General features: G+C 53.3%; 1 protein-coding gene and 5 pseudogenes across 1 annotated transcript; 1 reads left to right on the forward strand and 5 right to left on the reverse strand.

Annotated features, from left to right (window-relative positions):
* LOC114684818 overlaps nucleotides 1-4,015 on the reverse strand; it is a 15,168-nt pseudogene extending 11,153 nt beyond the window's left edge.
* A 3,279-nt stretch (nucleotides 4,016-7,294) lies between these two features.
* LOC114684819 lies at nucleotides 7,295-24,654 on the reverse strand (annotated as a pseudogene).
* A 1,770-nt stretch (nucleotides 24,655-26,424) lies between these two features.
* LOC114684806 lies at nucleotides 26,425-29,890 on the reverse strand (annotated as a pseudogene).
* A 3,241-nt stretch (nucleotides 29,891-33,131) lies between these two features.
* Nucleotides 33,132-35,634, reverse strand: LOC114684804 (annotated as a pseudogene).
* Nucleotides 35,635-52,329: 16,695 nt separating this feature from the next.
* LOC114684801 (zinc finger protein 784-like) lies at nucleotides 52,330-55,298 on the forward strand. The gene is given in 4 exon segments (XM_028859371.2): nucleotides 52,330-52,351; nucleotides 52,354-52,406; nucleotides 54,042-54,884; nucleotides 54,886-55,298. Coding segments are annotated over 4 exon segments (972 nt in total). The 3' UTR covers nucleotides 54,940-55,298.
* A 2,876-nt stretch (nucleotides 55,299-58,174) lies between these two features.
* LOC114684783 lies at nucleotides 58,175-61,872 on the reverse strand (annotated as a pseudogene).
* Between the last annotated feature and the right edge of the window lie 7,559 nt (nucleotides 61,873-69,431).

Here is a 69,431-nt window from a genome sequence, read left to right on the forward strand (position 1 = left end):
CCGCAGCCTGCACTCTGCGGACTTCTGGTTAGTGTAAGACAAAGACTGGGGAGACTGAGTCCGTGTTCCTCTGAGAACATCGGACAAAGGGGTGATTACAGTTCCTCACTCCCAAAGCACAGATTCTTTCTCCACAAGGGTGCCTAGACCCACACAGTGTCGCCAGAAGACTGTACAAGCAGGAGCCCCAGCACAGCATAAGGAACCAGAAATTCAAAGCAAGCAGGACACCAGCACAGCCACATGGAGAGACAATTGCAAGCACTCAAAGCCACGCCCAGCTCCCCAGGAGCCCTGCCAAGGGGACCACACAGTTAGAGTTCAGGGCAAACCTGCTGTCTGGACCACAAACTAGCTAGAACAAGTACATCTTCAGAACCTAGAGGACTGTTCCTAGAAAGGGGAGATTTTTCTGTACACGAATCATATTTGTAAATCTATCTTTAAAGAACCCTTGACAGCCAGGTATGGTGTCTCACGCCTATAATCCTGGCACTCGAGAGGCAGACAGGTGGATCTCTGTGAGTTTGAGGCCAGCCTGATCTACATTGCCAGGATGCCAGGACTACTTTTAAAAAAAATTATCACCATTCATCATCACCATCATCATCATCATCATCATCATCATCATCGGACCTGTGAGCAGCCTGGCAGTCTCTTTCAGGAAGTCTGACTGCTGGAGGCTACAGGATCCTCCACCGGTCCCTCCAACTACAACAGCCACCTCTACTTGCCTGAGAGCTGCCTAAGGGATGGACCACGGGAAGGCCAGAGACAGAAGCAAACATGGGGATCCAGACTCAGCCCCTCCTGGACTGGCACCACCTCTGGAAGCAGCCATAGCTCGACCTGACTTCCGGACCCCACGCACAGCCCCTGCACCTCCCTGCCATAGACCACCGCCGGCCCTTCGAACAGCACGCTCTAGAACCCCGGGCCCTAGCTAAGGCACCTCACCGTTCTGGGCTCCTAGCAGCACAGTCTCAGCCATTAAACAGGAAGGGTCCTGCACTCCAGGCTGCTCCATCCCCACTAAAGCCCTGCAGCCCTCCCCCTCCTCTCCTCCCCCTCCACCCCCCTCCCCCCAGCAAAGGCTGACTTGTGACAATGGGCTTTCCCCCATTCCCAGCAGAGTAAATGCCACCCAGGTTTTCACTCTAAGTCCAATAAGGAACTGCATCAATGATTAAATGCAAGCGATGGCCAATCTTGGTGTTCGTGATGGCGTGAAGCAGGCCTCAAGTCTCCACTCAGTATGTAGATGTACTATGTCTCCCCACCTTGAAGCAGAAAAACCATCCTACCTTGACAGGAAGTCTCTCAGATAGTCCAGGACATGTAGACTTTAAACCAGGGCCATGAGAGCTGGGCCTCAGTCTGTCCCCTGGGATGGAGAGTGGCCCTCCAAAGTGGGGAGATTTCAGGTACTAACCTGGGGGGCCGAGTCAGAAGAGCAGTGACTCCTCGCCATGGAAGGCAGTCCAGCACCTGCCTGAGGTCCCATGATCCTCACTGTAATTCAGGCAGCCGGCCCCAGCCCATCCTTTACCTCTGAACAGTGACCAAGGTGTAGGGCAGTAGCGGGTCCCCCACTCCCTAAGAGCAATGTCCAACCTGAAACCCGTTTGCCTCAGTACCGCCCCGATGTGTTCTTTTCTAAAGAAAGCCTGAGACTAGGGTACCTAACTCCTCATGCATGAAACCAGACCACATTTACCAAACTTACATACCCATGCCCTCTGACCCAGCAACTCCAGCACCAGAAAAAAGCAAGCGCATCAGGATATTAACAGCAGTTTTGCTTAAAAAGCCCAACACCACCACAGCCTGGAAGCGTAGGCCTGTAATTCCAGCTACTTAGGAGACTGAGGAAGTTCACAAGTTCAAGGCCTACTTGGACTACAGAGCGAGTCGGAGGCCAGCCAAGGCAATTCAGCAAAACTTTATCTCAGAAAAACAAGTAAAAACTGGTTGAGAATGTAAATAAATGATAAGCGTTTGCCTAATGTATGTGAAGCCCTAGATTTAAAACCCAGTATGGCAAGCAACAAAAGACACAACACGTCTCCATGGCCCCGAAGTTCCCCTGTGCTCCACTTTATCTCCCTACTGCACACACCGCTGGACACGCCTGTTATCTGCTCCGAGTCTCTGCCTTTCGCAGCGGGTCAATAAGTGCCAGCCAACCTGACATCCACACAACCTTACAGGGAAGGCAGCCGAGATCACATGTGCTGTGCCAACGTGCCCACAGTTCAGGGCCATCTGTGCCGTGGAAGCACCCATCTCAGAGCGTGGACAAAGATGGCTTTCAGAAGCTGGGAACTGCTCAAAAACAAACAAATCAAACAAAGACTGAAGATCAGGAGCTCACACTCAGCTACAGAGTTCAGAGCAGCATGGCCTCTGTAAGACCCAACCTCAAAAAACCCTCACTAAATGAGTAAACGTGTATGTCTGTGTATGACACAGGCCCTGCGATCTCAGAACTCATCAGAAGGCAGAAGGATCACTGCACATTCTAGGCCAGCCTGAGCTACACAGAAAGACCAAAAGAAAGTAAGTTAGTTTAGAGAAAAACCTGTCTGTAAAGAATGCCTCCTCCTTCGTCATCCCCTTAATGACACCGTGTAACAGCATATCACACACCGTCTGCGTTGTACTAGGTGCCTTAAGCAATCTAGAGAAACTTGAAAGACGTCACCTGGCCGTTCACAAGGTCTGCACCATTTTATAGAAGATACTTGACATCATCACAGACTCTGGTCAAGTGGGAGCTAGGAACCCAATGCCCCGGGGATACTGAGGAGGACTCTGTTACCAAGAGATTTAACCTAAGAACAGTCTTTAGCCGGCCCCCATCCTGAGAAGGGGAAGGGGGGCAAGGCACCCCTGCTGTGCTCTTGTTCCCGCCCCACGGAACCACACCCGGGGCTTACCTTGTAGACGTGCCTCCAGTTCTTGCCGTGGTCATTGAGCCGCTTCCAGATCATGCTCATGATCTCGAGAAGGCCACAACATTGTAGGTGAGTCAGCGATCTCTGACATGAGGGAGCTGGATGGGCCCCAGGATCATTGCTTGTGGCTTCCCGGACCTTGATCTCAGCCTCTGAGTAGTTGTGGACGATATTCTTCATCTGACGCCGAAGCGACGAGGTCGACATTTTGCCCAGTGGTGGTGTCAAGGGGCACCAGCCCCCTGGGCATGGAGAGATGAGGCGACTCACAGAGGGAGACCGCAATGGATGCCGGTAGATCACCACATCTGAAGGGGAGAGAGTCTTGGAAACACAAAGGAGACATGGGCTAACCAGCACCCAAGCTGCCCTGAGCCTCCCACTCTGGAGGTTCCCCAGCACTCTTGAGAGAAGGCAAGATGCTGTGTGGCTGAGAAGACTCCCTCCCCTGCTAAGCTCTGTCTTAAAGTTAGCCCATCCTTCTTTCAGTTCCTCAAACAAGCCTAGCTTCTCCTGCCTGGGGCCCCAGGCCAGCTGAGGCAGAACATGCATGGTAGGTCAGACACCCGAGTCCAGACCCCAGTTCGGCTTAACAGTGCAGGCCTCAAACTTTGGACCCTAGTTTTCTCCCGTACAAAATGAAGTTCTGTGAGCAAGGGTTCTACTAAGCAGAAGGTTTCAGTAAAGGCTGGCCAGCTCTCAGGGAGCCCCGCTGTCCTGCTAACAAATTCTCCTTCCTCGGCAGAGACTGCCACACATCCCCAGGGCTCTGCTTAAACTTCCCAGACCCGAGCTCAAACATCTTTATGGCTGATGATAAAGGATTCTTTTGAAGTTTCCTGTGGTTTACAGCCTATTCGTCTGGTTCTGAAGCTATGGGGACCCAAGACCCACAGTGGTGGAAATGATATTTGTTGTATATGGCTTCTCCCTACAAGGAAGCTGGTGCGGAAAACATTCAATAAACAGTGAGGGAAGGAAATGGAGAAGGACGGAAGCAAGACCTCTAGGACAGGAGTCATGACGGAAGAGGCCCGTGATGGCATTCAAGACACCAGAGGTGGTCCCGGCAGTGGGAGGCTGGGCATGTCCCAAGGGCAGGGAGGGAAGCTCAAGGCTCAAGGGAGGAGAGATAAGGAATGTAGGAGGAGTCCCCAGTCATGGTACCAGCTGTGCCACGAGGCACACATTATCGCATTTAATACTGAATGCAGACAACGGCCTCATGGGAGTTAAAAAACTCAGCCAAGGTTAGATAATAAATGCCAAAGAATACCCAACTATGAAACAAACCTATTTTACTTCTATAAATTCATGCTTGGGGAGGGGTTGACACAGCATCTCTCCACACAGCGCAGGCTGTCCTGGAACTCAACATGTTGACCAGGCTGGCCTGGAACTCAACATGTAGACCAGGCTGGCCTGGAACTCAAGAGATCTCCCTGCCCCTCCCCCAAGTGCTGGCATTAAAGGTGTGTGCCATTAAACCCATGCTTTTAAATTAACCTAAAAATTAAGCCTGCTTGTGACCAGCTGATGAGAAAAAGTATCAAGGGGAGCCAGGCAAATGAGGGTAATACTAACGAGCACTTCCACAACCCTTACATCCTTCTAGGCACCCATTAAGTGCTTTACACTCTCAACTCAAGCTTTACAAATCCATGACTCACAGCCACTTTACACAGGAGGGAACATGGACACATTAACGCCTCGCCCAGGACACACACCTCACAACTGGAGCAGCCTGGGTCCAGAGTAGGCTCCGATCACCAGTCTATGTCTCTCCAACAAGCCATGGAGGGAGATTTAGTGAGCCTACCATGATCCAACCTGAAGGAAGACATAGGTGAATGGGAGAGGCTGCCCTCTGCCTTGAACTCGGGTCAGAGAACGGAGCACCTGCAGCAGGCGTAACTAGGCAAAAAAAGAAAAAAAAAAAAGGTGGCTGGGTCCTAAGATAGGACCAGACAGACACGGTAAGACAAACGAGAAGAGAGAGAGAGAGAGAGAGAGAGAGAGAGAGAGAGAGAGAGAAGACTCAGACAAAAAGAAAGCAACAGCAAGGCAGGAGGCAGAAAGACAGGGACCCCGAAACAAAACACACATAACACACAGGTTCCAGACTAAGACAAAATCATACATACATACATACATACATTACCCAAGACATAATTAAAAATAACACAAAATGTACACACAAATCCCAGCCACAGAAGCAACCAGCAAAACCAACCGTGTGCCTCAGTTCAATGAACTGTGTAACAAACGGAGGGATGCTACCTGGCAGGCTTGCTGACTAAATAAGATGTGTACATATAAAGGGCTTGGTTCTATGCCCCACAGATAGTAGGCGCTCGGTACCCCAGCCTGCTATTATTATCAGAGAAAACCATTTCCAAAGCGGTGGCATCTAAAGATGCGCTATCCTAACACCAACCTACTTCAAGCATGTTTGAAAAAAAAATACCAGATTTCACAGATACTGCTGAGAATGAGGCAGTTTTCCACATTTAATTAATTTAGAAATGTTTATTAAACAGTGCCAACAATACAGCGAAATTCTCCCCACGGGGAATTCAAATAACTGGTATTAAACACTAAGCGAAACAAAAATCTCCAATAATAATAGCCAGAGCTCAAACACTTAACTCCGGGCCAGACACTGTTAAGCACTTCACAAGCACCACCTCAATTAATGTGCGGAGAGCCTGTGGTGCAGAACTAGGTACGAACGCTTCCATTTAGAAGGCTAGGAAACTGAGGTCTGGAGACCGAGGCAAGCAGCAGGGCGTCTGGATCCCAGTCAGAGCTCCTACCCATACCACCAGAAACTCAGAACCCTGGGGAAAAGGGGCGCATCCTCAACCAAAGCGAAAGGTTCCGGGGAAGGAACTTAGGGCCTGGGGGACGACAGCGATGGTGACAAAAACGAGACGTGAAGACCGGGAGAGAAACATGCACCAGAGGGAGGCAGGTCCGGGGAAATGAAGACACAACCCACAAGGGGCAAGAACGGTATCCTGACAGGAACACGGAGCGATCCAGACACGGACACACGGCACTCGGATCTCCGAACCCTTTTGTACGAACACCGAAACAGAGGCAGGGCAACACAAGCAACAGGACCGCGCGAGACGGGGACACTGACAACCCCAGCAGAGACACACACCGGCAGGCAAACCCGACCCGGGCACAGTGGTACAAAGCAGCCACAAGCCATCAGCGGCTGGAACGCCGGCTCCGAGGCTGGCCGACCCGCGCGTGCCACGGCCCGGCCAGGACACCGGACTCGCCGCGACGGAGGCCAGCATCGCGCCCCTCTCTCACCTCGGCCCACTCACACCGGGCTCCCGGGGGTCATGACGGTCAGCCCCCTGCCCCCGCTCGGCCTCGGTGTGTCGCGGAGCGCGCGCCGGGCTGCGGGAAGCAGAGGTGCGCACGGGCGCACGCACAGACGCACGGACGCACGGAGGGCCGCACGGCGACGGCCCCGCCGCCCCGGCGCCCGGGAGGGGCGCGGAGAGCCGGGCGGGGGAGGGAGCCGCCGAGCGGACGGGAAGCAACCGAAGGTGCGACGGACCGGAAGCGGAAGTGACCCCGCGCGCCCCCCTCTGCACCTCGCCCGGCAGCCTACTTCCGCGACCAAACCCTCCCTGGCATCACTTCCGGCGCACGGGACTGCGTCTGTGTACCCTTGCGTCACTTCCGCATCAACACATTCAGCTGTGAAGAGGCGGGAACCATCGGAGCCAGCACCTGAGCCTCCAGGATGGCGTCCACAAGGTGCTCAGGCCCGCCTCCCTCCCTGGTACCACCCCCACCCCCACGACCGCAAGAGAAGGGCGCACACACTGACACAGAAGGGGCTCCAGAAAGTAAAATACAACAAAATGTTTAATGAGCAAATTCGTATTAGCAAATATGAAACTGCCACAGAGAGGAGGAGCGGGACGGAGACCACGGTTGAGGGTCAGGTAAGACTAAAGAGAAAACCAACTACTTAAGAAACCAGGGTGGAGAACAGGGAGACCAGAAGCCAGAGGACGGGAGCTGTGGTCCTGCAAAGGGAGGCAGGGCACTGAGGGCCAGACAACAAAATTCAAAAGAGTTTGGCCATAAAATATAAACACGCTATGTTCCTACCATGGGGAGGGGAGGAGAGGGTGTCAGGGATAGAGGAGCCGCCTGGGACGGGGCTGTGGGGTCCTACCCGCCCTGCTGTGCACACAGCCCCGTCCCAGCCCCTTCCCTCTGTGTCTGTGGGTGCATGTGTCTGTGTGGGCCTGTGTGCACTTGCCCAGGCCCCTTCCTGCCCTAGCCCCCGCCCCCCGCCCCCCTTAATTGCTGCCATTCCAGTTGCTGCCGGCTGTCATTCGGCTGTCACTCCTCTGCCCATCATCTTCAGCGAGGGGAAAGGAGGGGGGACAGGTGGGGAAAGCCCCCAGCCAGCCCTGCCCCCACCCTCCCCCAGCCACCTCTACCAGAAGTCCCGCGGTGGTAAGAGTCAGGGTCACAGTATTTTGTGACCACCACTCTGTTGGCGAACTTGCGGCCGGTTAGGCCCTGCATGGCTTCTGGCAGTCAAACACAGAGGTGAACTCACAAAGATCTGTAGAAACAAGAGGCAGAGCTGTGAACAAGGCTGGCCCGGAGCAACTAGTCACATTGAAGTCCAGAATCAGCACAGGAAAGAAACACACCTCACCACAGACCGTGAAAAGACCTTCAATTCAGTTTGAGGATGCTCACCCAAACATTCTCCGAACCCCAAGACAGCAAAGAACAGAGACATCACAGGAATGGAGAGAAACAGGCAGGCCTGAGTCACCTGGGTACACTGGGCAGGTGGCCAGAGGCAAGATCCCAGAGGAGAAGGGTCACTTCTCTATCAGGCATTCCACAGGGTGCTCCCCAAGCCCGGTAACAGCCACGCCGTCCCACACAGTGGATAAGGAAAGCTCAGAAATGAGGTTCCAAGTCCAAACGGAATTAAAGCACTTGAACCTTCATCTATTCATGCCACTAATCCTGTCCTACCTGCTTACAGGACATGAATACAGGAAGCTACTCTAACATGGAAGACCCAACAACTACTGCCCTACTTCAGCAAACAACCAGCTTGACTTTGAAGGGAGATGGGGTGGGATGACGAGATAAAACTGATAGGACAACTGTGGGCCAAAAGCTTGCTATACAACTCTGACACCCTGAGTTCAAGCCCCTCAACCACTTCCGGAAAGACCTGACTTCTCTCCTGAAAGCTGTCCCATGTTTGCACAAAACAAAAGTGTGTGAGTTAAAAGATCTGTTTAAAAGAAGCCGGGCGTAGTAGTGCTACACAAAGAAACCTGGGGGGGGGGTCCTGTTTTAAAAGAAATGAACAAACAGCAACCAAATTTGGGGTTTGGACCTACTGAAACAAGACATTCCAGAGACAAAACAAAACTTAGGTAGATTAGACACCAAGAAATTAATGAAGGCTGTTTTGCTGTAGTTAACAGTATTCTTTGGGGTTTTTTTAAAACTGAGGTTACAACACTGGATCTCAACTAGGGACAGAACATGTCCCCAGGAGATAATGAGCAATGTCTGTTGTCACAAAGAGGACGTAGCACCTACCTATACATGTCCAAACCCCAAAACACTTATCTATTCCAAAATGCCAACAATTGAGAAATATAGCTAGGTTTTAACATGAACTCTGAGACATGCTTTAAGCACTGTATAAGCCAGGTGTGAGGATACACACCTGCTATCCCCAGCACCAGGGAGGCTAAGGCAGGATCACAGGCCCAAGGCCAGCCGGGGCTACCCAAGACCCGATCTCAGAGCAGAAACAAAGCCACTCCCAGAAATACTGATAACTTGAGAGCTGGGTGATAAATACTGAAAATAGCCACATCAGCCTCTTTCTTTCTTTCTTTCCTTTGAGACAGGGTTTCTCTGTGTAGCTAGGGCTGTCTTGGAACTCACTCTGTAGACCAGGCTAGCCTCGAACTCAGAGATCCGCTTGCCTCTGCCTCATGTGCCATCACCACCTAGCTGCTCTCTTAGGTATTTTTAAAAGACCCATAAACAACAAAAATAAGGTGGATATAGTAGTGTATGCTTCCAGTGCCAAAGCCTGAGAGTTCGATGCCAGCCAGCCTAGGCAACATAGCAAAACCCTGTCTCAAATATGAAAATCCATTTAAAAAAAAATAAATAAAAAGGCCAGCTGCTCAAGAAGCCAACCTCTCTCTCCACTCACACCTTCCCCTGCACTTACTCAATCCCACTTAAGCCAGGCTTCCTTCCCTAAGATACAAATGGTGACACAGGAAGCAGGAGGAGATCGTCTTCCTCCTGACTCCTGCACGCCAGCCCCACCCTGCACACCTCGGCTGCATTCCCACGGTGCGTTTGGAACCTGCCCAGCCTCCCCTTAGGAACTGGCACACTGTTTCTGCCAACCCCCACCCCCCGGAGTTCCCATCTGTCCAGCTGACTGCTTCCTAGCAGTCTCTATTAGGGTCTCCAGGTAAGTGACCTCAAAGGTGGCGGGCCAAGTCTGTTGTTGCCCTCCACCTCACCTGACACTCTTAGTCTCTTGGGCCTTTCTCCCTCTCCATCTCCACAAACCCATACCAATCACCAAGATATGGACAGTTAAAGGGCTCAAGCCTCCCCAACTCATCCATTTCTTTCATCCCCTACTACAGCCAACACCACACCACTCATGGACACCAATGGTTTCTGAATGTCACTGGGCAATTTCACAATATCACCACTTCAAATTTGATGGGAGATACAAACAACTATATATCACCAGATGATAACACTTTACAGGACTGTATGCAGTACGTCCTTGACTATAAAACACATCAATCCTCCAGCACTGGAACATACTTGAAAGCAGATCAGCATCTCTCAGGTTAATACGAGATATTTCACAGATCACCTGACTCACGCCTGGGCCCTCTCCATACATTCACCAAACTAGCTGGCCTCACATCAGCCTTTCTCTCTCTCTAGGGAAAAGCCCTAGCTTCCTCAAGTTCCTAAGGCCCTCTCCCTAGTCCTTCCTGCAAAGCTGGCCTTCTCTCACAAACCCTACACATGCTCCTTTCCACCACACAAGGCTGAACATCCTGTCTCTCAACCCATTCACACCTGCCTGCCGTACAGCCAGCAGCTCCACAGGGACACAGCAAGCCCCTACTTTTGGTCGGCCGTAGTGACTCACACCTTTAATCCCAGCACTCAGGAGGCAGAGGCAGGCAGATTTCTGAGTTTGGGGCCAGCTTGGTCTACAGAGAGAGTTCCAGAACCAGGGCTACAGAGAAACCCTGTCTTGGGGGGGGGGGGTCCTACCCTGAATATACCCACCATGAACCACACACACACAATACTACCTGAAGTCTCTGCTTTGTTCATCCACTGAGGACAGACTTGCCTAGCAAGACAACCTCACCTCACTGAAACTTACTTCCACCTTTCAACTACTACCTATCTAAAACCAGAACCTGGGTCTGTGGATGTGACTCAGTAGTAAAGCACTTGCCTAGCTAGTATAGGAGAGCTCCTGGACCCCATCTCCAGTACCAGAAAGAAAATTAAGGAATCAGACAACTTTGATTCCCAGCCTTCCTGGTACTGCCCAACAAAACTGTGTCCCCAGCTGTTTGTGGTCAAGAGCTCTGTTCACAAGCAAATATAGCAGAGTAAGAATACCACCAACCCTCAGCAGCACCTTCAAGGTGGACATGCAAAGCTTATCTAAACCTAGCACAGTGCAGAGGTGTTAACTCCGTGGCCTCTGAAATCAAGACCACAGACATGCGATGCCTAGCTGTGTGGCTTGTCACATTTGTGCCACATCCTATGAAGAGGTTCGGGAGCCATTGACAAGAACAGACATAGCTTCAAGGTACCTGGCACCTGAGACACGTAAGTAATGATTGTATATGGCACCTTTCTCTCTCATCTCACAAGGAAGGCAAAGCCACTTGCAAACATATCCCACAAGGAACAGAAAAAACAGATAGGTTGAGACCAAATTCTTGCTATAGGCCCCAAGCTCCCAGAAGGCCTTGGTCCTCTCTGGAGCCCCTGCATCACTCTTGGCCAGAACTGGAGGGACATGGAGAGATGCAGAGGGTGGTAAGGGTGGCACACAAAACAAAGACAGCACCCTGACCTTTCCACAGCCAGGCACCTCGACGCCGTCCACGGGCCGGGGAATCTCAATGGACTTGACCAGCCCATACTTGCTGCACTCATCTCGTACATCCTCTACAATCTCCTCGTACTCTTCATCGTCCAACAGCTCCTCGGGCAGCACCATGTTCATGAGGCACAGGACCTCAGTCGGGTGGCCGCCCATTTGCACCTGAGAGCTCATCAGGCCGGGCACTTGAAGGGTCACAGGTGTCTGATTGATAGTACTCTGTGGGGTCAGGGAGAACAGCAATGTCACCAAATGGCTCAGACTAGCCTCCCTCCATTCAAGCCTGTGCCTCTCACACCCAACCAGGGGGACCATTCCTCTACTTAACACTTTTATGAACCCACTGCCCAAATCCCCTCCCATGAAAACTGGGGCCGAACTTAAGAAACCTTCCCATCCAACCCTTCCACCCCCAGGGTCCCTCTAGCCAATGGAAGATGACGTGCCGGGAGGCTCACCAGCGTGGCATTCTTGGCTCCTACACTCGCCCTCTGGACAAGCAGCTTCTTGTCCCTAGCTGCATCCCATTCAGCCCCGCAATGGCCTATGGTCAGAGGACGAAGGGTGGAGGGGTGCGGGGGAGGCACAGGTCAGGAACCGGGGGCCCAGCACTTCCCCCAAAGCACCAAGCATCGATGGGGAAAGAGCGGAAGGCCAAGGGCATTTAGTTTGGAAAGAGGCAAAACCACGGGAAAGGATGAGTCCCCACAAGCCCTTGCTTCAGACCAACCACCTCCCACCCTAGCCTGAGGAGAGGAGACCTAGGCTTAGAAACACAGCCAGTTAAGAAGCGTCAGGGCCTGATCTCACGTGATGTCCACGTACTCACAGAAGGCATAGCCTTTGGAGAGCCCTGTGGCACTATCCTTGACCAGGTTGAAGGCCTTCAGAGGCCCGAAGGATGTCAGCAGTTCCTTCACCTGCAGGAGGCCAACAATCCATCAGGGTTTGGTCAGGCTGAGAGGGGTGGCTAGCAAGGGGGCAGAGGACTTACCTGGTCATCATTCAGGTAGTTGGGCAAGCCCCCGATGAACAGTTTGTGGCCGAGTCTGGGACTACAGTGGGACACAACTCCTAAAGACAGAATGTATAAAGACTTCAACTCCAGTATACAGTCATTTCTCAACATCCAAGGAGAAGCAGGGAGTGGTAACATACACGCTTGTTTTCTCTCTTTTTTTTTTTTAGGAGCTGAGGACTGAAGAACCCAGGGCCTTGCGCTCTACCACCGAGCTAAATCCCCCAACCCTGCCCCCACGCTTGTCTTTCAACACTTAGAAGGCTAAGGCAGGAAGCTCAGTCTCAAAAAAAAGTCTACAGTAAGCCCCTTCACAAGTCCTATCCTACCTAAGACACCTCATCAATAAAGGTGGGAGGGAGGAACCCACACTATACACACTTCCAACACCACACCCCCCACATTCTAAAAAGTACACATAGAACACCAACAACTGAACGTCAAAAATGTCCTAAGATTTGCCAACCCTCGGAACTCTCACTCAAATGCTCAGTCCTTTGCCTTCAGGTCCTGCAGGGGTGCCTGTTTCCAGGGCAGAGTGACAAGGAGCGGAGAGGCTGCTGAGAACCACAGAGCAGGGCCTCAGTGCTAGCCACCTGCAGTGGTGACTCGTGGCCAGCTCTGGGAAGCTGTGTTCAGGATCCATTCAAGATCCAATGTACCACACGGTGCTATCAGCTGAGGAAGTCTGACTTGCCTGCTCAGCTCAACTCTGGACCCACATGGATAAGTGCTGGCCAGACAGTTCTGTGTGGCACCATGCAAGCCTCACCAGTATTACCATCACTTAATTCTCAGAGCCATCATCGGGCCCAGCATCAATCCAGCCTGACTCCTCAGTTCAAAAGTCCCACTACGTAGCCTCCCCGTTTTCTGCCCTCCCCCTACTAAGTTCAGCAGTCCATCCTAATCTATGAGAGGGTAAGATATTAATGGGCATATAGAACCTCAGCCACTGTGCCCCATCCATCTTCCAGGCTATCATCTGCCCCATTATAACACTTTAGCCCAGAGAACTGCAGGCATCAACCCCAGAGACTTCTAACCACCAGAGCTGTAACCCAGTAGTAGACTCATACAGACCACAACAGGCCTCGTTCAAGAGCCACCATGACAAGCAGAAGCACTGAGAACCAGGGCATAGCCAGCGCTGCCATTGGCCAGGATCCAACTACTTTAAACACCTACCATCTGGAGCTGGAGAGATGGCTCAACAGTTAAGAACTTGTTGTTCTTGCAATGGACGCAGGTTCAGTTTACCAGCACCCACATGATGGCTCACAACCATCCATAACTCCAGTTCTAGAGATCCGACTCACTCTTCTGACCTCCTTGGGCACCAGGCATGCATACGGTACACAGACATATGTAGGTAGAAACACTCACACACATAAAATGAAACTTAAAAAAAAAATTAAATCTATCTCATCAAAATCCCCAGGTCTAATTCAAAAGGAGTAAAGCCCTAAGAGTAGGGAAAAGGTGACTTCTAGAGCCCAACTCAACAGTGTCTCTCAAAGGCAGCTCAGCAGCGTGGCTCTTCGTCTCTCTGACAAGTAAGCAGTAAGGCAGGTCATGGCAGCAGCAATCCCCCACAATCTCTCACAGTGCCAAGGCAGGACACTAGGGGCCCATTCAATTCTTTGCTGCTACACCCACAGAAACAGGGACACCACACTAGGGGACATACACAAGCTTCATTTCACACAAGCAGTGCCAACACTGGGTGACTAAGAAGAGCTTCACTTCTGTGGACAGCTCGGCTTCCACCCCAGGTGATAGCAATCTCAAGTTACCAGCACACACTCTCACCAGGGAGGATGTCAGCCTTCCAATTTACAAATTGTTTTTTAACCCAATGATCAAGATATTAGATTTCATCACATTTTTCTTCTTTGGTCTATGTAGTGACATTTGTTTTCCTCCTTTGGAAATTCAGAAGATAGGGCATAAAGGCAGAATCCCACTTGCTGCTGCGTTCTCCAAAGTGGTAATGAGGTGCCAAATCACAGGCAGAGCTGGAAAGCCAAACCTCTTCAGGTATAGGCACTCCCAAAGACTATGGTTTAATCGCAGCAGACTCCCTGGAAGAGGGCTTGCCACTTAGCACAGACATAACCCAACACTTGTGCCTGCACGTTACACGTTACAGCAGAAAGAGGACAGAGAAAGAGCTTGAGAAGACTCCAGAGCCAACCTGTGCAGCCCAGGATACCTATGAATTTAATGACCATGAACAAAAAATTCACCACCATTCCCAGCTTTCCTCCTCTGTGAAATGACAATCCCACCTTCTACAGAGGATGTCCTATCAAACTGTGATTAACACTTACAGAGGCAGGTGTCGTGTGGCACATCCTTGTGTGATCAACACTGGAGGCGAGGAGGCAAGAGTCGAATTGGAGAGACCAGTCTGGGGTTACATACCAGATACAAAAAAACTCTACAGCCAGGCTCCTGGTACAAGACTATAATCCCAAATATGCAAGAGGCTGATGCAGAAAGACCAAAAGTTCAAGGCCTCCCTCAGAGACTGCCTCAAAACACTAGTAAAAAGATCGGGATATCGTCGCAGTGGCAGACTACTTAACATGTATGTACAAAGGCTAAGTACAATTTTTAGCACAATGATGTTAACACTAATAAAAAACAGGTAACATAAAAGGTCTGACTGTGTGCCAAATCTATTTGTAAACACACGCAGTAGGCCACAGCTGACTCCCAAGTCATAATTTGCAACTGAAGGCTAAAGCAGATCCAGGGACAGGCAACACCTGCATACGACACAGTAAGACCAGCAGGTGGCTGACTATGTAACTGAAGAGCAGTTCACACAGTGCATTTGGTGGCAAGGAAGAGGTAGAAACAAGATGTCCTGTAGCTTCATCTGAGAGGTGTAGCCAGTCACCGAGCAAGCCGGACCGTGGCACAGGCCTAGTAATACCCCAATCACTCAAGCAGCGACGGGCTGGAAGCTCAAGCTCCAGCTCCAGCCCTGTAGTGAGACCCTCTCTCAAGAACTCAAAGGGGCCTGGGATTCACGGCAGAGACCCTGGGTTCAATCCTCAGTACCACAGTGAATCTTCTTCAAGCAGTACATTGAGGAGCATGTTAGTTTTAGACCTAAACGTGTAGAGTGGAAAGAGGCACTGACCTCACCAGAACTTACTGTGAAAATGTATGTGGTAATCAGGACCCTGACCCCAAGACCTCCACTACCAGGAATTTTTCCCTGCTCTAAAGTGAAGGGGAACTTGGCCCCAGTGGGCATCCTCCAATGCTGAGCATCAGCGAGCAAGCAGGACCCCCAATTCTGAAAGTCCCAATCAACCTCAGACCTGGCCCTCATTCCCACTTAGCTAGAGCCCCAACACCATGGCTTCCTACAGCCCAGCAGGACAAACAAGTTACACATCTCCACTTACACCCCACCTCATCTGCCAAATGCTAGCTCAGCAAACTACGGCCTGCAGGTTGACACACATGCAGGGCCTTTTAAATTCTGAAAGATTAATGCAGAACATTCAAAATCTATTTTTCTCAATGACCCTGTCTGTAGGTTTCACACTGTGACCTACCAATCAAAGGTAAGTAAATACAACTAGAAGAAATAGCCCAGAACACATGCCAGACAGACATGGAATCAGTGAGCACTGACATGCTAGGACCACACACCAGGACCAGGCAGAGGTCTGTTGATATGCACCTGTAGGTACATACATACACACCAAGCCCTGAAATTCCAGGACCAAGGGCCAAGGCAGAAACAATGCCCAGACTGCAAGTGCCACACTTCCCAACACCTCTGGTCTGAACCTGGCTGACATTTACAGGCTGTGTATTCCCAGATCACAGCTCACCACCTCAGATGCCCAGGACACATGCTAAGCTAGAAGAGTATCTATCCACAGGGTCCAAATCACACACACACACTATCTCCAAGCAACTCTAGCTGGGCTAAGTACAGGAATCTGGGTGGAGGGAATAGTGAATCCAATCCCCACCTCCCACCCCAACAAATTCCCACTCACCAGGCACATAAACAGAAGGGTTCTCTGACATGCCAGGCAGCGGCTGGTAGTCATGAGGCCTTCGAATCTTCAATGACTGGCCCTGGAAGATGATGCCATCGAAGGCCATGGCCTGGGTCGTCTCATCCACTGAACGGAACTGAAGGAAAAAGAAAAACAGTAGAATTAACAGGTAGGCAGGGACTAGATTAGACCAGCTCCCAGACCCCAGGACTGTAACTTTCCTCCCACTTGTATAAACAAATATCATACACCAAACCCTGGACTAGCCAATGGACTAACAGTCACGAGATTGCTTCTAGAAGCTCACATTCTAGAAAGCAAATATCCTGGCACCCCAGATATGAAAGCAAGCACAGAGTCCTAAGCTCTGACAAGACAGTGCTGGAAAGGGACCAACTGCTGAGAGAAGCCAGCATGGGAAGTCAGGTCAACTGAGTTTAGTGGCAATGACAGCCCAGGCTTTCTGATGAAGCGACATTTAAGCTGATGAAGTCTCCAACAGTACAAATCAAAGTAGACTCTGATGGGCAAGTGCAGACTAAGAAGGAACACTCAAGAACCTCAGCAGCCTACATCACTCCAGCACCTCCACTGTGTTTTATGAGTATGGCCCCAGAGTTGAAAGCTAGGTCTGCATAGATCATAGAGAGCAACTGCCTTGAAAGGTGACTTAGAAACAAACATCTGGAGTGAACTGCTTCAGCCTAAGTCCCAAAGAGAAAAAAGCACATTGTGTCCTCTGCAAGACCAGTGTAGACTAAGCAGAGTGGACTGGGCCAGAACAGTCCGCAGAAACCCACAAAGCAAGCAGGGCCCAAACAGGCCTCCCAGGGGAGAGAGAACACGAAGGCATAAGAAGGAGGGGACTGCAGAGCTCCTACAGCAGCCAAATGGAAAACGGGTGCAGAGAAAGCCGTCAGAGAGGGCAGCACAGACCAGCCCCACTACCCCTTACTCCATCACTGGAAAGCTCACCTCCAAAAGGCAAAATTCTTGTCTTGATTTATCTGCACAGCCAAGACTGGGTTGCCGGGGCCTGCGTCAATCCGCCCAAGCGCATCTGGGCGTTGAAGAAGTCCATCATAGCCTCCTGCAGAGGGAATAGGAGACAGGGAGGGCGGGGAGGGAGGTGGAGAGAGGAGGGGAAGGGTGAGAGAGGGAGACACAGAGGGGTTTGGGGGTAAGGGGAGAGGAATGAGGGGAGGGAGAAGGGGGAAGGGACAGTGGAATATGGGTCAGGGTATAGAGGTCAATAGTAGCAACAAATGCAGGAGGAGAAAGGAGGAAACAGGAGACAGGAGCCAACGGGCAGACAGGACAGGCGTGAGGGGAGCCATGGAGTCCAAACACGAGGAGGAAGAGGAAGAGGAGGAGGAAAAGTTATTCAAGAAAGGATGGAAGAACAGGACAGCAAGAGAAAGAAAAGCACGAGGATGACGACACGGAAGAAACACCCGGTGCAGACAAGGCAGGGAAGGCAGAAGAGCAACAGGCAAGAAGAGAAAGACAAGCCAAGGGACAGGAAGGGAGCCCAGAGAGAGGCAGAGCACGGAGGAGAGTGCAGGGCAGGAGGGATGGAGGAGCAGGGGAGGAAGGGGCAGGGCGGGAGGGGGAGAAAAGAGTGATGTGGGGGCCCTGGAGTCCGGGGGGCTGGTTTATCAAATGTAGCAAAGTGCAGGTTGAGAAAGTCAGAATGGACCTTACTTGCCTTCGACGATGGTAGCAAACTTTTTGTTGCTACGAGGGATCTCAGCCCCACAATATTTCACTTTAAAGAGAAATGGAAACAACTCTTTGATCTCGGGATTCTCAGGGGGTGCCACGGGAAGGGGTGGGGAGAGGGATGGGGGAGAGGAGCGGTAGGGAAGGTGGGGGAGGTCAGGGCTATCAAAATAAAAGAACAGCGACCATGGGAGGGATGTGTGGGAAAAGGATGTGGATAGACGGCAGAAGAGGAGAGCATGTCAGAGAAACTGCAGGGACGTGCGTCTGTGTGTCTGTGTGTCGAGTCTCCCTCTCTGTCTCTCTCCAACACGTAGGTACAATATGTAGGTAGGTACGTTATGTGTGTGTTTGATCCCTGGGTTGCTAGAGGAGGTTGGGGAAAGGGAGACGGGAGAGGGGAAGAGGAGGGAGGGAGGGCCACCCCCAGCCCGGCCCCTGGCTGGCTCAACTCCATCCGTCCGTCTGGGAGGGGCCGGGGGGTCTTGCAGGAACAGAGTCTGACCCGTGCAGGTTGGGGAAAGGAATGGAGGGAGGGGAGGAACAGGGTGGGGGGACAGGGGAGAGGGCAGGGGTAGGAGGAGGGCAGTACCTCAGTGATGCCAAAAGGGATGTTGCCCACGTAGAGGCGCCTGGCCTGTCTGGTCATCTGGCTCCCAACCACAGGCACCGGCGTTGGGGTCACAGCCAGACCATCAGGAGTCATGGTGGGGAGAAGGGCAGTGGCTGGAATCTGACCCGCAGCTTCAAGATGGGTACAGAGTAAAACCCCATTAGAGCAACCCTAAAACCAGGACCACTCAGCATACACTGACCTCACCCACCCACCCTCTAGCCCACTTCATTTAGAAGCTCTTCAATCAGCCAAGTCAATTCAGCAGCAGGGCCCCAAGCTAAGAAGCCTGGTTTCCTAAGGGCCCGGTGGGGAAGACTTAATTCCCTCCTCCAGCAGGGCTACTCTGAGCAGGTGCCAGAGCCCTTGGGTGAGATCCTTCAGTCTCACCAAGGACACACGCACAACTCATGGAAGAGATGTCCCAATGTTAACCTCCACAACAGCCTGTGAGGAAGTGGGGGAGGCCTACCTTGCATGGCCTTGTACTGCATTGGGGTGATGTGCTCAAAGCCAGGTGGTGGTACGTCCAGTATTTACGCACCTTCTTCTTCTTCTCATGGCGGGGGGAACGACTGGGGAAGGGGAAGGGAAAGTGGGGCAGGGTAACCTCAGTCTGACCAACCCCGGGCCTGCAAGACCCACCAGGGGCACCTCCCAGCCCTCCACACCTCCCACACAGGCTCCACTCTCTCCAGGAGGAGAGCTGGGCCTGGGCCTGGGCGGGACACAGGCAGATGACACACTCTTCCCCAGGGCTCAGGCCAGGGTGGGGACACAAAGCAGGCAAGATGCACAGGTGAGGAAGGAGGGAGTGGACATGGGGCAGAAGGGGCAGGAGAGAAGCTCACATCAATCCACCGTGCTCCTCTTTAGCGCCTCTGGTCAAAGGTTTGCTGGGGGAGGGAGGGAAAGGTATGGGAGGAGTGACTGGGGACCTTGTCTTCCCAATGCAACACACCCCACCCAAGGTCACTGAACCCCGGGACTGAGGCAGGACCGAGGAGAACAGGGAGCATGCAGGTCCCCTCGGCCCCGCCAACCACCCCCAACCCTACTACTCCAGGAAAAAAGAAGTAAGGAGAAGCAGGAAGAAGCTAGGTCACTCTATGGAGAAAGTGAGATGAGGAAGGAGACTTCAGAGATCCCACACTTCCTTACCTAGGAGCAACAGAGAGGAGGAGGGAAACCCAGAGGAGAAGATGACTGAATAACTAGACCAACAGCCCTGAGCTGGAAACTAAAGCCCAGGCTTCAACTATTACCCTACTCCAGAACGCCTAGGAAGCAGGGAAGACAACCCCAAACAGGATCAGAGCAAGGAAAAACAACTGGGCCCTCAAAGACAGGGACAGAGTTACCTTTAGAAAGGGAAAGAGAAAAAGCCTCATTCCCTATCCCAGGAACTATTGCCCCAGCAACCCACTGGTACTGCCGAAAGAGAAACTCAAACTCCAGAAACAGGGAAACCCGAGTTCAAGGCAGAACAAGGGGCACCCATACAGAGAACAGCCACACAGACCCAGGTTCTGACAGAGGGCCCAGCCAGAGGTCCGTCCCAGAGTTCTAGTACCTTCTCCTTCGCCGGTCCCGAGAGGCACTGCGCTGGTCCCGGTTACGCCGATCTCGGCTCCGGCTCCTGCGCTTACGGTCCCGGCTTCGAGAGCGGCTGTGGCTACGCTTCCGATGCCGGTTCTCCTTGTCCCGTTCTGGACAAGTGTGAAAAGAGATGGGATGAGTGGAGAGAAAGTGCAGGCCCAGCCCACCCTGCGTGCTGGTGGCTATGCCAAGACCCAGGGAGGCCACCCCCCACCCCAGGGGAGGGCTTTAATGGAGGGAGACAACAGGCTTCCTGGGTCCACACCCGAGTCCCAAGGACTCTGAAGGGACCAAAGGGACAGGGCCTGGAAATGCCCCCGGGGTGTAAGATACCTGAAGATGCTCAAGAGGAGCTGAGGAGCCAGAGAAGACAGAGGGGCTGGCTCCTGGTCCCCCTCGAGGGCTGAGGGGCCTGACCCCAGGGTCGTCCTGAGAGGGGCAGGGCTAGAGGCTGGGGAATCAAGAGACCCAATGATGTTTTCCTGAAGAAACTCAGCAACCCCTCAGGAAAAACCTCTGCAACCAGCTGGCACCCACAGTCCCACCATAAGGCCCCAAGGGTCAGGTGCCAGACAGGATCTAGTAACCCTAAGAAGTGAGGAAACTCAACTCCATCCCTTCCCAACCAGGTGAATAATGTAAGAGCAAGCACCCTCTGAAAAAGAGGACTTCTTTCTGAATGTACAGAAAGTAAGGAAAAGATGCCTCTCCAGTACTTCAACTGGTGGTCCAGAGCAGCCTCATCCAAAACCACCAGACCCTCCTGCCTGACTCTCTCAAAGCCAAAGGCAGGATGGGCTAGACAGAATAAGGACTTGTGTCTTCACTAATATCTATTCTGCTTCTTAGCCTCTTTGCCTCAGAGACTATGGCTACTAACAGAGAACAGCCTTGCAAGAAAAACTACAGAACCTTAAGAGGGCAAAGGCAGGCAGATGGAGCTCTTCGACTTCGAGGCCAGCCTAGTCTACACAGAGTTCCAGGCCTGCTGGACCTACAAAAACACAACTATATAACCTCAATTCTGGAGACTGGCCCTTCAAGGTAGACGCTAAACCAGGATCACTTCAATGTATTTCCTTAATTCCAAGGTACCACTGATTTCTCAACGGTCAAGTCTACACAAACACATACACACAAAGTCCGGAGTAAGGAGGCACATTAATGTTCCCAGCATGTGGAAGGCTGAGACAGGAATTGGAGGCTAGTAAGTTAAAGGAGACCCTGTGACAGACAAAAACAAACTCGAAAATTGTTAACAGGTGTATCCTAAAAGTACTGACTTCTAAGACTAGCAGTAGGAAAAAGCAATGAAAAAGATCTCAAAGTAGATTTTAAACTCACCACACATTTGTATTATATATTTTTCTGATGCAAGAAGTAGCAAAATTTGATGGCCGGGCGGTGGTGGCGCACGCCTTTAATCCAGCACTCTGGGAGGCAGAGCCAGGCGGATCTCTGAGTTCAAGGCCAGCCTGGTCTCCAAAGGGAGTTCCAGGAAAGGCGCAAAGCTACCCAGAGAAACCCTGTCTCGAAAAAAACAAAAACAAAAAAAAAAAAAAAGAAGTAGTAGCAAAATTTGAAATCTATTTTAACTCCATTAGCTACTAATACTGAGAAAAGCACCCAGGAAAGAAAACACAATCTCAAGATGCTTCTATCAGAAAACTACACAGACAGAATACTTTCACTTGCATTTAATTATCACTATTGCTTTGGAAAAACTAGAAGCTCATATAGCAGATAAAAGGAAACTGAGGCATGAGGAGACCATGACTTGCTCAAAGCCCAACAGCTAAGAAACAATGAAGCCCCAACTCAAATTGCAATGCCAGTAAGTTAGACACCAGGCTGCATTGTTGAGGATCAGGCAGAACATTCACCTCAGTCTGGGCACAACTACTAACGACAAAGGATTTTACTATTTGCATTCACACACCCCAAAAATAAAAAACCTACCAATCAAGAGTTAGACAGAGGCAAGCAATGGAATATTGGGACAGGCACAGCACCAGGCAGCCACACCTCAAGTGGCACCACTTATAAATAAATCTCAAATGTCTTTCCTGCTGCTAAGCCTCAAAGACCAGCAAAGATCTCCAGAGAGGAAGCAATGACAACACCGGGTGCCTAGAGCAAACAGGGAAGACTCAGGGGGCTGAAAAGGGCTGAAGCTGAGAAATACAGGGAGGCTGGGTCAGAGACAAATACCACAGGCAGGGTGACAAGTTGGCAGAATTTTCTTCCAGCAAGGCAAGCGCCTTCCACATAATGACGCTGGCCAGTTGAGAAAATGGAATTTTCATTTGCTCAAAATGCTACACTACAGTTGTCTTCTGTACAAAGCTCCACCAACCAACCCTTGGGTGCCAGGTCTCAGGCCCTGTGTCCAATCAGCAGGGACACTCTGGAACTACAACTCATCTACCACAGCCTCAAAGGCCAGCTAAATCAGCTCCACTTGCAGCACAGTGCAACTGGCTTTGCAGTCAGAGCTCTAAACAAAAGCAGGATCTTAGCTTTAACATCCCGTTTTCTCTTCCTTGAATGAAGGTCACAGCTACACCACTCAGGTCTCGAGGTCTTACAGGAGTAACACTGGGCATCCACTTTCCCACCATTCTGTAACTCCAACACCAGGTCTACCTGAGCAACGATCACCTGTCTACACAGTAACAAATATGGCTAATTAAGCATTTATTGTAATCCAAGCCACATACTATATGTACGCATTGCTCCACTTAATCTCAGCTCCAGCTTTCGACTAAGTAATGCCTGGAGCTTTTTTCTTTTTTAAAGGAAAAATAAAAACTTTATGAGTCTCAGTTTTTTGCCCGATCAACAAGAAATTATTTTGTCCTCAGAAGCCTGTTACAAATGACTCACTTAAGAAATCTATTTAGCCAGGCGGTGGTGGCGCACGCCTTTAATCCCAGCACTCTGGGAGGCAAAGGCAGGTGGATGGATCTCTGTCAGCCTGATCTACTCAGAGTTCAAAGACAGCCAGGACTGTCTTCCCCCTGCCTTGGGGGGGAAAATTAGTTATTAACAAATTGCCATGCCTTGACACATGGTAAGCCCTGAGTTTAATTACAACTATAATCAATGTATACCACTGTTACTAATCTCAAAAACCCAGTAACTATACAGTGATAGTCAGCATACAGGAGACAGATACAAAGGTATTAGAGCATCATATCTACCAACAACAAATGCAGGTATTTGAACTCAGGTATTCAATTCCTACACAGTAGACTACTCAAAGAAAACACGAATGGCACTCAGAAAAATTACTTTTTCCACGTACACTGTTTCAGGTACTCTCTTCTCAACTCTAGCTTCAATTCAAAGAATTCTGATTGCCTCATCCAGTCCTGCAAACACCAACCAGGAACAAAAACCAGCTTGAGCATCAATCCTCAAGAAACTTAAGCCCTTCTTCAGACTCAAACCAAAACAGAGAAGGTTGTAGGCATGTCTTACAAGAGCCCTTTCTTCTGGATCCCTAAACTCATCAGCACCGACACAGCCTGTCTTTCTGATCCAAATTCACAGTACAAGATCCTACTTTGGAGTACCTGCATCCACTAATCCACTAATGTCAATTAGGCCAGCTCCCTCTTTCTCATTTTGTTGACTATTTTACCTCCACGGTGAGACTGCGTCTAAGTACCCGAGTTTGAAATGATACAAGGACTTGGGGTTTTGCCTAAAACCAGGGATGTGGAAGACACTCTCAGAAACTGTCAGCCGCCAAAAACCCCAAGGCATACATGATTTGTGTATGATGGGCACAAAGAATGCAGTGGCTTCCCCGACTTTGGCGGGCAAACAGGTGTCGGACACATTTACATATAAGGCGCCGGGTGGCGGCTGGGACAGAAATATTCTGGCGGGGAAAGCTCCAGAGAAATCGAGAAAATATATAACAGGCTCGAAATCTGCAAACACCGGGAGATTGCAGCGCCAGTCCACGTGAAGGCAAGGGGGGAGGGAATGCCTCGCCACCGCCATTTTGGAAACAAAGGGGGCGTGGAGAAAGGAAAAAGTACGCCCGACCGGAAGCGGAAGTGCCAAGGCAGCAAAAGAAAAAGGCTGGATTAAGGGACCTAAATTCATCTCTTGCTCAAATAAAAGAGAAAAACCTAAAAACCAAAAAAAAAAAAAACCTCACGTAGTAGAATGCGGCGCGCTCTCAACGCGCCGACGCAACGCGCCGCCTCCGCCGGGACCACGTGGGCGCGGGAGAGCCCTGCGCGCACGCGCCCTGCGCCCGGCCCGCGGCCCCTTCCCTCGGCGGGGAGAAGGGGCGGTCACGTGGACGCGGCGCGCGGGCGCGGACGGGGGGGGGTTAAATCATGCGGCCCCGGGGGAGGGGACCCAGAGGGAGAAACGGCGGAGGGGGCACGGAGCGAAGCAAGAGGCCGCCCCACAGCCCCGGCGCCCTCACCTTGTTTATTCTCGTTGAGCTGCCGCTCGAACTCGTCGAAGTCCGACATGCTTAGGCGCCGCGTAGGGCCCTGTGCAGCTCTCGCCTCGCCTTGCCGCCCGCCCGCTCCGGCTACTTCCGCCGCTGGCTCCGGCTACTTCCGGCCCCCGCCGGCGCTCCGTCGCCTACCTAATCAAGGCCCCCCAAGCCCCGCCCCGACTCCACCCCTCGCCCCGCCCGCCCCGCCCCCCGCCGAGCCCGCCGAGCCCGGCTCCGAAGCCAGTCGGCTATTCTCGGCCGCAGACCGAGGAGTCTGCGGGCGGCGGCGGCGGCGGCCCTCGGATCACCCAAGGCGAGGATTTTGCAGGCTGCCCAAGTTTCGGCAACTTTTCGGAGACTAGTGTCTCAACGTTCGGAGGATTCCGTGGTCCTCGCGTTCCCTCCGCCAGCCCCTTCTAAAGGTTCGGGTTTTTCCTACAGCTCAAGCCGCCCCAGGCTCTGGCTTGCTCTGAAGATCCGCCCCACCCCTCGCTGGCCCCGTCCAAGCAGTCGGTCTCTTCCAACAATCCCAACCGTCCAGACCTTCGGCTCTTTCCGAAGGTTTCCAGCGCTCGCTCACGGCCCTCAAGAGACTAAGCCCGATTCTAATCTTCGGCTCTTTCCGGAGGTTCCACTGGGTCACTCCGCCCTTCCGGAGACTTCCGTTCCCTTCCGCCACGGCTTCGGGAAGGCCTCAGGCACCGGGGGAAACTTCGGCTTTTTCCGCCGTCGCTTCGGCTCCTTTCGGCTCCAAGACCCAGAAAGGGAGGGAGTGCAGAGGAGAGGTGGGTCGGGGAGCTACGGGAGAGGGGGCGGGGTCTCACTCCGGGCGCCTGGCTCTCTCGGTGAGGCGATCGGGAAGAAAGGCCGACCGCGGAAGGCCAGAGAAGGTGTGCGGGACAATCGCAGCCAGTGGGGGCCACGGGGGCTCGAGGCCTCTGCGGAGGTTTTTTTTTTTCTTTTTAGCGCGGCTCGGAGCGCCTGCGCAAGATGATTAAGAGGCGGCGGGAGGCGTGTCTGCGCCTGCGTAGCGGTCAGTCGGTCTCAGTCCACCTTGCGCGTGCGCGGGGGCTCCCCCCACTCCCACCCCTCCCGTGGGTGCCAACCCCGGGACCGTTAAACCAGACTGCGCTCTCCCGGTTGCCTTGGCGATCGCGTTCACTTTCCCACCCCGCTCCTGCCCAGCGCGCAAGCGCAGGACGTGCCCGCTCCGGGCCTGCCGACTCCCGGCCCCTGGCGGGCGGCAGGACGGGCGGGCGGCAGGACGGGGTCCACGCGGCGCCCCCCGGAGCCTCCCCCCGGCAGGCAGGCTCAGCTGCAGGTCACTGGACCGGTGCCCCAGCCACGGCCGCGCCTGAGAGTCGGCTCCCTTCCTGGTTCCCCGGGGAAGAAGCGGCTGCTCCCCTTCCCCGCCCCTGCCTCCTGGGGATAATTACACCCTGTCCTCCCCAGCCTCTCCGGAGGCTCCAGCCCGAGCGCCCCCGTCCCGGTCTCCGTGGCGACGGACCCCCCTCCCGGCCCGGCCCCTTTCTAGGAAGACCTGGGCCCCAGTTTATTGAAAATGTTCATGTCTCTTTAATTTAAATTCTCTGAATAATGCTCTGTCTTCGTGTAAGATGCAGATGGGCTACCCCTGGCCAGGGGCCGAGCTGGCCGCCCTTGCTGGGTGGAATGGAGATGGCATGCCCAGCGTGGGCGGCCGAGGGCAGGGCCCAGTGCTCGGGAGGGCGGCAGGGGGCCCCGGGGTGCGGGGGGACCCCAGCCTTGGCAGCGATCTGCGGGGGCGGGGAGGCGTGTGGGGCCGCCGCCGGCATCACCGCTTGAAGCGGTAGGTGATGGGCAAGAGGAGCTTGCTCTTTTTGAGAGCCTGCACCTTCTTGAGAGTCTCGTCGTCCAGCGCCAGGAAGCAGCGGCGGGAGTACTCCAGCAGGCGCTCCTTGGAAGGGTCGAACTCTCCGACCTCAGCCAGCTTCTCGGGAGCCACAATGAGCAGCTCCGCGATGGCGTGGTCAGCGCCACCGTGTTCCGGTCCACGCGGTGGTGCTCAAAGGCTCGAGACATGCTCTTGAGCTTCTGGAAGGTGCCCAGGATCTTCTTGTAGCGGCAGAGGACCCCATCAGCGTCCTTCACTGCAGGGCCAGACGGACAGAAGAGGAGAACGGGGAAAGACAGCCATGTGGGGAACCCAGGAGAAACAGCAGGGCAGCATGAGGAGGAAAGGTGGGGTGAAAGGCGCACATGCATGCACCACACACACGCGTTAGAAAGGAAGCGGGAGAAAATCGAGGAAGGGAAGGAGTAAAAACGGGAACAGGAGAGACCAGAGTAAGAAGTAGAGATGGACCAGGGGGAGATTGAAGAAGGCAGGCCAGGACACCAGAGGAAAGGAGAGGCTGCGCATGCTGGGGAAGGCTAACACCTGTGGGATGGGCCCAGAGGCCTCCTTTCTGAGGAGGAAACAGGACTGACTGCCGGTTGGTGTAAACGGAAATTTGAAATTAACTCAGGAGATGGGCCGAGTCTGGTGGGTTTGTATATGGGTAAGTTGGGGCATCGCGGCAGAACTCACACTTCAATAGCAGGTGGACACCCCCCAACAGGCCATCACATGTCCCCACTCACCCCGCTGCCTCTCTCGAGCCTTGGGCTTCCCAAATCGCCGCCGGCCAGTACTTCCCTTGGGCTTCTGCCTCTTCCTTTCCCGGTACTGCCCTCTTCGGACGCCCCACTGAAGGAGGAGGCTGCGGACTCCGGGTCTGAAGCTTCTCCCCCAACCCCAGCCCGGCTGCTGTCCCGTCAACCCTCCGTGGCCCAGGCTTCATCCGGCAGTGGTCCTCTGAGGAGAGACAAAAAATGAACTGTGACACAATGTCCTATCGCTGCCCTGAAGGGAGGGGAAAATGGACCTGGAGGCTAGGTCTTCGGGATGGGGACAGGGTGAAGCCCCAGATTCAAGGAACTCACTGGGCTCTGTGATGATGTGGGGTTTCTGTAGGGGAACATATCCGGGGGCCTCCAGAGGCAGGCAAGGCTCTGGGTGAGAGGGTTGGATATCAGAGTTCAGTTTGGGTGCTGGAGAAGGCTAACTACATTTCCCTGAACAGGGAGCCAACTGAGGCTCAGACTCAGCTTCTTCCAAAGGAGAGGGACTCCTGAAGAGGACTGAAGTCAGTACTCTGGGGATAGAGTTCTCAGTGTAGGAGAGGGGACATACATGATGCCATCCCAAGGCTGGGTCCCAGGAACTGAGATCCCTTAGTCCCGTTGCTGGGGCTTTTGACATCACCAGCTGGAAAGCCTGCCAGCAGCTCAGCTGGATACAGAGGTTCGGTTCTGGCCTGAATAAAGGTTAAGTTCTCCAAGACCTGAGCTGAAGTCTAGGGAAGGGCAGCATCGAATGAGGAATGTGGCAGGAAGAGCGGACACTGCCATGCTGCCGTCATAAATTAGCGCAAGGCAGAGTGGTGAATCTGCCAGGACCTGTGGCAGAGTTTAGGGGACAACTCACACACACACACACACTCTCTCTCTCTCTCTCTCTCTCTCTCTCTCTCTCTCTCTCTCTCTCTCTCTCTGAGGAATAAAAACGTTAGCCAAGGCATACAAAACAGGGTGGTGGGAAACAGACCACTGATTTGTTATTCCAGGGCACCTCTGATGGTTGGAATATATGATTCAGAAGTCCTGGGGTGTGGGCAGGGCCCCTCCGAGGAATCCGGTGGCCTACTGGCAAGGGGACAAGGGACATTTCCCCTAAGATGAGGAACCTGGGCTGGAAATCCAGACTCAGTTACACCAAGTGCTTGAGGCTAGTGGGTTAGGGACAGTCTGTGACAGGGTAGGACATGAGTCTTTGACACCACGAAGGAAATGGCTGGGTGGGAAGACCCTAAAATATCATGGTTCTTAGTGGAAGGATGGCAAGTCCTCATCAGGTCGGCCCAACAGTGGGCTTTGAATCCCGGGGTCCTGGGGGGAACGGTGTGTCCCCGCCCCCACCTGCATCCATCCGGGCTGAGGAAATGAATTTGTCCAGCTGACACCGTAGAAAGTCCCTCTCCTCCTCCAGGTCCTCAATGCGCTTCTGCAACCACGAGTTCCTCTCCAGGGCCATGTGCAGCTGGGCCTTGACGCTGTTCATCAGGGCCAGGGTCGGGGAGGTGGCCTCTGGAGGCTCTAGGGACAACAGCAGAGGTCATGCCCCAGGATGAGGCAGTACCCCACCTGAGTCCAGTCCCTCCACGCCCTTTCAGCTCACCCTCACAATTTCTCTGAGAGGGACTCAGACTGTAGAAGATCTGTGAGTCTAAGTGGGGTGCCTCTTCGAAGGGGATGGAGATCTCAAAGGTCTCTTCGTCCTTCACTGGAGAGAGCCAGTGCAGGTCACCCCAGAAGCGGCCTGGCCCTTTCAGACCACCCCCAACCATAACTTCCCCGTGGATAGAGGGAACCAGAATGTCGGCCCGAGGATGAGCAAAGGGTCCCCAAGTGCCTCACTTGTCCGCCTACGGTTGCTTCGGTCATTCATAGCGAGGCTTCCAGCAGACCCAGCAGCCGAGCCTTCGGGCACTGGACAGAAACAGGTCACCGAATGTAGTCAGCTCCTGGAGAGGTGGGGTACCTGTTCCTCTGGAGTTGGGAGGGATCACCGGCCTGGAGCCATGGTCTGAGGGAGGAAAGAACCCATACTCCTGGACAGAGACACTGAGGTTTCCAAATCGTGTACCCAGAGCGAGGGGGCTCGGCGAGGACTCTTGGTTGTGAAGGAGCTCGACCCTTAGATTCTTTGGCTCTTCATGGGGTCAACACCACAGAGACACTTTGGCCTGAGTAGGAAGGACCCTCATCGTGGGCCATCTCCGGACCCAAAGCCATAAATGGAAGGGAGAAACCACCCCTAACTTCCACGTGTGGGGTGGGGGGTCCATCCTGCAGGCGTCCCCCTGTCCCAGCCGCCCATTCCTCCTGCACTCGTGCGGGAACGAAGAGCCCCTCCCCCGAAGTGGGGGCTGGGCGCGTGCGCAGTGCGGGGGAGGTCACGCGTGGGGATGCGCCCCCGCCCTTTGTCCCACGGGTGGGAGGGGTGACCGTGGCAAAAGGTCCCAGAAAGGGCAACCAGCATGGGAGTGGCGACCGTGGGCACCATTCCCCGCCCTTGGGTGCTCAGGGTACAAGGGGCCCGGGCCCCTGCTCTCACCCACCCGCGCAAGGACTCCAGCCCTGGGACCGACGGTGGCGGCGGCGCCCATGCCCGGCGTTGGGGAGCGTCTGCAAAGTGTCGCGGAAAAGCGCCCACCCACCAGCAAGCGGGCGCAGCGGCAGCGGAGGGGGAGTCTCGGGAGTGGAGGACGGAGCGTGCCGGGACGCAGGCACTGGCGGGATCCGGCCGGCCAGGCCAGGCGCGCCTCTTCTCGGAGCCCAGGTGAGGCCCACCGTTTGCGCGGAGGTCGGGGCCGCACTTGCGCGATAGCCCCTTGCAACCCACCCACCCCACTCCCCCTCCCTTCCCAGAGCCCAGGCAGGGATCCTCACGAAATTCTCATCCTGCACAGCTGACTACAGGGTCCTCCGGGTGAGTGGCTGTGTGCCCGGTGGGCCAAGAAAAGTCAGAAGGTATGAGGCAGCGAGGAAAACTGAGGCGAAGCTTGAGTCCCCTTTTAATGATCCCCGGGGAGCTGGCGCACACACACCTCTGGTCCTAGACGCCTCAGCCAGCCATAACCCCAACCCCATCCACGAAAAGGTTTAAAGGAATACGAGAGCCAGATGTGAGAATGGGTTGTGTGGTGGCTGTATCTCCGCAGAGTGTGGGTCAGGAATAGCCGCCTGTAGAACAGCTACACTCCAATCCCTGCTGCCTCATTCCTCCCTAGCCTCAGTTTACTCACCTGTTAAGTGGAAGTTGCTCTCTGGGGCCTTTACGCGGCATGCAGTGGTGTGACCCCAAAGGCTCAGCCAAGAGGGAGCACTCTTGGGCTTAAGATCCAAGCGCGCTCGGTATTATTTGAAGTCAGGCGGTGGAGTAGAAGCCCCGGCTTAAGACACTCCTACTCGCCCCTCCGCCCCGAAAGGAGTCATGTAAGAAGCTAACTGCATCTGCCACAAAACCGGCGTCAAAGGGACGGGGAAGACATGTTTATTAGGCCTGCAGCAAGGTTCCACCTGCCTCTCCGTCTCACAAGCAACAGCCTGTCTTATGGTTATGAAGCCTTCCTAATGGAGGCATGGCGTTAACCTTGCAGAGAGGGAGGCTGAACGTGTCACCAAGAGACAAGCAGCTTCCTCGCGCTTCACTTTACGAATCAGCTGCAGCCTGGGTCAGCAATCCAGGGGGAGCCACCTGCCCTAGATCAGGACTTCAAACCGCAGAGAACTGTATTTAGGAAGGTGAACTCTAGATTTAAAATATAAGTGTGTCCTGTGCACACTAAAGGTAACTACCGTTAAAACTGTTCCACATACCTTTGGTGTGCTTATGTTTTGGGCTGCTTTTTTTTTTAGGTCTATTAATGTGGGTTGTAATTTAAGTGGGGGAGGGTGGTGTTTCATATTTCCAAAGGAGCTGGGAATGTACCCTGTCTGTAGGGTGCCTAGCATGCAAAAAGCCCTGAGTTCCAGTACCCAGGATGTGGAGGCAAGGTCATAAGTCTACTGGTACCCTGAGCTACATTACAACCTTGTATCAATAAACAAATAGATGGCAGGTTTGGAGGAACTGAAGTGGGCCTAACTCCAGAGGAGAAAGGCAAACTTTCCCATTCCCCAGCCAAGGTCTTTGTACCAGGTGGCGAGTGTAAACTAAGATAGCTCAAAACTTTAAGCAGTGATTGAGAATGGGGTGTTTATTGGGTGTCTAGTCTAGGGCCCTACCTCCAGTGTCAAAATAGAGGAGACTTTTGACAGCCCACCAAAACTTCTGAGGTAAGAGTTTTCCCAAACAGCATTGTCCTCCATCCCTCCGGTCAGGACTCCAGAATAATATCCCAAGTGTTCAAGATGCAGGGCTGGCCTCTTTGAGGGCTCATTCCCATCATAGCTCCACAGCACCATGATGCACTAACAGCTCAGAGACTCTTCCAGGCAAGGCTCGCGTCAAAGAGGGTTTGTGTCCAGGACCCTGAAAGCCAGCCTGCAACTCAGGCCAGTGTCTGATTCAGGAGACCCAGGATCCCTGGGGTCCCCAGGAACAGTTCATGGATGCTTCCACCGAGTGTACTTCTGTGTGTGTTCTGCTCGTAAAGCAGCACGGGCAATGCAGGCACTGGAATGGGCGTCCACGGATGTGCTGGGCCAACTCACCCTCATCCCGGAAGCGGGGAGGGCACCTGCCCTATGAATGGAGTGGTGCCGCTCAAGGTGACTGGCACTTGAATGCCTTCCCGCAGGTGTCGCACTTGAAGGGCGTCACCTCGGAGTAGGTGATGCTGTGTCCCTGAAGGTAAGACATGTACTGGAAGACCCTAACGCACACCGGACAGCTGTAGCACTTTTTCTGAACCGAAGTCCATTGGCCCCGGCCTCCCTCTGTGCCCTTGTCCACCAGCACTAGGTAGGGACACCCTAGTGTCAATGAGAAGATATCGCTGAGCCTTGGAGGGAATGAAGCCTGGGACCCACCTGTCCGAGAGAGGGGCCCCTCCATGGCCTCAATAGAGGGAAGTGCCTGGGTCTGGGAGCAGCGAGGAAACAGCACCAGCATCCCCAGATGTCAATGAGGCCTGATGGATGGGAGAGAGTATGAGAGGATCTACGGGAGAAGGAACAAGGACTCCGTTCTTGCTATGTGCTCTGCCCAAGGTCCTCTGCGTTGTCCCTATAAGGCCCCTGGAGTCTCTCTTCTGGGCTCCACTACCCACTATATTCACGCAGTCGCTTTCCCTCTATAAGTCAAGACCTCAGTCCCCTCCCCCCGTGCGCCCTCCTGCGGTCACTCTGCAGCCATCCTGCACGACATGTCGTGGCCCTCCGGGACTCTCCGCGCTCTGACCACCACCCGGTCTAAAAGTGGGTCCATCCACTGTGTCTAGGTTCTTCCACTACAGGCCCACCCGTAGTTCTTTCTAGGTCCGCAGCCCCCGCCTTTGGAGATTTCCCAGCAAGTTTCCGAAAAGCTGCCCTTTGGGACGCGTCCTACCGGGCTCCGCCCCCTCTGCTGCCGCTAGGGTCTCCATCCCCCTCCCATGCCTGGTACCCAGTGCAGCAGCATCTCGGGTCCGGGCGGCCCGCGACAGCCCCGGGTTGCGCCCACAGCTGTAGGCGGCAGAGGGACCAGAAACCCTTGGCTACAGTCAGCACCTGGCAGTACCAGGTTTGGGAAATAGAGACTCAGAGAGACGAGGGTCCAGGAGAGGGCGGGTCGTCTGAGCATCAGAAAATAGCTCCGGTAGGAAACGCACTTAGAGCACAAGGTTCCTAGGTGTTAGCGGTCAGGACCCAATCTCCCTTCTCCCAACATTCAACCCACACGCAAGCAAGAGCCTGAGAGTGAAGTGCGGAATGTTTATTGGGAAAGAATGAGGGGTCGTGGGCATTAGAGGGAAGTACAGAGATGATCCAGACCGTGCTGGTGCTTTTGCCATGTCTTCCACGAGGACCTCACCTCTTGGCAAGAGTAGAAAACCAAGACTCAGGAGAGGCCGCATCACTTGCAAAGGCGTACACCCAGCGCAGCCAGACCAAGCCCAGTTCCAACTGACACCCAGGCCCAGAGGGGCAACAACTTTGGTCTACATCACACAGCTAGACGGGAGAAAGACAAAATGATGTTTCTCTTTGGGGGACAGGTGGGGAAACTGAGGCCTAGGGTAAGGCAGTAACCTCAGCAGAACTGGGACTGTGTGGGTGTGACGCTGTGCGGGTCAGACGTGGTGGCCCAGAGAGGGCAGGGCGGAGCTCAGTGCAGGCGCACGTGCTGCGCCAGCTCCGAGGCGTCCTGGAAGCGGCGTGGACAGAGCGGGCAGGTGTGCGGTGGGCCAGCACGCGCGCGGTGGGTGGCGCGGTGCCGCGACAGGTGGCTGGAGCGCTTGAAGGCTTTGCCGCAAGCACCACATGTAAAGGGCTTGAGGTCCGAGTGCGACACGCGGTGGCTCTGCAGCCGTAGAGGGCTGGCAAAGACACGGGCGCACTCTGGGCAGCTGTAGCCCTTGCGAGGACCCGGCTCTCCCGGGTCGCCTCGCGCTGCGGCGGGCCCCGAGGTTCCTCCTCCAGCTGCACCGTGTACGTGTAGGGACCCCGTTGGCGTCGATGAGCAGGTGGCGGCCCAGCCGCGGTTGTCGCGGCCCCGCCACCGAGGAAGAAGTGGAGGAGGGGCCTTCCGCCTTGGGAAAAGGGGGAGTCTTGGGGGCGGTGGGTCCATGACCTCCGGGGAGGAGGACCGAGGGTGGGTGGCCGCGGCGGCAGCAGCAGCATCTGGAGCGGCAGCTGGGAGCGGCGGAGGGAAGAGAAGTTAAGATCGTCTCTTCCTTTCAGGAAAAAAATTCCTAAAAAGGAAGGTGTTCCTATTCTCTGCCAGACTCTGTGCTACTGACCTACCTCCCTACAAAGTGAAAACTGATCCAGTCCTCCTCTCTGGGACTCCTCCACCAGGGCTGGGCAACACCCAGCTCCACCCGACTCAGGTCAGAACCTCGGACATCCTCCGGATTCCCTCCGCCCATCCCCACCACCGCAATCCGTCTCCAAGTCCATTCTCTCCCTTTAGGTCCTCTCGAATCTCACATTCCAGGCCCTGCGGCGGCCTCCGGGATTTTTCTCCCATCTACCCTTCCCTCTTTGCCAGAGCTCTACTCAAGCTCCGGCTTAATCCTCTCCCTCGGGTCCCACAACACCCTGGGGGTGGGGGACCTCCACCCGACTCGATGCCCTTCGGGGCCTCCCAAATCTCCACAGTTGTCGTGGCCTCAAGTTCCCTCCCTAGATACTTGCCCGGAGTCCCACTAACCCAATTCCCCACTTTCCACTCGGGGCTCTTTTATGTTATCCCCACACTCCGCACTTAGAGGTCTCGCCATTCTCTTCCCACATCGTCTCTACTTCATCCTCAACTGCCTTCCTCATATATGCGCCCCCATCTTGTTGCATTTTTTTCCTTCACCACCATCCCCAGCCCCCTCCCCTCCCCGGAAAGTATCCTGACATCTTCTTTCTCTCTCCACCGCCGCCGCACCGTGGAGCCTCCTCCCATTTGCAGCCAGACACGGGACCTTCTGGTTTCCCGTTCCCACGCCAGCTCTCCCTAACCTTGGTCCCTCCTCTCTAGATGCAGCTGGCATCTCTTGTCTCTCTTCACCTCCCCGGTTCTATGATGCACAGTCCCGCGCTGGGGCGCTCTAGCACCTTGGTCCTCTGAACCACCCGATCCCGTTATATCCAGGGCCTCCCTACTCCACCGGCTTCCATAAGGAGCCCTGCCTTCCCGACGCCCCTGTCTCCCAGCCTCACGGCCCCCGACCCACACCCAGAGCCCTGCCGGCCTCGCGCCCAGCCCGAGCCAGGCTCCTCCCTCCATCCCGGCCCCCGTACCCGGTGCAGCAGCCTCTCGGGTCCGGGGGAGAGCAGGGCCGAGGTCCCGGACGGACCCGGGCTTGCCCTGACGAGCGCCGCGGCAGGAGCGAGCTTCCGGGTAGCTCCGGGCCGGCGGCGCCGGGGACGCGGGTCGGGGGGCGCAGGGGCGCGAGGGGCGACGGCGTCCCTGGGAAAGAGCGCCGATCAGAAACGCACGCTCCACGCACCAAGGTTCCGACGCCGGAGTCGGCCCCTCTAGTGGGAGCGCGCGGTGGGGGCGGGGGGTAGGTTGGCGCGTGGCCAGCGAGAGGGACCTGCAAAGGAACAGTTCCCCGTTGCGTGCCCCCGTCCTCAGCAAGAGCCGTTCCTTGGCTTTGAATGGCCAGTAAACTGAAGCTTGGCCCCGTGAAGTCTCGCAAACCACCCTTAAAGAATTGGAATGTGCAGTTTGCCATCTTTCCACCCTGCCTCCCTCCCCTTTCCGCTCAGGCAAAGCCACTTAAGGTAGAGAAAGGGTGTTCCTGTTGGTTGAGCAAATGGAGAGGTGATGGTCCAGCGGCCAGATGTTTGCTCTGGCGGGGTACGGGGAAGCCAATGCCCAAAGAAGACGTTGCCAGATTAGGTGAGGTACACGTGCTCCACTAACATACGGGGAAATAGGCTGGAGAAGACCAGATGTAAGGTAAAAAGGGGCTAGGCTTACAGTGACTCTGTGATATTCCTTGGCTCTCGGTCGCTAAAATACCTTTCCATACGAGCTGCAACGCTTACACCAGATACTGACATAGAAAGGGAAATGCTCTCTGCCGAGCATATGGGAAAACTGAAACCTGGAGCTTTAGGTATCGAAGTGGGACAGAGATGAGGTATAGCTCAGTCGGCAGAGTGCTTTACCGTGCCCTCTGGGTTCGATCCTCCGGGTGTAGTAGTATCTCACTCAAGTCTTTAATCCCAGCTCTCCAGAAGTGGAAACTGGAGAGATCAGAAGTTCAAGGTCATCTTCAGCAACATAGCGAGTTGAAGCCAGCCTGGGCGACATGACACTCACATGTCTCAAAACAAAGGTTTGGGGGGGGGCCTGTGATTCTTGCCAGTGATCAGGTGGGGAAAGTAAAGCCCAGAGGATGCCAGACACTCTAGGCACAGGCATGGGAAGGTGTATACTTCCCATTGAATACATGGGGAAGCTGAGACTCAGAGAACCAGACTTTCTACGTATTATGCAGTCAGTCAAGGAAGCGGGTTTTCCGGAATGGAGAAGAGTGCAGGCAAGGGCACTGGAGCCCTTTGCCCAGTGTAGCCGGCGCTCTGGGCCCTTCGCGGAGGTCTGAGCATTCACTGTTATGCAGCCTGGACCAGCGAGGACGCGAGAAGCCATTAGGGGTGCGTCGTGCGCATCTAGGTCTAAGTGCAGGAACCATGTACTAGAAGTTGAGAGGGAGCAAAACTGGAAATAGCCGAGCTGTGGTGGTGCACGCCTTTAATCCCAGCACTCGGAGGCAGAGCCAGGCGGATCTCTGTGAGTTCGAGGCCAGCCTGGCTACCAAGTGAGTCCAGGAAAGGCGCAAAGCTACCCAGAGAAACCCTGTCTCGAAAAAAACCAAAAAAAAAAAAAAAAAACAAACAAACAAAGACACTACTGGATGGTATAGCATTTGCTTAGTATGCCCAAACCCTGGATTTGGCTCCCCCACCCCCTCAAACCACAGGGGCATCCCTGCCTCCTACCTTGGATACGATCATGATAAAGTCTCTATCAGGCTGCACTGTGTAGCATGGGTCAGTTGAAGAAGGAAGGCACTTCAAGATGAAAGGTCCAGCCTCTCTGATGGACTGAACCCCAAACAGCCATACAAAGTCATATTTATTGATTGTTATTCAAAGTATTTCCTCATACCAAGATCCCTAATCTAATTTACATGTCTGACTGAAGGAGAGCATCACATGCCCCCATGACTCTAGTCCTTTATTATATATCATTTGCAATACACAATAGACAAAAGCCTCAGGTGTGCCTGAGGCATCTTGTGACCAAAATCATAGAGTGGCTGTAATGCCCTTTCAGCAAATCACTGTTATCTGAAAGGATTCTTCAAGGTCAAAGTACTTCTAGAAAACAGCTGTTCTTCTTATGTCTACCCAAAATATAGTGACTCTGCTAAATTCCTACCACAATCTCACCAGAAATCAGCATAAATCTAAACCCTTCGTGATAAGTAAAAATCCCCAGTAGTGAGTGTGCAAAAAGTCAGATCAGGCCAAATTAATGAGTCCAGGTTTAAAAAACAGAGCAAAGCGACTCCCGGGTGACTCTGGGGAGGCAGGAGAGAGAGCACAGGGCAGGTCTGGCAACTGGGTCTCAAATACCCTGTAGGCGTGGTCCTGAGCAGCCCTGGGGAGGGGCTGGCCCTCAGCGGGCTTTCTTTGGGTGGGGTCAGGGAGGGCAGCTTTAGGGGAGATCCCCAACACTTTAGTGTCTCATTTCCCCCACCCCCAAAAGCCAGACAAATAGGCTTCATCTTCCATCAGATCCATGCCCTGATAGGTTCCACTGTTTGTCTGTTTGTTTGTGGATGGGGGCGGGGTTGGTGGTAGTAGTGGATTTGGTTGGGTTTTGATTTAGTTTTTAGTTTTGTTTTGTTTTAAGACAGAATCTGAATTGCAAGGCAGAGGCAGGTCTCTGGAGTTCGAGGCTCTACAAGTGAGTTCCAGGACGTAAGCACACAGCCCTGTCTTGAAAAAACGACAGAATCTGGCAACTCACTCTGTAGACCAGGCTGGCCTCACTCTCAGAGATCCGCCTGCCTCTGCTCCCGAGTGCCGGGGTTAAAGGAGTGTGCCACGCGGCCCGGTCTTCCACTCTGTTTTTGAAGCCGCCGTCCTGGCAGCTTCTCCTCTGGATGCCATGTCCACTTTCTCCCTAGTACTGCAGCCTGCGGTGGCGTAATAGGATTCTTCAGACAACTGAATTGAATGTTACACTTGCACATCCAGAACCTTGTCAGGGGCGGAGAGATGGCTCAGCAGTTCAGAGCACACCATGCTCTTCCAGAGGTCCTGAGTTCGGAACCCAGAACCCACATGAGGTGGCTCACTGACACTAGTTCCCTCCAGGGGAACTGGCCTCTGAGGGCACATGAACACAGGTCACACACACACACACACACACACACACACACACACACACACACAGAGTCCAGTCGTCTGAGCCTGAGGCCATCTGTACTGCTTTAACAGTAGGTAGTGCTCAGGACCCAGGCTCACAGTTCCCTGGTAGGCTTTGAGCCATATAAAATATAAAAGCAGAGTAGACTGCTTCTGGTAATGACAGCCATTTCCACAGTACTAATTCTGTCAGAACAGGAACATGGAATGTCTGTCTGCCCATCATCTAATCACTGTCTTCTTTCGCTTCTCTTTTCAATGTCTTAAAGGTTTTCATTGTGGAGGTCTTTCCCCTCCTTGGTTAGGTTGACTCAGAGTCTGAGGTACGTTTCTAGTTTAAGCTATTGTGAATCGACTATTTTCCTAATTTCTTACTGGTGAGGCCCATAGGGTCTAGGTGTAGAATCACGTTGCCTGCAAGAAGGGACAATTGGCTTCTTTCCTGTTTGTATCCTCTTTCTGTCTTTCCTTTTGCCACAAGACACTTATAAGAAAGCGTCTTGTGTAGCTGAGGCTAGCCTCGCCTCCGGATCCTCCTGTCTCCACTTCCCAAGTGCTGGGGAATACAGGTGGAGCCAGCACGTATGGCTGCCATCCCTGGCCCAGAAAGGGAGTCACTTTGCGTTATAGAAAATACGTTATTGTCTGGGCTGGAGAGATGGCTCAGCTTTAAGAGCACTGACTGCTCTCCCAGAGGACTCGGGCTTAATTCCCAGAACTCACGTGGTGGCTCAGAGCTCCGGTGCGGAAGGTCTGACACATTCCTCTTGCTTCTGAGGGCACTGCACACACGCAGTGCCCACACATACATGCAAGCAAGGCAACAAACGTCCATTAAACAAAAATACGACTTGAAGAAAGTCTTTGAATTTGTATTGTCAGCCTGTGTGTGTGCGCACAGGTGAGTGTGTGCACGTCATCGCACACGTGGAAGTCAGAGGACAACTTGTGGGTTGCTTTTCTCCTTCCATAGTCTGTTCCAAGGATCAAATGCAGGACAGCAGGCAGTGAGCACTTCTACCTGGAGAGCCTCCTCGCTGGCCTGAGTTGTTTGGCTTTGTGCCACCAGCAGGAACGCAGTTTTCCCGTCCATTATCCGGCCCTGTTGGCCCGAACGGGGACGCCAACTGCAGCTTCCAACCATCACCAGGACCGTAAAGACCAAGTGTGAGCCAGGGCTGATGCCGGAAGCTGTGTGTGAAGCAATGCCCTTCTGGAACGCTGGCACCCTTGAGGGGCTCCCCACTGACTGCGGCGCTGATGTTGCCTTGGGCTCCAGTGTAGTGCTCTGCAGGCACAGGCAACTCTCGAGGGCTTTCATATTCCACGGACAATGGAATCTCTCGCCAGCTCAGGCCCAGGGATCCAGGGACAAGGGGCTCCTCGACTATACACAGCAGGAGATACCACTCCCACCAATGACACTGTTTTCAAGGGGGGTGGGGAGGCAAGGGGGAGCATAGAGAAGACAGAAATCACGGAGAACAGAAGAGGTGAAAGAGGAGGCCTCTGGCACCATCGGGAACAGGGTGGGCAGAAGTTTGGAATCTGGAGCTTGAAAGGAGAAGGGATTAATTAAAATTCCCTCTGCCAGGTGTCCCACGCCGCTGCCTCCCCGGCACCTGTGGGTTTCCAGCGTAGCCCACAGTTGGGGTCAACCATTCGATCTGGCGGCCATGCTGCCGTGGCTGTGCAGCCTCCCAGGCTGACACGGGACACCCTGGGGAGGATCCGGGAACGGTGACTACTAATCCAGCCCCATACCAACGGCCACCGTCACTCTTCCCGGAAGCACTAGAACATGCCACTAAGTCAGCTCTGTGGAGCCTCTGAACCCTGTGACTCTTGGGGGACCAGCATAGGAAGCCTGTGCTGGTTGTGTAGCTCCGGCTGTCCTGAAACTCACTCTGTAGCCAGGCTGACCTTGAACTCACAGATCTGCCAGCCTCTGCCTTCCCAGGGCTGGGATTAATGGCATGCGCCACCACCTCCCAGCTACTTTTTGTTTGTTTTTGTTTTTTTGTCAACTTGACACAAGCTAGAGTACACTGGGAAGGGAATCACAATAGAAAAAAAATGTCTCCAGTAGACTGGTGAATAGAGATCCTAATTAGTCTAAACAATAGCAGCCAGAGTCAGGAGTGGAGGGCGAAAGCTGAAAGACCAGAGAGCAGAGCAGCCAGCCACTAAAGACGTCTTACCTCTACGAAATCTGTCTCCACCCGCCTTATATTCCTGTCTCCACTCCTTAGTGCTGGGATCAAAGGCATGAGCCACCACCACCTGGCTCTGTTTCTCTTTTAGACCGGTTTAATCTCCTGTAACCAGAGTGGCCTTGAACTCCTGATCTTCCTGCTTCCTCCTTCTCAAGGACACGCTGGGATTAAAGGTGCATGTCACTGCCGCCTGGCCTCAATGGTTAACTAGTGACTTGCTCCGTCCTCTGATCTCCAGGCAGGCTTTGTCAGAACACAAACAAAATATACAAGAGATTGGCCAGGAGGCAAGTTTGTGGGACTTTTTTTTTTTTTTTTTTTTTTTTTTGATTGATGACTGATGGGGGGGAGGGGCTCTCAGGCAAAAAGTCCTGGGATGTATAAAAAAGCAAATGAAGAAGCAATGGGAATCAAGCCAGTAAGCAGCCTCCTCCGTGGCCTCTGCTGCAGGTCCTGCCGTGAGTCCTGCCATGACTTCCCTCCATGACGGACTGTAAGGTGAAATAAGCCCTTACTTCCCTAACTTGCCCTGGTCACAGTCTCTGCACTGGAAAGCACACTGGACAAAAACCCAAGCTGATTGTCATGAAACTTCCCCATAAAGGAACTCTCTCCCAGGCCTTATGGGGGCGACAAAGTTCAAACTATTAAAACGTTCCCTCCATTTTCACGGATTGTGAGATTCACATTCAAAGACTTAAGGATCAGGCTGGTGAGATGGCTCGTGGATAAATAAACGGTCTTGCTGCCAACCCCGAGAGCCTGTCTGACACCCGGCCTGAGTTTGACAATAGACTCACATGATGGAAGAAGAGAACTGACTTCCACAAGCACACCATGGCATGCATAAACACGCAAATGCACACACACACACACACACACAACACACACACACACACACACAGAGATTTTTTAAATGTTTTAGTTTAGAAATAAGACCACTTCTCAGTGAACGGTTACCGGCATGTGAAAAAGGACCCACAAGTGGAGAATCCCTGGCCCTCGGGGTTAACAAGGTTGAAGAGCCAGGTTTAGATGGAGGACAAGGTGAAACTACAAGCTACGTGGCCTTTCGTTCCCTACTTGTGCAGAGCACTGCACATTCATGAGGAAACTATCTCCTCACTCCCACAATGTACATAACTGCTCCTTTGTAGCCCAGTCCGGGCTCAAACTGCAATCCTCTGCCTCATTATTATAGACACCACCTACCATAGCTACTGAATTTTTTTTTTTTAAGCCTTACTTGGGTTTTTTGTTTTTTTTTTGTTTTTTGTTTTTTGTTTTGTTTTTTTGGCTTTTGAGACAGGGTTTCTCTGTGCAGCTTTGGAGCCTGTCCTGGAACTCACTCTGTAGACCAGGCTGGCCTCAAACTCACAGAGATTTATCTGCCTCTGCCTCCCGAGTGCTGGAAATTTAAGGCATGCACCACCGTGCTCTGCTTTATTTTTTAATTGGGTATATATGCTGCTGCCGCCACGTGAGTGCCCTGCCGGGAGCACTAGCAGGAGACATGGGATTCCCCTCCCTGGAGCTGGAGCTGCAGGTGGCTGTGAGCCACCCAGTGTGGGTGCTGAGAGCTGAGCTTGAATCTTCTGCAGCAGCAGCAGGAAGCACTCAACCTCGGAGCCATCTCTCCATCCGCATAACTACTTAGAAAAATGTTGTTAAACGGCATTTATTGGTAGGCAGAGTGCGTGCCACGGCACTTGTGTGGAGGTCAGAGGACAACCTGGGAAAGTCAATCCTTCACCTTCTACCATGTGGGTCCCAGGGATTGGACCCAAGTCATCAAGCATGGCAGCAACGACCCTTACCCACTGAGCCATCTCTCCGGCTCTGGAAACCCTGCTTCTGATGGCGGCTGTATGGATTCAGCTTGACCTGACTGTATCCATCTTGGTAACTACCATAGCTGCCCCAGAGTAAGCCTTGGTTTTCCTTGCAGCCTCTCAGTGAACTATAGACACACCATTAGAGTAGCGTGTGGAGTTTCCTCGTCAGGGAGAGACCTGCCCCTTTGATATTAGCTGAAGCTAAATCAGACACAGTCCACGCTAGATGGGGTCCCATTCCTGCTGATGCAGATGTCGCTCTTGCTGTTCACTCTTCTCTCGCATGTCCCCCAATATATCCCACTCCATGGAATCCTGATCCATCTGCAGTCTCATCACAGCCCTTGGAGCTGGCTCACACACCAGTGTGTATTTTACTGCCAAGTCAGTCACAGCTGTATTGGACAGACAAATACAGAGAAGACAGATAAACAGACAACTACAATGCAGGATGGAGAAACAGCGCCACCCAGGAGGCAGAGGCAGGTGGAGCTCTGTGAGCTCCAGGACAGCCTAGTCTACTAAGTGAATTCCTGGCCACCCAGGGCTACACAGTGAGATCCTTCAAGTGGTCCTGGGAGATGGCGCTACAGGTAAAGGTGAGAGCCAACAAACCCGATGACCTGAGTTTGACCCCAGGTCCAACGTCGTGCAAGGAGAGGATTGACCTCTGGACGTTATCCTCTGACCACCACACATACCCCTTAGGACATGTGCACTCACACAAACACACACAAAATAAATGAATAAAAACATGATTTAAAATATTTAAAGTCGCCGGGTGGTGGTGGCGCACACCTTTAATCCCAGCACTCGGGAGGCAGAGGCAGGTGGATCTCTGTGAGTTTGAGGATGTGTATGGATGTTTTTCCCTGCATGTATGTCTGTGTGCCACTTGCATATCTGGTGCTCAAAAAGCCTAGAAGAGTTATCAGATGTCATAGAACTAGAGTTCAAGATGGCTGTGAGCCACCGTGGGAGTGTCGGGACTCAAAACTAGGTCTGGAAGAGCGGCCAGTGCCATCCTCCACCCCCACCCCATACAGGGCTTCTCTGCATAGCCTTGGCTGTCCTGGAACTCACTCTGTAGACCAGGCTGGCCTCGAACTCACAGAGTGTGCCTGTCTCTCTGCCCCGAGTTCTGGGATTAAAGGCACATGCCACCACAGCCAGGGGCAGCCAGTGTTCTTAACTGCTAAGCCATCTCTCCAGCCTCTGAGATATTCCTTTTTAATATAAAAATTTGTTGTTTGTTTTTGTATTTTGAGACAGGGTCTCATAATCCAGGCTAGCCTTGAACAGACCTGTGTAGCTGTTATGGAGTTCAAGACTCCTGGGAAAAGACCAGAAGCTCAAGCTGGATTATAATTGGTTAAATTTCTTGAAGCTCAAAGCAAAACAGCCATCTCTGAATCAAACTAGAGATTGCCACTCGAAGTAGTGCGAGGGAAGGATTTTTAAGGCAGAAACCACAAGAAGACTTTGAGTATCTGCACAAGCAAGCCAAGAGCTGCTCTGCCAAGATTCAAGGTGACCTCAAAATAGTCCTTGACTGTCTGCCTAGGCAGGTTACAGAAGCCAAACAAACAGTTGTACAAGAAGATGGTCACGGCTGTACACTGCTGGGGGGGGGACTGGGTACCAAGATGGATGCCTAGCATGAATGGAGTATGATTTTTTGGTTTTTGTTGTTGTTGTTGTTGTTGTTTTCCCCTGGGTAGCCCTGGCTGTCCTGGAACTCACTCTGTGGTCCAAGCTGGCCTTGAACTCAGAGATCTACCTGCCTCTGCCTCCCGAGTGCTGGAATTAAAGGCGTGCGCCGGCCGCCGCCGCCGCCGCCGCCGCCACCCAGCAAAAAATGAATCTTTTAATAAATTAAACATAATTTTTTTTCCCGAGACAGGGTTTCTCTTGTGTAGCTTTTGCACCTTTCCTGGAACTCACTTGGTAGCCCAGGCTGGCCTCGAACTCACAGAGACCCACCTGCCTCTGCCTCCCGAGTGCTGGGATTAAAGGCGTGCCACCACCACCGCCCGGCCATAAAATTTTGAGATCACTATAATCCTATGCTGTTAAATAATTCTATATTGTTAAAGACAATAAAGGGCAGGGTTTTGTTGAGAAGCCCCTGCCCACGCGTGAGTATGTTTTATCTTTTCTGTGTGCCTCTTTCTCCTAACTCTTGTGCTTAAATTCTGTTATCAGCAGGGCATGGTGGCATGTGACCGGGATTCTGTTCCTGTCATCCACAAAGTGGCTCTCAACCAGGCATAACTCCAGTTCCTGGGGATATGACGCCCTCTCCTGCCCTTCTCTGGCACCAGGCACACACCTGGAGCACACACCTACATCCAGGCAAAACACTCATACACCCCTTTAATCCCAGCATTGGGAGGCAGAGGCAGGGGGATCGATGAGTTCCAGGACAGCCTGGGCTCACAGAGAAAGCCTGTCTGGGGAAAAAAAAAAACACAAAGCAAAACAAACAAACAAAAAACATATATACAAAGTAAAATCAATAAATCTTTCTTAAAATTTGGGGGGGCTGGGCGGTGGTGGCGCACGCCTTTAATCCCAGCACTCGGAGGCAGAGCCAGGTGGATCTCTGTGAGTTCGAGGCCAGCCTGGGCTACCAAGTGAGTTCCAGTAAAGGCGCAAAGCTACACAGAGAAACCCTGTCTCAAAAAAAACAAAAAAAAAAATTGGGGGGGGAATGAACAGTCTTTTAACATTGAGACTCTGGAAAAGGCTGATGTTGTAACCCACAGAGAAAGACAAATTCCAAGCTGAGGAAGGGGTGTTGGAGACTAAGGACGTAAGTTATTACTATGTGGATCACGGTCTCTTCTCTCTCTCTCTCTCTCTCCCTTGAACACACCTTTTTGTTGTTGTTATTTGAGTTCAGCAAAAGCACATGATTTTTTATTGTCTTCATACCAAAATCAGCTTAGAAACTGGATCACATGGCCCTTTCTCTCCTTATCTCCTCCCAGTTCAAACTGTTTGCATCTCTTAACAGCCAGCATTCTCTTGAATGCCGTGAATTTCAGAGAGGATTTCAAAATATGAAAATAACACCAGCACTAGTTCTCACGTGCTGCATGCTGTCTGTAAAGGGTATCTTGCTCTGTATGTGGTTTCATTTCATTGCTCTGAGTGGTAACAGAGAATCTGTCCTGCTCAGAAACATTATCCCCCCCCCTTTTTTTTCTTTGTAGTCCAGGCTGGCCTCGAACTCAGAGATCTGCCTGCCTCTGCCTCCCCAGTGCTGGGATTAAAGGCGCTTCTGCCACCAGCGCCGCCACCACAACCACCACCAGAAAACCTTATCTAAAAGCTGGGCTTGGGGATGGCCCAGGGTGTGGGAGCATTGGCTGTTCTTCCAGAGAACCACAATTTGAGCCCCAGCTCCTACATGGTGGTTCACAACACCCTGAAATTGCAGCTCTAGGGAATCTGACACCCTCTTCTGGTCTCTACAGGCACCTACACACACACACACACACACACACACACAGACATGCGCACACACACACACACACACACAGACATACACACATACACACACAGACATGCACACATACACATGCATACACATACACACACACAGAGACATGCACACACATACACAGACACACACACACACACACCTAGACACACACACACACAATTAAAAATAAAATAAGATTTAAAACCCGAAACAAAACTGGGAGGTGCCGGCCCAGCTAGTAAGGGTGCTTGTCAACAAGGCTCACGGCCTGAAATTCATCCCTGGGCCTCCCACGGCATCAGGAAGAACTGCACCTGTGACCTCCAAATGTGCCTCTTGGCACATGGGTGCCTCCTGCAGTAAGCAAACAAATGTATACATAAATACATTAAAAACGAGCCTGATTAAGCTGTAGATGCCATTTAAAATAGGAAAATGCATGTATGAGTCTTGCAACTTTTGTTTGACATTATTTTTTAATCTTCAAAATATTTACTTCTTTCATTTTATGCATATGAATGTTTTGCCTGCATGTGTGCCTGTGAGCCACATGCATGCCTTGTGCCTGAGGCAGTCAGAAGAGGATGTTACAGTTACAGTGGTTCTGAGCGACCACATGGGTGCTGGGAAGTGAACCCAGGTCTTCTGGATAAGTGGCCAGTGCTCTTAAATGGCTGATCCATCGCCTAAGTCCCCTTAGTTCAATTTTTTTAAAATAAAATATTGGTGTCAGGGAGCCTGTAGACAATTTTTTAAATCTGACATACATACAGGCATACATGCAAGCAAAACACTTATACACACAAAATAAAAATAGTACAATTAAAAATAACATTAAGGCCAGGAAGTGGTGGTGCACGCCTTTAATCCCAGCACTTGGGAGCCAGGTGGATCTCTGTGAGTTCGAGGCCAGCCTGGTCTACAGAGCGAGCTCCAGGACAGGTACCAAAACTACACAGAGAAACACTGTCTCAAAAACCAAAAAAAAAAAAAAATTAAATAATTGGACATGATAATCATATTTTTATTCCCAGCACTCAGGAGTCAGAGGGAGTAAGATCTGTCTAAGTTTGAGGTCAATGTGGCCTACATAGTAAGTTTCAAGAGAACCAGGATCATGTAGTAAGACCATTGCTCAAAAATAAAAGATTTACTGTTGAAGGTATTGTTAGGATACCTTTTTTTTTTTTTTTTTTTTTGCTTTCATTTTCTTATCTACTATTTGTCCTGGTTTGTTCTGTCTCTCTGTCTGTCTGTGTTTTCTCTATGTCTCTGTATCTCTCTGTCTCTCACCTTCTCCATCTGTGCTGGGGAGAGAATCTAGCACCTTGCCCATACCAGGCAAGCACTCTGCCACACAGCTGCATTCCCAGCCTGATACACTGTTTCTACAGAAAACAGCTAGTGCTCATAACCTCTGAGCTATCTATCTCTCCAGTTTATTTAAAAACAGAAAAATACCGCAGTTCTAAGAACCCGGGGTCAAGTGCCCATGCAGTACCTGGCTCACCTGACTACCATTTGGCTGCTGGATGACTAGTTTTGAGATGCAAGCATTATGGCCGGGCGGTGGTGGCCCACATCTTTTTTGTTGTTGTTGTTGTTTTTTGTTTTTTGTTTTTGTTTTTCGAGACAGGGTTTTCTCTGTGTAGCTTTGTGCTTTTCCTGGAACTCACTTGGTAGCCCAGGCTGGCCTCGAACTCACAGAGATCCGCCTGCCTCTGCCTCCCGAGTGCTGGGATTAAAGGCGTGCGCCACCACCGCCCGGCTCGGTGGCCCACATCTTTAAACCCAGCACTTGGGAGGCAGAACCAGGAGTATCTCTGTGAGTTCTTGAAGAAAAAAAAAATAGATGCAAGCATTTTGAACTGGGAGGAGATAAGAAGAGAAAAGCCAAGTGACCCAGTTCTGACTAAGCTGATTTTGTTATGAAGATGATAAAATCATGAGCTTTTGCTTCTGGCCTCTGTGAGTACTGGCATGTATCTAAAGTCGTGTGTCAGCACACCTGCTCAAACTCGGGTCCTGTGGAAGAGCAGGAAGATTCTGGCCAAGCAGAGTGTAGTGGCACATGACTTTAGTCCAAGCACTTGGAGGGCAAAGGTAGGTGGATCTCTGAATTTGAGGCAGCCTGGTCCACAAAGTGAGTTCCAGGACAGCCAGGGCTGCACAGAGAAACGTTGTCTTGAAAAAAAAAAAAAAAAGACCTGAGTTTGATTCTCAGCACCCACATTACATGGTTCAATAATTCATGGAACTCCAGCTCCAGAGAATACATCTCCATCTTCTGGCCTCTGCAGGCGCCCATACACATATATGCATAAATTAAATAAAATAAAAATTGGTGGTGATATTTTATTTGTGCACTCCAATAAAGCTTATCTGAGGATCAGAGGAAAAAGCCAGTCACGATATTAAACATAGAGGTCAGGCAATGGTAGCACAAGCCCTAATCCTAGCATTCAGGAGGCAGAGATCTGATTTCTGTGAGTTCAAGGCCACACTGGGAACAGAGCCAGGTGTGGTAACACGGCTTTAATCTCAGCAGTAGTTAACCATAGAGGTCTGGAGGTCTGTACAGACAGACAGGAAGTGATGTAGCTGGGCAGAGAGAGAAGTGAGACCGCAGGGCACAGAAAGGTATATAGGCATGAGAATACAGGAAGTAGCTCTCTCTGGAGGCTGAGGAGTTGGTAAGGTGAGGTCGGTTGTGGCTTGTCCTATCTCTCTGACCTTTCAGCTTTCACCCCAATACCTGGCTCTGGATTTTTTTTTTTATTAATAAGAACTTTCAAGATGTGTGTTACAAAAATTAAAGATAGTTTTATTTTTAATTATATGTTTTTATGTGTGCCTGCACATATATATGTGCATCATGTGCACGCTAGCACTCATAGAGACCAGAAGATAGCATCAGATACCCTGGAATTGGAATTACAGGCAGTTGTGAGCTAGCTGATGTCGATGCTGGGAATCAAAACCCTGGTCCTGTGCAAGAATAGCCAGTGGTCTGTCCACACCACCTTCCCCCATGACCTGGCTCTTACATTCCTTTCGTCCCCTTGTGGTGGTTTGAATAGGAATGGCCCCGTAGATTAATGTGTTTGAATGATTGGTCCATAGGGAGGGGCACTATTAGGAGGTGTGGCCTTGTTGGAGTGGGTGTGGCCTTGTTGGAGTGGGTGTGGCCTTGGAGGAGGTGTGTCACTGTGGACGCAGGTTTTAGGTCTCAGACACGCTCAGGCTATGCCCAGTGTGGAATATGCCCAGTATGCCCTTCTGCTGCCTGTGGATCGAGGTGTAGGACTCTCAGCTCCTTCTCCAGCACCATGTCTGCCTGCATGCCGCCATGCTTCTCGACATGACAACAGTGGACTAAACCTTTGAAACTGTAAGCCAGCCCCAGTTAAATGTTTTCCTTTATAAGAGTTGCCGCGGTCATGGTGTCTCCTCACAGCAACAGAAGCCCTGACTAAGACACCAGCCAGGGGCTTTTGACAGGTTGCTGGTTATTTGTTGGGTTTGGGTGGTGGTGGTGGTCACCTTGACGCAAGCTAGGGTCATCTGGGAAGAGGGAACCTCAACTGGGGTCAGGAAATAGATACAAAGGCTAGAAAATGGTGGCACTCACCTTTAATCCTAGCATTCCAGAGATAGAAATCCCTCTGGATCTCTGTGAGTTCAAGGCCACATTGGAAATAGCCAAGCATGGTGACACACGCTTTAATCCCAGGGAGTGGTGGTAGAAAGCCCAGAAACTAGACTGGTTAAGCATTCAGGCTTTTGAGCACAGCTGACCCATTCTGAGGACTCAGAGGCCTCAGTCTGATGAGGATCAGGTGAGATAGCAGGACCCAGAACTCTTTCAATGTGCTTAGGTTAGACTTGATCCATGAACTGTGATTGGCAATGTGCTTTTGGTAGAACGGTTTACCATTGCATTAATCCCCTAACTGAAAGTGATTTGGCGTCTCCTCACCTAACTAACACAGTTACCGCATGGGTTTAACTAACCTCCTGGGCAGTGGGCTGATCAGAACGTGGTTTCTTACCCGTTACAGAACTACCCCTATTGTCCTGCACATCATGTCTGCACATCAACATCAGCACTGTTGCACACAAGTCCAGAAAGTTTATTTTAAAGGCTACATACATATCCAGGGCTGGAATAATCCGTCTAAGTGCACATACTCAGCATTCTTTTTTTAATTTTTTTTATATTTTATGTATGAGTGCTCTGCATATATACCTGCACACCAGAAGAGGGCATCAGATCCTATAATAGATGGTTGTGAGCCACCATGTGGTTGCTGGGAACTGAACTCAGGACCTCTGGAAGAGCAGCCAGTGCTCTTAACTGCTAAGCCATCTCTCCAGTCCTGATTAGCATTCTTTTAAAAAAATGATTTTTTTTTTTGGTTTGTTTTTTCAAGACAGGGTTTCTCTGTGTAGCTTTGGAGCCTTTCCTGGATCTCACTCTGTAGCCCAGGCTGGCCCTGAACTCACAGAGATCTGCCTGGCTCTGCCTCCCGAGTGCTGGGATTAAAGGCGTGCGCCGCCACCACCCCGCCCATGGCTTAAAAATGGTTTTGAAAGTATACTTTACTTCTCTGTGCCAGATCACATGTGCCAGGACAGGTGCGTGGAGGTCAGAGGACAACTTGCAAGAGTCAGTTCTCTCCTTCTACCACATGGGTCACAGGTACGGAACTCAAGTAGTCGGACTTAACAGCAGGCACCTGGACCCTCTCACCCGCCCCCCCACGAGCAGGAAGCTGGCCTGCTGGAGCAATCACAGAGCTCAGTGGCTAGTACAGCAGATGTTTCCTTGAAATGTGACGTATCCAAGGTTTCAGCACCACGCTTGTGCTGACTACCGTCACTCTGAATTCAGCCGAAGGAAATTTCACTTCCACCAACCATTCCCTACCAAAGAACAGGAGGGAGAGAAGGCTGTGTGGGTGTCTCTGAGGCTTGTCATGTCTGCCAAGTGGGACAAAAGACTATTATTTATATGTCATTACCCAAAGAAATCACACGGCCACATGTAACTTCAAGAAGAAATGCCACCATACCCCCTAGAAGAACAGCAATATTAGCTGTGGTGATAAATGTTCAGGGTCTCCTGCTCTACCCAAGTAAACAGTGTTTCAAAGCTCCTCCCCTCATCTCTGTCTTGTTTTGTTTTGTTGGTTTTTTTTTGACACAGGGTTTCTCTGTGTAGCCCTGGCTGTAGCCTAGCTCTCTGGAACTCACAGAGATCTACCTGCCTCTGCCTCCAAGAGGTGGGATGAAAAGGCATGCACCACCGCCGCCGCCACACTTTTCTGGCTGTTTCCACTTCTACAGGTCTGTACAGAAGAGAGAGGGATGGAGTTGGACATGGGGATGAATGCCTGTAATCACAGTACCAGAAAGATCAAGAGTTCAAGGCGAGGGCTGGAGAGGTAACTCAGCAGTTGGAGCATCTGTTGCTCTTGCAGAGGACCCCCAGTTTGGTTTCCAGCACCCACAACAACAACCATCTGTAACTTCCAGAGGCTATGACAACCTCTCTGGCCTCCGTGGGCACTGCAGACATGTGGTGCGCAGACATACATGCAAGCAGATCACCCATACCCATTTAAAAAAAAAAAAGTGAATCCTAAAAAATCAAAATAGAGTTCAAGGCCAGCCTCAACTACATAGTAAGTTTGAGGCTAGCTCTCACGGTATGCGGTCTTGTCAGTAGGAGGGGAACAGGATGAGCGGGAAGAAAAGAAGGAGAAGGAGGAGGAGTTGGCCATAAAAATGTCGTGACTTATCTAAAGTCACAAAGTCAGGCCCCGGACTGAGTGCTGTCCTTGGTGCTGCTGAAAACCATTTGACCTCTTTTCTCCTAAACATCACAGCAACTAGCAGGGATTTGCTTCCTCCTGGAAGCTGCTGCACTGCCTCACCGAGCCTCTTTCTTGACACAGACTTTTGCAAAACCTTCCATTCATAAACTGCGCCGCTCTGTCTCCTGAACCATAAATTGATAGTAACCTCAGAAACGTTTTCTGTAACATACAACAAAGCTTCTTCCGTGCCTTGAGGTTCAGATAAGCAAACTTCGGGCTCGGCCAGTTAGGGTTTTTAAAAAAGGGACTCGTAGGGCCGAGCATAATGGCTCAGAGGCGAGCGGATCTCTGTGAGTTCGAGGCTAGCTTGGTCTACAAAGAGAGTTCGAGGCCAGCTCGGTCTACACAGTGAGACCCTGCCTAAACAATAATTTTTAAAAGGAAAGGGGAACGACGTCGGAATCGGTCTCCAGGACCTGGCCGACCTCCCAGCTAGGAGCTCTGTCTGTCCTGGTGGAGGACTGACAGACTTTCTGCCGCGCCCCGCCGCGGCCCCACCATCTACCCACTACGGCCCCGCCCCCTCGCCGCCCTGCCGCGCGCTTGCGCAGCACGGCCAGCCGGGGCCCCGCCCCTCGCGGAGCGATCCCTGGCCTCAGGGACGGGTTTAGCTACAAGATGGCCGCCGCGCGCCCGGACCCCTGATTCCGAGCTCACCGACCCGGGAGTCGCCATCCCCGGAGCCGTCGGACCTGGTGCGGGCGACGAAGGGGTCTGGGCCGGGTGTTCACGGCGAAGGAGGTCGCAGGACAGGGGGCGGGGCCTAGCGGGACTGGGCGGGGCATGGGCACACTCCGGGGCGGGGCTTAGGGAGGAGCCTATGGGGAGCGAGGGGCGGGGCCTGGCGGGGCGGGGCCTGAGACAGGTTGCGTTGAGGGTAGGGTTAGGTCCCGTGGAGGACCAGGGAGCTGATTTGCATAGAGAGGGGTGGAGTCTTAGGAGGAGCGGCCGTCTGGGAAATTCTAGGGCCAGGGGATGGTGGGGAAGGTGACCCCAAAGGGGAGTTCTAATCCGGTCACCATGTTGGGGTGGCATGTGACAATACAAGGACTGCCTTGTGAATGCCCAAGGGAGGATTCTGGCGGAGAAATGGCTGTGCCAGTGGCTTTGGAACCTCCAACCCGTGACTGGAGAGTAACTCGGAATATTCAACAAACACGTACAGAGTTTCGGGGGACCAAAGCAGACAGAGGTTGCGTCCTCTTGCAGCTTGCTGTCTTGTGAGGAGGAGTGATAAAACATAATTCACTGTAATATCTTCTATAAGGGAAATAAAAAGTAAACGACAGAGCGGGGGTGGGGTGAGCTAAATTTAGACGGCAGAAGTCAGCTGGTGACGGCTTATATTTCCACGGCTGTCAGTGAGATAAGCGGGATCCAGATCGTGGTGGATATTATAGGGACGACACAGGGTTTCAAGTGGAGCGGCAAAATGCATGACCTCGTTTACATTTTGCAAAGTCCATTCGGGGTGCTCTAGAGAGGTGGGTAATGAGGGGGCAGAAGCAGGAACAGGGATTCCCTTGGAGTGGTGGTTTCCAGTTGTAAGGGCAAGAAACGATGAGGCTTTTAACTAGCATAGAGGAGAGGCACGTCTGTGTCTGTGGTATATTTGGGGCAGGAAAAGGAAATGCCAACTGGATACAGCAAGAATTCTGGATTGTGGATAACAGGGTCAAGAAACCAATGCCGGGCCTGGGGAGATGGCTTAGCAGTTAAGAGCACTAGCTGCTCTTTTAGAGGTTCAGTTCCCAGCATCCACATGGAGGCTCACAACCAACTTCACTTCTAGAGGATCTGGCCCTCACTTCGGCACGCCATAGGCATTGTACACGTGTAGTGAACGCAGGCACTCACACATACACATAAAAACTCAGGCCTGATGGTACATGCCTTTAGTCTCAGCACTTGGGAGGCAGAGGCAGGCGATCTCTGTGCGTTCTAGACCAGCCTGGTCTACACAGCAAGTACCAGGCCAGTTAAGGCTAAATAGTGAAAATCTTGTCTCAAATTAAGTAAATAATAAATCATTAAAAAACAAGGATCCAGTGGACTTCAGAGGATCAACTATTTAAAAATTTATTCAGGTATTTGAGGAGTGTGCATGTGTGCCATAGCGCAGACATGTGGAGGTCAGAGGGCAACTTGGGGGAGTCAGTTCTGTCTTTCTACCCTTCAGGTCGCAGGGATCCTACTCAGTTAGCTTTGGCAAGTGTCTACCCAGTGAGCCGTCTCCCCAGCCGGGCAAGTGTTTTAGCAAGTGGAGGCATTTTGAAGAATGCTCTCCCAGCAGGACCTCCACACAGCCTCCTGTTTCCTCTGCTCTCCAGGTCCTGGTGCCTGATGGTGGCTACTCTGCCACTCCCCCAAGTGACCTCATCGAGATCCAGGTGGTAAAAGTTACAGATACTACATCGGTACCTGAGCCCCCAGAGCCGGGATCTTTCCACTGTGCCCTGTGTCCCGCGGCCTTCCACCTGGTCTCAGAGCTGCTGTTTCACGAACATGGCCACCTGGCAGCCGTGGAGGGGCTTGGGCAGGGAGGGGACCCAAGCCGTTGTCACGTGTGTGGCCACAGCTGTCCGGGTCCTGCTAGCTTGCGTGCCCACTACAGCTTGCACACGGGAGAGCGGCCTTACCGCTGCCCACTGTGCCCACGGGCGTTTAAGGCCTTGGCACCCCTGCTCCGGCACCAGCACCGACACGGGGTGGAGCCGGGCAACTCTCAGAGGCTTCCACCCACAGCATCAACTGGACAGCCAAACCCAAGGGTGGCCCAGGAGAGGTCGGAGGTGGTGACGGCCGCGGCAGCTGCGGGGGCCGCGGTAGGCAAGCCTTTCGCCTGCAGGTTCTGTACCAAGCCCTTCCGGCGCTCCTCGGACATGCGAGACCACGAGCGTGTGCACACGGGGGAGCGGCCCTACCACTGCGGCATCTGCGGCAAGGGCTTCACACAGTCGTCTGTGCTGAGCGGTCACGCCCGTATCCACACTGGCGAGCGCCCCTTCCGCTGCACGCTCTGCGACCGCACTTTCAATAACTCCTCGAACTTTCGCAAACACCAGCGCACCCACTTCCACGGGCCAGGGCCTGGGGTGGGAGAGTCTGGAGGCCAACTGAGACCAACTTCGGTGGCCCAGGAATCGGGGCGCAAGCGTGGGACAGAGAACACTACTCAAAGAAGGGCTTGGAGAGACTGTGAAGGTGAATGTGGAGGTTGACCAGTAGGCTGGGGAGTAGGAAGCATGCCATAGGGGATGGACTAATAGAGGCAAAAGCCAAGGAGAAATAATGAGCAGCTGGGATTGGAGAGCTGAGAAGCCAGCAGGTTCTGGTCTCCAAGAAGCCCGCACTACACTTGAGACTCAGGAAAGAGGTACCTGCAATTCTATAGATGTCCAGCTACATGTGAAAATACAGAGACAGCTGAGCATGGCCCATTCCTGTAAGACCAGTATTCTGGATGCTGAGGCAGGAGGATTGTGAGGTCCAGACCAACCCAGGCTGCAAAGCAAGACTTTATCCACCACCACCTCTGGACTACCTCTGGACCATGTAGGGGCTGCCCTAAGGTGAACTAATATGAAATTTTTGCCTACCTCAACAGGATTGCACTGGTCCTGGGATGTCTACCCTCCTGGGCCGAAGATGCCCACCAGGCCATCTCTAAAGAAATACTGGGATGCCTTCTCCCTCAAAACCAGAGTACCTAAACCACAGTTGGGAATCCATGAATCTCTAGGATGTGAGCCTGCCCATGGAGATTAATGCTAAGCTCTGTTCACCTCTCCATCCTACCCATAGTGGTCTCTCCTTAGCCTACCAGACCCTTCTGGAAGCAACTGAGAGCACACACTGCAGGCAAGCAATCACCTGGTACACCTTTAAGCTTTAGGCACAGAGCCTGTGGTTTCCCATGGCTACAAAGAAGTTTCGATTTCTCTGTTTTCCTCCACGGTGAGGTAGATAGCTTCCTGCTTAGTCCTGGGCAATTCAGAGGAAGGGCTGGCTGATGATAACCTTGGTGTAGAGTAAGAGAAGACACTGATGTAAGGGCTAAAAGGACTCCGGAGCTGGAGTTTGGGGTGGGATGGGGGCTTCCAGTCTGTTCCTATTAAAAGACTTTCTGAAGTGCTTCTCTGTCCGTCTTGTATTCCAGTTCTCTGGGTACCTCCTCTGCCTCGGTTTTCCTCTATCTGGAATGGGGAGGGACTAGGCTTTGGCTGTGCGGCTGTGTTGTAAGAAGTTTTGTGCCATGAAGGAATGTTGGAGGTTGGTGCACTTACTCAGATGAGTCCTTGATTTTCTCATGGAGAAAATGTGTTGCTAGTTCAGTCCTTGTTCATCCAGCATCCCCAAGAGATGACCCTGAGATGATGCATAATAAACTCACCACCATTTCCTCTAAAGAAAGGAACCTGCTTCCTGTCTCCCTGGCCCCTAGCTGAAGCTAGAAACATACACGGGTTTCTTAAGCCCCCTTCTTCCCTAGCCTTATTTCTGATCAGTCTCCCATCATGAGCAGTTAAGCACTTCTTTTCATCGTCTGTTCTTGTAGACCCTGCCAACAAAGGCCTCATGTCTGGATGCCCACAGCAGCGCGTGTCAGGTCCTGTCTTCTTCCTGTCTCACATGGAGTCTTGCCACTGACAGAAACTCCCTGTTGCTTTCACAAGGGACCACCGGGCTGGAGAGATGGCTCAGTGTTAAGAGCACTGAATGCCTTACAGTAGGACCCGAGTTCAATCCCAGCACCCACATGGCAGCTCATGACGTCTGTAACCCAGTTCTATGGCAAAACACCAACGCACATAAAGAATTTTAAAAAAAATTAAAATTAAAAAACAACAGAAGGGACCACAACACATGGGCAGTGTGGATAAGTGGCCAGTCAGGAAAAGGGGAAATACAGCAACTGATACTCAGGCTCGGTGTTCTGATTCAACAAGATGGGGGTGGGGGGCCTGGGCGCTAATGAAGTCTGTATGCTCCATCAAAAGAGGGGCAGTGGAGCTGGGGTGCAGTTCAGCTGCTAAAGTGCTGGCCTAGCATGCAGGATAACCTGGGTTCAATCTCCAGCACCACAGAAACCAGGCCTAACAGCACATGCCCATCTTCCCAGCACTCCGGAAGTGGAAGCAGGCAGATCAGAAGTTTGTGGTCACAGGGAAGAGTGTCATGAGGCCCTATTCTTCGCTGAGGAGCTATAGACAGCTAATGGTTGCCTAGGGAAGGGGGGTCATATTCCTCAATGGTGTAGCTATTGGCAAGCTGCCCTTGCTTGGGTAAATAAGCCATCCAACCCATGTTTATGCAAGCAACCGTGACTAAACACAATGGGTCACCAAGAGAATAAAAGGCAAGTAGAGGAGCCTATTGAAAGAAAGGGTTCATCGGGAGGTTGAGGGGGTAAGAGCATAGTGGCAACTTTAGGTACAACCAAAGTTGTGTGTGTGTGTGTGTGTGTGTGTGTGTGTGTGTGTACACACACACATAGATGTATAAAATTGAGAATAAAAAAAATTATAAAGTTTGGGCCAAAGGGATGGTTCAGCAGTTAAGCGGACTAACTGCTCTTCCAGAGGATCAGGGTTTGAATCCCAGGACCCACATGGCTGCTCACAACCACCTGTGACTCTAGGGCCAGAGGATCCCAAGGCCTCTGTTGGCCTCCATGGGCGCCAGACGCCAAGCGGTGCACAAACATACTTTCGGGCAGAATCACCATACACATACTTTTTAAAATAAAAATAAAAGGCTAAATGCAGAAAGTTCAAGATTAGCCAGCTGTAGTGGTATACACTTTTAATGTCAGTCCCAGGGAGGTAGAGGCAGGGAGATTTCTGTGAGTTCAAGGCCAGCCTGGTCTACGCAAAAGAGTCTCAGCCAAACAAGAGAGAGAGAGAAAAAAAAATCAAGGCTAGTCTTACCTCAGCAGCAAAGTCCATAGCCAGCCTAGACTACATGAGATCCTGTCTCCAGAAAGTCTGCAGACTGTGCTAAGTTCCACAGGTGTGCTCTCTCAGCCTACTGGAGTGTGAATGTCATGTCCAATCAATTCGTGTTTCCCTAGTACCCAGGTCAGGACCTAGCAGACAGGAGGCTTCAGGTCACAGTGGTTGAGAGCATGGTGAGGGGAGTCTTGAAATCTCAAGTCCGTTCCTGAGAGATCGACTTACCTGTCTCACGGCTCTCCACTTGCCCAGTTCAGAGGCCAATGCCGGGGACATGGCAAATCCTCACTCAACCCAGGTGAAGAGACTGTGAGGTGCTGTGTGTCCATCCAGTCATCAGAATCCCCCAGGAACAGCAAGGACAGACCCCAGCGGCCCTGTTGATACGATTTATTGTTCTCTGCTCTGTACAAGCCGCGTCTTCCCCCCCATCCCACCCCAATCCAAGAGCACCCAGACCCCCACCTGTGCCCTCCCAACTCTGTTCATAGTCCACTGTCCAGCAGATCCCAAAGGAAGTGGAGGCGGTGAGTAGTTCAGACCCGTCTCCACCACAGAGTTCACTGGAGCCAAAATGCTGCTAGGTAGCCGATGAGGTTTACAAAAGAAGGCTGGACGGAGGATCAAGTTCAGTGTGTGACGGACGAGGAAGGAAGGGCCAGAATGGCCTGGGATTGGAGCAATTTAATCTTCAGTTTATAGGGCACGGGATGGGGAGGAAGCTAGACCGTCTGTCGTTTTTTAGAATGGGTAACAGTGAGGAGGGTGGGGAGAGTCTGACCAGCAGTCCCAGAAGGGGAGAGTCCAGAAGGTTCGGAACGTCTGATTGTAGTGGCCCACTGAAACCTCCGGGTCAGGGATCCTTCCCGGCCAAGGCGTTTCCCCCTGTTCCGGGTCCCCCAAGACCCTCAGCCTTGTGCACCAGGCGGTGTTTTTTCAGACCGTAGGTGTTGGCGAAGCCCTCACCGCAGGAGGAGCAGCGGAAGGGCCTGCCGCCCTGATGGGCGGCCAAGTGCTTCCGGAAGTAGCCAGGATCCTTGAAGGCCTTGAGACAGGCGGGGCAGCGCAGCTCGGGCCGGGGGGGCTCGTGGGCGCGCTGGTGGCGCAGTACGGAGCTCAGGTAGAAGAAGCCCTTGCCGCAGTGCTCGCAACGGTAGGCGCGCTCGCCCAGGTGCAGCCGCTGATGCTCCAGCAGGTTGGAGCGGTAGCGGAAGGTCTTGCCGCAGGCGCCGCAGCGCTGCGGCCGGGCCACGGCGTGCAGACGCCGGTGCTCGGCCAGGCTGGAGGACTGCGCAAAGCGCTTGGCGCACACCCCGCACTTGAAAGCGCGCTCGCCGGTGTGCACCACCCGGTGCTGCCGCAGGTACCAGGAACGCAGGAAGCCTCTGCCGCACACGCCGCACCGGTAGGGCCGCTGCTCCGTGTGACAGCGCTGGTGGCGCATCAGCAGGGCCGCCTCCCAGAAGCGCTTCCCGCACACCGGGCAGCGGAAGCCCCGCTTCTGCCGGTGGCTTCGGCGGTGCAGGAGCAGGTCGTACGCGCCCGCAAAGCTCTGGCCGCAGAGGCCGCAACCCAGGGTCCGGCGCACCAGGTGCACATACTTGTGAGTCACCAGGCCCAGGAAATGCTTGAAGCTTTGGCCGCACGTGGCACAGCTGAAGCGCTCGGCGCCTGAAGTGGTCCCGCCACCCCCTCCGGTCACCGTCGTCCCACCCGAATCCTCGCTGCCCCCAGACACGCCGGCCAGCGCTGCCACAGCCGCCCCCACCCCCGGCCAGGCCGTTGTCCAGCACGCTGGACGCGTCGGTGCCGCCGCGCTGGAGCCGTCGGCGGCCTGGGGGCCACTGGGCGTTGGCGGGAGAAGACGCTCCGGGGCGGCCTGGTGGACCAGCTTGTGCCACATGAGGTTCTCGATGAAGCCGAAGGTCTTGCCGCAGGCGTCACAGCCGTATGGCTTCTCGGACATGTGGGCTTCCTTGTGGCTCATGACATGAAAGAGATCCGGGAAGTGCTCCCCACAGTCCGAGCAGGCGTAGCTCAGGCCGTCGGCGGGCCCACCCGAAGTGCCCGCAGCCCCGGGACCACAGGCCCCCGGGCCCCCCTGGCCCGTGGCGAGGCCCGTGGCTCCGGCCAGGGCGCAGGGCAGCTGGAGCCGGTGCACTTGGCGATGGCGCGTGAGGCTCTGCGGGTAGCCGAAGACCTTGCCGCACAGCTCGCACTTGTAGGGCCGCTCCCGGGTGTGCACCACGTGGTGCTTGCTCAAGTGGAAGGATTCACGGAAGCGCTTCCCGCACACTGGGCACTGGTGGGGCTTCTCCCCGGTGTGGATGCGCTCGTGGCTTCAGGGTCTCCCGGCGCCCGAAGGCCCGCCCACAGATGCCGCAGCAGAACGTCTTGCCTGGGACGCCGGTGCCCGCGCCGCCGGGGCCGCCGTTCCCGGCCCACCGAGCAGCAGCGGATGCGCGCTGAGAAGGGGGACAGGCACCGCACCGTACACCACAGCCGCTGCGGCAGCCGTGGCCTTCTCGTCGGGGTGGTCGGGTCCGCGGGCAGAAGGTAGGGGCCCGGGGGGAAGGTGGGAGGCGGCTGCGGGACCGAGGCCGCCCCGTCCTTGGCCGGCTCGGCGGCCACGGGTGGCGCGTGGGCAGCCTTGTGCCGCAGCAGGCTCTGCGGGGCCGAGTAGGTCTTCCCGCACAGGTCGCACGGGTACACCGGGCGCGGGGCCCCCGCCCCTGCGTGGGCCGCCTGGTGCTTGAGGAGGTAGGAGGCGTCGCGGAAGGCCTTGCCGCAGATGCCGCAGGGCAGGCGCAGCAGGTCGGCCGAGTGCGTTTTCACGTGCCGCTTGAGGCTCTCCCTGCGGTTGAAGCTTTTGCTGCACACGGAGCAGGAGAAGGGCTTCTCACCCGTGTGGATGATCTGGTGCTGGTGGAGGTGGCTGGGCTTCTTGAAGACCTTCCAGCAGAGGGGGCAGGCAAACGGGCCCTCCCCGCCAGCAGTGGTCGGGGGAGGCATGGCCACCCCGGGTGGGGCGGCCGGGGTGGCATTCCCATCCGCGGAGGCGGCAGGCGCTGCAGGTGTGGCTGGGGGGCCCGAGGACACCGCGGCAGGGGCGGAGGTGGCTGTGGCACTGGCTGTGGGTCCGGGAGGCCCAGGAAGGAAGCGGGGGCCCAGGCTGTGGCGGCCCCCCAGCAGTTGGTGGCACGTCCTTGTGGCAGCGTCGGTGGCGTATGAGACTGGAGACGTGGTTGTAGGTGCGGCCACAGACACCGCACTCGTACGGCCGCTCCCCGGAGTGCACCAGCATGTGCTGGACCAGATGCGAGGACTGTTTGAAGGACTTCTGGCACACGCCGCACGGGAAGCGGCGCTCCATCAGGTACTTGAGCCTTCGGAAGTAACCCTTGTCGTCCTTGGTTGGGTCGCAGGCCGCCCCCACGGTGGGCCCAGGTGGGGTCTGCGTGGGCGTGGGCAGTGGCCCAGGGGTCCCGGTGGGAGTGCCCAGACCCGATGCCACCCCCGGCCCAGGCGTGGGCCCTCCTCGTTTCAGGTTTCCGAACAGGTGCTGGTGCCCAGAGAGGTCGACAATTCCCCATTGCGGGGCAGGGAAGGCAGCATCAAAGAGCGGAGGGGGTGGCGCCCCGAAGGTGGGCGGCAATGGCGGATCCAGCTTCTTGGCTTGGGAAGAGGATGAAGAAGATGAAGATGAGGAAGATGAGGAGGAAGATGATGACGAGGATGAGGAAGGAGCCTCCGCCTTGGGTTTGAAACTGGACTGGGGTGGGTAGTCATACTGGGCGGAGGAGGCTGGGGCGGGGGCTGGGGCGGGGGCCCCGGGGTGCAGGGCAGGGCCGCCACTGCTTTGGCATGCTCCCCGTACAGCTCCATGGGCTCAAAGCGCTGGTGGTTGAGGAATTCCAGGAAGTCAAAGGGGTAACTCTGGAAGTGGACCCCGTCCTCGCCCCCGATGCCGCTGCTCCCGCCACCCCGGCACCGCTGCCTGCCTGGTTTGCCTCCATCTCTGGCCGGTGGAGAGAAGGGAGACCCTGTGAAGAAGAGGATGGGGACTGAGCAAGGGGAGCCGGCGAGGAGCAGGCCAAGGGAACTACATCCATGCTCCTGCACCAGCGCCCTTCTCTTGGCTCACCTGACATTCGGTCCGTACATGAGTTTCCCTCTTACCTGTGTGGACCCGGGGTCATTCCTAGCCTCCTCCAACCATATCTCCATCTTTTCCTGGATCTTCACACACCTCCCTCTCCACCCTCAGACTGTCTTCTCCACGCGCCTGTAGGCACCTGCTTTCTCCCGGAACCTTGGTGGTGGCGGCGTGGGGGGGAAGGGGGGTTCAAACCCTCTCCTGCTCTAGCCTGAGCCTCCCTGCACCCCATCTGCATACGTTCCTCTGGTCTCGGTCCTCTCAGGTTTTGCCACTATAACGTGAGGATAAGAACAGCACCCAGCTGAGTGGTTAAAGCAGTGCCTTTGGGAACCAAAATGGCAGCTTCAGACCTAAGCCCTTTCCTTCTTTTTCTTTTTGGCTTTTTTGAGACAGGGTTTCTCTGTGTAGCCCTGGCTGTCCTGGAACTCACTCTGTAGACCAGGCTGGCCTTAAACTCAGAGATCCGCCCGCCTCTGCCTCCGTAGTGCTGGGATTAAAGGTGTGTGCCACCACTGCCTTTCCCCCTTTCTAGCTGTGTGACCATGGCAAATGACTGGCCCTCTGCCTCCACGACCACCGTGACTAAGGGCAATCCAAGCTCTCAGGAGGCTGAGTGCTCCAAGTTTGAGGTAACCTTGTGGTGAGGAAGGAAGGGAAGGGGGAGGGTAGGCGAGGCTAGGGCAAGCAGGATTTGTCAAGCACAGGGCTGTTGTCAAGATTCAACATTTTAATATTAACATGGGGAAGGCTCCTCCAGGCACCTGGTAAGCCCTCAGTATATGGGACTGCCTTCTGTGAATCGATAGCATCTAGTCCAGTAGCGGAAATGGGAAGTCAAGAAACTGGGGGAACTCACCACTGGGAGAGAGGGGATAGTCTTTGACTGCAACGTAGGAAGGAAAACCCACTAGCCTAGGACAAGTCAGTTACGACAGAGTGCCTGCATTCCTGGAGGCAGATAGCTCAAAGCTGTGGGACACACGCACAGACCTGGGTTCTGATCGGATCTCTGCTAGGATCCATGCTTTCTCCACATTAAAATGGGCCGGACCTCTACACGGGAATCTGAGAGTGAAATGCAACATCCATCAGCAGTGTGCGTTCCAGCCCAGGGTTGTGTGCGCCAACGATGATGACATCACACACCTGGGCAGACCTAGACGCCTGTCCTTGACTAGGGTTTCTCTTAGCCCCTCTGGCCGCCAGGCAGGCCGGCCGGCAGGCACTTTCTTGCACCACCTTTGCAGTGTTTCCCATTCCTGCTGTTGATCTGCCCTCTCTGCTCACTGGAACCTCAACCTCCCGAGTTCATTTCTGTGTTCAGACACGGCAGCCCCACTGAGCTTTTGAAGAGAGGTGGGAGAAAGGCAGGTTTCTGCCCACCATCCCGCGCCCCTATAGTTCTGGCTCTGCGCCCGTCCTCACCTTCCTCACCATACTATAGTAAAAAGCTAAGGAGCCGTGGAGGAGAGGACGTCCACCCAAGGCCCAGGACCTTTATTCAGTCTGCCTGGTTGGCTCTCGGCACCCACAGGTGAAAGGTGAGTATCTCCACCCCTCCCCACGCTACACAGAATTAGATATTTTTAGTATCCGGCTCTGAGTGTTCTTGGACATGATTCAACATCCCATGCCCTTTACACCCCCTCCATTTCATCTAAGCTCCAGAAGGACCAAAGGCATAGCAACCAGAAGAGCGCATGCAGAACCCAAGTGAGGGACTCGGCCACCAAGGAGGAGGGCACGGAGCAGAAGGATGCAGGAAGGAGATTGAGAGGGAGGGGGCAGGGACATGTGCTGGGAAAACACCCCGGCTTTGCTTGCCTCCATGAGGATCTTAGTGACAGCCGCTGTGGCGTCTCACATAGGCTGGTCTAGCCTAGGCACTTCCACCTCTTAGCTCATCAGGCCCTTGTTACAGCCTTAGGTGGAGACACCTTTTCTCTCCACTGGACAGATGAGAACACTGAAGCACAGAGATCTAGAAACCCCTCAAGAACAAGTCTGCAGGAGAGCAATTGGTGTGACAGCCAGGAGAAAATTCCAACCCCCGTGAGAGAGGTCTTCCCAGGAGTTGTACCCTGAACATGGAGGAAGAAGCAGGGTAGAATCATGGAGACAGGAGTCTTCTTTAGGGATGCTCTCTGGGACCTAGCAGGTGGTGGAGGGGTTACTAGTCAATAGATTCTGCCAGGCATGGTGGTGCACCTCTATACGCCCAGCACTTGGGAAACTGAAGCAGGAGTCAAGGCTAGCCTCGCCTACATAGTGAGTTTGAGGCCAGCCTGAGATACAGGAGACTCTGTCTCAAAGAGCAACAACCCGCATGGATTCTTCGTCTGTCTTGGGACATCCTTCCCCAGAAGTCAATGATACACCCCCGGCCCCCATCCCATTCAGGTTTCTATACTCATACTGTCACCACCCCTGCCCATTCCCCGGCTGTATTCTCCTCACCACAGGTAGTGCCACCATATGCCATGCAGTTTTACTGTCTGACCTCTCACCTAAGGGACAGGGACCAAACAGCCTGTTCCCTTTCCACTGTGCCCTAGCACCTAGCGCAGTGTATATGTGGACAAGCTGTGGGTACTTAACAAATACTTGCTGAGGATGAGATGAAGCAACACCTAGAGCTCTCTCCTCCTCCTCTGGGAGATCCATGAAGAGACCACGAGGGAAACTAGAGAATGTGTTGCAATGAATGAAAATGAAAACACAGCCAGGTGCCGTGGCACATGCTTGCAATCTCAGCACTTAGGAGGTAAGAGGTAGGGAGACCAGGGGTTCAAGACTAGCCTCGGCTATATAGCACTCTGTCTCAGAAAATGAAAATAAAAAGAGAATGAAAATACAACATACCAACGCTAGAGAGGGGCAGGTGAGGCAGTGCTCAAAGGGAAATGCAGTGCGGTAGGTGTCTACATTGATAACCACTGGCCTGATAGTAAATGAGGGCAAGAAAGAGGCTTCAGCGGGTGTCTGCAGAGGAAGCCGGACTGGTCTTCAACCACTCCCTCTTTTAGAAATATTTTAGTTTGTGTGTGCGTGCTCCCTGCCGTCTGTCTGTGCACAGCCTACACACCTGAGTGGAAGCCAGAAAAGGGTGTCAGATCCCCTAGATTTGGGTTACAGGTGTTCTGAGCCACCATGTGGGGGTTGGGTTCTCTGCAAGAGCAGCAAGGACTCCTCCTAATTGCAGGCCATCTCTCCGGCCCCAAACTGCCTCTTTTCTGAGGTGGCACATGTCAAGTTTATGAGATTATAATGGGAGAGCCCACACACACACACACACACACACACACACACCAAACAGAGTTCTACATAAACACAGCCAGTTTTAACAGGGGTGAGGAGATGGTCCAGTGGACAGAGCACTTGCCATGTAAGACTCAAGACCAGAGTTCGGATCCCCATAACCCATGTAAAAGTAAAAGTTAGGTGGGCAAAACAACTCCCTGCAATCCAGCACTCAAGAAGGCAGAGAGGGGGATCCCCATGGCAAGATGCTTAGTTACACTAGCCCAACTTGTGTGCTTCAGATCCAGTGAGAGCCCTTGCTGCGATAGAGAAAGTGGAGCGGAACCAGGGAAGACACTCACCATCAACCTCTGGCCCCTACACAAGTATGGACATGTGCACATGCCACACATACATGGGAACAGCTTTTAACAAGTCACATCTAGTATTTTGACTCTTCTAAGTCCTCCTCCAAACAACGAGAAAGGATGGGTAGAATTACTGAGTCAGAAACACTGAGGCCCAGCCAGGCGTGGTAGTGCATGCCTTTAATCCCAGCACTCTGGAGGCAGACGCAGGCTGACCTGAGTTCGAGGCCAGCCTGATTTACAGAGTGAGTTTCAGGACAGCCAGGGTTACACAGAGAACCCTGTCTCAGAAACAGACTCTACACTCTCTTCCCTTTCAGTATTTCACTTTCCAAAATGGAAGTAGGGCCCCTCCACCACTGTACACTGACGACAGGACCTGTCCCATCCTCTCCCTTCCTCCTGCCTCCTAGTCACATCTCTGGTTGGCCAGCCACTGGTATTCACTGGATTCTAGAGTATGGCACTTGGTGCTTTATACAGTACGTCCCATTCACTATTCCCAACACTCAGAAGGATTGCTCTCCCACTTAGCCGGGAGGATGAAGGCCAAACCATGACCCTCCTGTTGAAAACTAGTGACCCCGTCTCACTCAGGAAAACCCAAAGTCCTTCCAGTGACCCACACAGGCCCCCACAAGCTTGCAGCTGTTCCTCCAACATGCTGGCTCCATTTCTGCTCCAGGGTCTGTGTTTCAGGACTGTTGCTTTCGCAGGCAAAATTAACTCCCCCACACTCTCCTTCCCTCGTCTCCTTCCTGTCTCTGTCCAATTCCTGTCTTCTCAGTGGGGCTCTGCGTGGCCAGTGCCACCTGTCCCCAACACCTACACTCCCCAGCTAGCTCCATTTCCTCTAGATCATTCACCAGCACTGAATGCACCGTATGGTCTGCTTTCCGTGTTTTCCCTGGTCTCCCTCTCTGATGCCATGTGCATGGAGAGAGTTGATGCTAGGAATCATCCTCCATCTCTCTTCCACATTATTCACTGAGCAGGGTGTCTCAATCGAATGCAGAGCTCACAGATATGGCTCGTCTCATTAGCCAGGCTGCTCTGGGGCTCCTATGTCTGCCTTCAGAGACTGAAATGACAGGTGGACCTCCCAGCACACTGGCATTCAGATGGGTTCCTGGGAATCTGAACTCTGATCCTCATGCTTTTATGGCCAGTCCTTTAACCACTAAGCTGTCTCCACAGCCCCAGAAACAAGCCTTTAAACGTTTCGTTCTTAACTCTGTCCTCAGGACCTAGGACAGTACCTAGCTTGCTAGTCAACTTTAAACAAACTTTTGGTTCCATTGATTGATTGTTTGTGTACCCATGTAGAGTCAGCAACTTAGGGGAGTCAGTTCTCTCCTTCCACCACACGGATCTTGGAGACTACACTCAGGTCATCAGGCTTGGGAGCAAGAGATGTGACCTGCTGAGCCATCTCACTGGCCACTCAATATTCCTGAATAAGCGAAGGGACGAGGGCAGGCAAATAGGGTGAGGGGAAAAAATACACCACAAGTCTAGCAAAACCCACAGCTCACACTCTTATCACTCCACCTGCAGGGTGAGGAAGCTGTCAGAGCAGCCCCATGGTGGGTCACGGCAGTCTAGGACCAACCTTTCTGTTCCTTGGCTTAGCTGAGGAGCAAGATGGCATGGGATAGCCCGTATGTGGTTTTAGGAATATCCCAGCCCCTGCAACTCTGTCCTCTTCTGTATTTTTATTTTGTGTGTGCTGTACGTTTGCATGTGAGGGTGTGGAGGCGGGGGCCAATGTGTGTGGCCTCCTCAACTGCTCCCTTTCTTTCTTTCTTTGAGAGTCTTGCGTTAAATCTGGAGCTAGCCATTAAGCTCCAGGAATCCTCCTGTTCCATCTCCCAGTGCCAGGATTACAGGCATAGTGCCACTATGCCAGCCTTTTTTTTTTAGTGCTGGGATTCTGAATTCAGGACCAACACTTTACCGGTTGAACTATGTCCCCGACCCCCCCAACCCCATGTAGCTTGATTTCTAATGTTCCCCTTCTCAACTAGCATAGCTACTCTATGTGGACAGGAAGTTTTGCTCATTTTATTCTGTGTGAAGTAGATGCTCATTAAACAGGTGTTCAAAGTGTTTATGAGTGAATAAGGAATGAGTGGATGCAGAAAGACTCTTAGGAGCTTGGTAGGGCTGACAAAAGCCAGGCAACTTATCCCAAGGCTCTTTGGGATCAAGCCTTCTCTTTCGATTCTGCTCCAAACTCACGGCTGCTCTTCCACACACCACTGTTACCTCTGGAATTTTGCACCAGCTATTCCCCAGATCTTTGAATGGCACGATTAAATCTTGTGTTTCAGCATTCACCTCTGGGAATAGCTCACCAGACTCTCTCAGAAAACTCACAGAGCAGCACTGTTTTCTGGTCTGCCTCTCAACTAGGCTGCAAACCCCTGTAAAATGAGGGTTAGTGGGGGTCTCTCCCCTTCACCTCCTATGGGAAAGGATGTAAGCAGCGCCAGGGTCTTTCCTAAGAAATTTGGACAATGTCATGAGACCTGGCTAAAGATGGGGGGGGGGGGGACAAGAGCTACTGATGTTCATAAAGAAACATTCTCTGCTAACTTGCATTGTTCTGGACAGCAGAGGCCGGGATGAGGGGAGGGGGGAAGTGGGGCGGGAGTGTTTCATGATAACCTGATGCTAAGAGGCAGATGTTTTCTCCCGAATGGGGGAAAAGGGAGCTGTTCCACGGCGGGGTGGATCTGGAGAGGTCTTTTTGAGGGGGCTGCTGGAAGGAGTTTTAAGAAGCGCTCTTGGCATAGGCGAGAACAGAAAATATTTTTTGCCACCCGCAAGGAAGGCACCGGGGATGGCTGTGTGTGGTCCGGCATGGTGGGGGGGCAACTCTTGTCACAAAGTACGAATGCAACACCCCCTGGAGGCGATCCTACAGGAGATCGGGGCGGAGGGCTCGTGAGCAGCTGCCCCGTGAGCAGCGCGATGCTGCTGGCAGGGGCAGGCTCTCCTGGAGGAAGCCGCCGAGGCGGTGGGGAAGGGATCCGTGGGGGGCCCTGGCACTGGAGAGGGCCGTTCGAATGAAAACGCGTTGGCAGCCCCCCCCCGGTGCCGGGGGCGTCCACGGGGGAGCTCTGGAGTGATCTTGTAGGGGACTAGTGATCGGGGATCCCCTGCCTCGGGCCGGCAGTGAAGCACTGACGTTCTGGGGGGGAGGGGGGTGCGTCCTGGGGACTGCGGCAGCCAGGGCGAGACCCCCCGCCCCTGAGGAACCCGGGGCCCCGGGCCGCACCCCCAGTCACTCACCGGCGCTGGGGTCTCCGCCGGGAGGAGGCTGAGGAGGCGAGGAGGTACCGCCGCTCCGGGGAGACCCGAGGGCCCAACCGGAAGTGCCGCCCCTTTGCCGCCCCCCCCCACGCTCCCCACCAGCCCGCGCCTCCTGCCCGGAAGCGGAAGTCGCGCCCCGTTCCCCCCGAAGCGCCGGCGTGGAGGATGGCGGCGAGGGAACGGGGAAGGGAAATTACGCCGGCACAGTGTCTCTACGACACGGGAGGGGGGCCGGCCCAGGCCGCTTCCGGTGGGCGAGCGGAGCCTGTGCCCTGCGCCCCCGCGCCCGCTTCTTCTCAGGGCACCACCCACAGCGCGGACATCCGGTTCGGACACACCCTGGGGGCGCGGGTCCACGCTTGAGCCCCGCCCCGGGCTGGCCCGCCCCGGCCGGGCCCCGCCCATCCCCGAACGTCCCGTTAGAGGCTGGTTCGATTCCTGTGGCTGCTCCTCCACTTGGGTTGTTCTTCCTTCCCTCCAAACCCTACTTTTGGAATTCCACCCTCCCGCCCAGGCCACACCACAGACCACGCCCCTCTTAAATCCTGTCTCTCGCACAAAAAGCTGTACACCGCCTTGCCTTTCAGAGACATCACTTTTTTTTTTTTTTAACTTTTTAATTTCTTCTTTTGAGACTTGGTCTCACACGGTGGCTCAGCGTGGCCTTGAACTCCAGTGTAG

This window comes from Peromyscus leucopus, unplaced genomic scaffold (genome assembly GCF_004664715.2).
Source record: "Peromyscus leucopus breed LL Stock unplaced genomic scaffold, UCI_PerLeu_2.1 scaffold_1055, whole genome shotgun sequence".
In the NCBI taxonomy this organism is placed as follows: Eukaryota; Metazoa; Chordata; class Mammalia; order Rodentia; family Cricetidae; genus Peromyscus; species Peromyscus leucopus.